This window comes from Rutidosis leptorrhynchoides, chromosome 4, assembly GCF_046630445.1.
Source record: "Rutidosis leptorrhynchoides isolate AG116_Rl617_1_P2 chromosome 4, CSIRO_AGI_Rlap_v1, whole genome shotgun sequence".
NCBI lineage: Eukaryota > Viridiplantae > Streptophyta > Magnoliopsida > Asterales > Asteraceae > Rutidosis > Rutidosis leptorrhynchoides.
This window is the reverse complement of record NC_092336.1, coordinates 119,508,513-119,580,601: the sequence shown is the minus strand read 5'-3', so window position 1 is coordinate 119,580,601 and position 72,089 is coordinate 119,508,513. Positions and strand designations below refer to the sequence as shown.

Here is a 72,089-nt window from a genome sequence, read left to right as displayed (position 1 = left end):
ATTTGGGTCAAAAATAGAGGTATTAGCGTGTGTGGCTAGTGTGCATGCGTTAATTTGTTATTATGGGTTAAATTCTTGATATAGGCTTATGAATGAATGAATATATGATGAATATAGGTTGGAAAATGTAATTATATGTTGCTATTGATGTTCCTTGTCACTCGCACGAGTGAGCCTTCACTCGCACGAGTGAGGTTTCACTCGTACGGTTGAGGCAATCAATAGCATGGTGAACCGCACGAGTGAGTGACTACTTGAACTGTTATATTTGCTTGTTGGATCGTACAGTTGAGATATGACTCGTACGGGTCATATGTCACTCGTGTGGTCAACCGTATAGATCTACTATTGTCTAATAAGATATTTGGCCAAGGACCAAACATACGAGTGAGGTGTCAACCGCATGGTTGAGGTTTCTCAGACGTACGGATGAGTGTAACTCGTACGGTTGACTGGTCAGGTGGTTAAGTGTTCAAGTGTTTATATATTGATGCGATTGTCTTGTTGCTGGAATGATATCAAGACATGATTACTAACTTGGTTATGTTTATTCTCAGGTGGAAAGGATAAAGAGAAATCTCAATAGTTAGAATCTGAGCCGTTGCTGGTAATCGGTGAGTGGGTCTATCTTCGGATAGAGTTTAAGTAGCAAATCATGCTACTGTGGATGACTCTGATTACCTTATGTAGTGTAGTGGTTGCCATGCTAGATAGATAGTTACATGTTACGTGACCTATATATGTTGTATATGTGCACTGTATTTGACACCAGCCACACCTAGGGTGGTTGGGGACTTTCAACCATCCCTAGGGTGGTTGAAGTCCGTGTGAGGTCAACCATTCCAAGGGAGGTTGAGTCCAAGTCCTACAGTCTGTTAGTATAGCATAGAAGAACGCATGTGTTGCGTTTGGATAGTTATGCAGAGACTGGTAGGAAGGATTATCGGTAGATCCTAGTCCGATCAGCTAGGTCGTGTGCCCGTACAAGCCGCCGATCCTCATATTGTCGTTGTTTGTATGATTGATGGTAGTAAGCATGTTAGTTGACTGTTGTATGATGGATTGCTTAAGCTTAATCTGTAGATAGATTCCATTCACTTAGCGGTACGCTAATCCCCCACATTCCTTCCCTTGCAGGTTTAGCTACTGCTTATGAGATTGGGCATTGATGTAGAAGACATGTTTGACTTGCAACTCTGATGTGGACTTTTGTAACCGTGTCTGTAATAACGTAACACCGTTTGATAAAGTAAAATTAATTAAGTGGTTTTTGTACTAATGTAATTAGGTTGTGATTTTACTAAATAAGACTTCTGCTGTGTTTTTAAAAAAAAATGGCCGGTGTTACATCTATCAATGAGATTCAAACAAATCTAGAGTCAATGGAATTCAAACGAGTCCAGAATCAATCGGATTCAAATAAATCTAGAGTCAATGGGATTCAAACAAATCAGGAGTCAATGCAATTCAAACGAATCTCGAGTCAATGGGATTCAAACGAATCCAGAGTCAATGTGGCACGACAATCTGAGCTCAATACAATACAATACAATGATCGAGTACATGGACCTGCATATCCAAGTGTACCAAACAATGATGGATGAGGAGTTGGGCACTACACCTCCATCCACATCAATACGTTACAATATAATGACTATGGTTAACCAATACGTCTCCTTAAAACCCTACATCACAATGGGGAGACGTCGTAACAAATCACACTGTTACGGAAGTTTCACGCCACCAGTGCCACAATGACATGTATATGGTACCTCCATAGGAAGTTAATAGCTTGAAAACCCGAACATAATTAAATAACGCTAAGCAAATATATGAATAATGAAAGCAATGACAATTCATTCAATAAGTATAGGCCAATAACGATAACAAAGTCGATAGAAATAAACATATTGAACATGATTAAATAACGCTAAGCAAATATTAGGGGTGGTCAGTATTTGGTTTGAAACCGTTTAACCCGAAAACCAAACCGAAAAAAACTGAAACCGAATATAAAAAACGGTTTTTGGATCGAGTAAAACCGAAACCGAATTTGAATTCGATTTTCGGTTTTGAAAATTCTGAATTCGGTTAAACCGAAAAACCGAATTCAAAAATTTTAATATATATAATTTGTATATTTATGTTTTAATGTCATTATATTTTGGGATCTAAACATTCAAGTAAGTTCTCACTAATATGACGATTAAATGGCCTACACTATATTTATGTTACTCAAATTATTATGTTCATCTTCCTAATAATGGAAACAGTAAACATTACAAAATATTAATAAATTATCAAATTCTTGATAATTTAATAATATGTCATTGTTTTATGTTGCAAATAACTAAGACATCAGTAACGCCACAATTTAACTACCATGATTTTGAATTTTTTTCATGATTTTCGGTTTTAACCGAAACCGAACCGAATCCGAATTCGAATTCGGTTTTCGGTTTCGGTTCGACTTTTATTTTGAATTCGGTTTTCGGTTTTGCCCAAAAAAATTTTAAAACCGAATACACCGAACAAACCGAAAACCGTACCGATGAACACCCCTAGCAAATATACAAAGTGTCTTTTTTAAATGTTCATATTTTTAAGTGATCTTAATGTTTGAAAAAAAATTCAAAACTAACGAAAAAATAATAAAAAGTTACATCCTTCCTTCAAAAAAGTGTTTCCCTCTGAATGATGACCATATATATATATATATATATATATATATATATATATATATATATATATATATATATATATATATATATATATATATATATATATATATATATAGGGATTATATATTGGGAGGGCACTCAAGTTTACCGTTTTGTGTTTCTAGACCACTCATATTTGAAAATGATTTTGTAGGCCACCAACGTTCATCTTTCCGTGTTTATAGGCCACCCATATTTGAAAGTGATTTTGTAAGCCATCTAATATCGTGTCTTGTTTTATATGTATCGAATCTGGTTAAAATCTTATTAGACTAATATAAAAAGTAACATAATTAACCAAGTTTTTCTTAATTATAACATTATTTATATGACAGCCAGTTCTTACCAAATACACAAGTATTTGCGTTATTTATATATATTTTTTAAAAGAGTTTATAGTCAGATTTAGTATATATATGTAACAACATACGAACTTGAGTGACCTACTATCAATTTTAAATATGAGTCACCTATAAACACGAAAAGATAAATGTGGTTGACTTATAAAATCATATTCAAAGGGTGATCTAGAAACACAAAACAATAAACTTTGGTGTTCTCCCGATGTATATATATTTCTATCAATATCTAGCCTTTTTTATTTCTTTTTCTTTTTCTTTTTCTTTTCTTTTCATATTTTTTGTGTTAGTTTGTTCACATAATTGTTTTCATTAAATTAACCATTTCATAATAATTAACTACGGAGTATAAGAATTAAAATAATAGCACTTGTTAATTATGTAAGTTAGGTCTCTAATAGAAATTTTAAGTATTCGGCCACTACGTTACTATTGAGATTTTACCCATTATGTATTTGTTTGAATGCTAACTAGGTAACCGTTTCTTCTCAAATTCGCTTATCACGAATTACATTGTGAGTTAGATTACGTGTTAAACGTACGCTGATGAATCACTTTTCCTATAAACATGAAACTCGGTATTATATTAAATTTAATGTCGATTTTTGAACCACTCATTCTCGTTAATTAATTCGTTAGCATCTTTCCATAACTTGGATATGTCATGTGAACGTAGAATGCACGTCAATGGTGAAGTATACTATTTCCGTCTAAATTTAACTGTCAACTAATAAAATACACATAATTTTAAGAAAATACATTTATTAATAGATCTTTAATCAATAGAAATTCATACAAACCCACTAGAACACCCTTTAACATATACTCCGTAGATGTCTAATTTATATTGGGACATGTATGTAAAACTAGAAAAGTGTACTACTCCGTCTTAAATTGGATTAGATCCAACCCTTCTTAGAACGTGAAAAATGTTATAAATTTAGGAGTTCATAACTACCTTTTTAGTAGCTCATTGGTCAATTTGTGATTACTAATAAAGAAGAAATAAGGGAGTAAAGATATTATTGAATGATGAATGTATACAATATCCTTTACAACTGAGTGCATATTTATATTACTAAAATTGTATTATACATCCGCACTCTTCAATCATTTATGTTAGGTGAAATAGTAAAATTGTGATCCAATATTGACTTTAGCATATTACAACACTTCCCATTGGATGATAATTTTAGTTTATTATAGAGCAACTAGTACTGCCTCGTTAAAAACCTTGCTAAAGAAAAATCCAGTGGGATAAAAACTTTAGTCAAGGGAAAAAGAGTGCAGTATAGAGTTGACTCCCCCTCAAGTAGACATCGCTGAGTCGTCACATCTTTTGAACTTGCCTCATGCCAATATTGTGAACGTGTGTTCTGAAAACAACGGTTGACAGTGCTTTGGTATAAAGATCAGCAGAGTTGTTGATTGAACATATCTCATTTTAATCTGGTTGTCTTTTATGAGATCTTGAGTATATGAGAAGAATCTGAGGTTTTCATCTGAAACTGTATCATCTAAATCTTTTATGTACAAGTTTAGCCCCTGTGATTTGTCTACAATCTCCTTCATGGTTTGCTCAAACCCTTTTTTCAATTCCTATTCCCTTTTAGTCTTTTCCGAGCCTTACCAACATACCATTCTTTACCACCAAACTTATGACCGTTAAGACCGTCTATGGCTTTGGCCCCTCGTCAGCATTTATAATTTGTTCTGTCACTTTTGATACTCTTCTTTCATTTGTATTATGCAAGCTGCATTATCTTCATATATAGTTGTTGGTGAAGAAAGTTGTTGGTCTTTTATAGCGTTCTAGTCCACAAGAATCAATAATGATTTGTGTCATTGATCTCAACCAAACACATTTTCGGGTAGTTTCATATAATGCAATCACTTCGTCATGATTTGATGATGTTGCAACAAGTGTTTGTTTTAAGAACGCCATGATTTTGTGGTACCTCCATTTAGGAAAACGTATCGAGTTTGAGATTTATCTTTATGAGGATTTGATGAATGACCTGCATATACATAATCAGCCAAATCTTGTTTTGAAGCGTTAGAATAAAATAATTTTAAATCAGCAGTTCCTCAAGGGTATCAAAATATCTGCTTGATCCCATTTCAATGTCTTTTTGTAAGGGTTGAGCTGAACCTTGTCAACAAATTAACTGCAAAAGAAATGTCAGATCTTGTACGATTTGTAAAATACATAATAACCCCAATTGCACTAAGATATGGAACTTCTGGTCTGTAAAGATCTTCATGATCTTCACGGGGATGAAATGGATCAGTGTCAATATTGAGTGATATATCAACCAATGGTTTTGTCTTTAAAAATGTTTTAAAAGTTTGTTTGATGTACAAGTAAACCATTAGGCATATGCTCAATTTGTAATCCAAAGACAATACTTGGTTTTTTTTTTTCAAGATCTTTCATTAAATTTTTTTTTTTTTTTTTAGAAGTTGAATGATTTCATAGATTTCGTTATTTGTTCATATGATGTTATGATCATTGACATAAACAACTTACAATCACATATCCGGACATTGTTTTCTTAATAAGAACACATGTTCAAATAATATTATTTGTATACCCTTTTCTTATCGAGTAATCACTTAATCAGTTATATTATTGTATCAACCCATATAAAAATCTTTGTGATTCAATGGAATACATTTCTTTAGGTTTTACATTAGATGTTTCTGATACCTTAAACCCTTCATGGATATTCATGTATATATCACTATCAAGTGATTCATTTAAATAAGTAGTAATAACATCCATGAGATGCATTTCTAAATTTTTAGAAACTGTTAGGCTGATTAAGTATCTAAAAATAATTGTATCCATAACAGGAGAATAAGTTTTCCTCAAAATCCATTCATGGTCTTTGAGAGAAATCTTGAGTTACAAGTCTAGCTTTATCTTGTAACTTCATTTTTTCTTATTTCTTTTTCGGATAAAAATTCATTTTTTATCTCATACGTTTCACATCTTTAAAAGTGATAACGATTGATCCGAAAACTTTTCTTTTATTGAGCGATTCTAATTCAGCTCGTATTGCTCCTATCCATTGAGTACAATCATGTCTATTTTGACATGCAATGACCGATTTTGGTTCCAGATCATCATCTTTATTCATGATGTCATTGTAAGATTATATGAAAAATCAATATTTGTCATTTTGTTTCGGTTCCATAATATTACATAATTTATTCCAATTTATGTATTTACATCGTCAATATCCTCTGCAGAAGGAATATTGATTTGTGGTTCTTCTTGAACACCTTTTTTTTACCTCATTATCAGCTGATTTTTCTTTTCGAGGATTTTTATCTTTGGAACTAATTTGTCTTCCACATTTCAGACGTGACAAAAGACTCATGAGTGACATTATTGTCAACTTTTGGAATTTCAATTCTTGCTAGAGCATTTACTGCTGATATATATGATTTAGTCACTCTTTTTGCATCTGTAATGCATAGGTCAATTTATTCGCAAGTTTTTGCATATGCAATATATTTTTTTATTTTTTTAGCATTCTTTTGTGCGAGTATCAAGATACCTTAACTGATGTTCACACCATGAAACATCATTTTCTTTATTTTTATTTTATTTCTCCCCCTTATCTAGGGAACATTGTCTCATTAAAGTGACAATCAACAAAACGTACCGTAAAAATATCACCCGTCATGGGTTCAATATATCTTATGATTGAAGATGTTTCATATCCAACATATATTCCCATCCTTCTTTGAGGACTCATTTTAGTGCGTTGTGGTGGTGCGATAGGAACATAAACCGCACAACCAAATGTTCTAAGATGGAAAATATTTGGCTCTCAACCAAAATTAAGTTGGTAATGGAGAATATTTATGACTTGCACTTGGTTTAATGCGAATTAATATCGCATCAAGTAAATTTACATGTCCCCCTATAAATATTGAGATTTTGTACTCATTACCAATTGTCTAGTTATTAGCTGCAAGCGTTTATCTATTGATTCAGCTAAACCAATTTTGTGTATGCACATGAGCAACTGGATGTTCAACAACAATCCCTGTAGACATATAATAATCATTAAATGCTTGAGATGTTAACTCACCATCATTATCAAGTCTCATCCTTTTAATGGTGTAATCAGAATAATGTGTTCTCAATTTAATAACTTGTGCAAGAAACTTTGCAAATGTCATATTATGGCTTGATAACACACAAACATGAGACCATCCGCTAGATGCGTCTATTAGAACCATGAAATATCAAAATGGTCCACGTGATGGATGAATTGGTCCATATATATAACCTTGAATTCTTTCAAGAAACATTGGTGATTCTTTCTCAATATTCTTTTCATTAATCACCATATGTGCTTTTCATTAATCACCATATGTGCTTTTCATTAATCACCATATGTGCTTTTTCATTAATCACCATATGCGCTTTTCATCATATATCATTTTCACCATATGCGCTTTTAATCATATGCGCCGTGCTTTTCATCATATGCACTTTTCATCATATGCGCTTTTAATCATATGCGCTGAAATTTTTTTCATCATATGCACTTTTTATCATATACGCTTTTAATCATATGCGCTGCGCTTTTTATCATATGCGCTGCGCTTTTCATCATATGCGCTGCGCTTTTCATCATATTCGTTTTTCATCATTTTTATCATTTGCACTTTTTATCATATGCGCTTTTAATCATATGCGCTGCGCTTTTCATCATATGCGCTTTTCGGTGCTACATAGATATTTCTCATTTCCGGTTATCATTGACTGATAATCATATCCATTATGATATATATCAGAGAAACTTAACAAATTTCTCTTTGATTTGGGAGAAAACAAGGCATTGTTTATCAGAAAATTCGTACCATTTGGTAATATGAATTTTTGCCTTTTCCGTTCCTTATATCAAGTTTGCAAGACCTGATATAGTATTTATAATTCCTTCATTTATTTAGATCAATGAAATATTTCTTAGATTTGATCATAGTGTGTATGTTACCACTATCAGCAATACATAGGTCTTTACCAATTAATTGATGTTGTATTTCAGCAGGATTCATACTAAAACTTCAAATAGGATAAACAAATAATGAGTTATATTTCAGTAAGATAATCAAATTATATTACATGCAAACAAGTTACAATCTGAAGTACATAAAAGATAACACTTAATAAACATATGCGTTATGGTCTAAAACCATTTATTTATGAGTGTTACATAACAAGCTAGGTATCTTAGAAAATTCAAACCATTCAAGTCTCAAGGTAGCTCAGGGTTTATTTAATCAAGATTTTTCAACAGATTCACTCTCATTTTCTTTTCTTTTGGGACTTAATTGTAGAGCTAAACAAGATGTTCATGTATTCAAGAAATACTAGACTGATGATCCACGTTACCAGATCATTAATAAGAATCTCCAGGATTCTTATAAGATCGCCTACTAACATCTTCAATTTTATTCTTTCATGGATCACCGTTATTTCTTGATAATTAATATCGTATCTATCTTTGAGTATTTTCCATAATACACTTGGATCTTCGATCATATAATATGTAGATTCTAAGGACTCGTCAATATGTTTGCTAAGAAAAATACTTGCTATTGCTTTCTCTTGTTCGGAACAATTGTTATTTTCATTCAGGATTTCTAAAATACCGATTGATTCGAGATGTTTTTCTTCATTCATAACCCATGTTAAGTAGTTGTTCCCACTTGATTCTAAAGGAGCAAATTTAAGCCTTTTCAAATTCGACATTTTCTATTATCAAAAAGATGAACAACATAAATTATAATCATAATCAACTTCTATTCATAGACAAATAATAAAATAAAATTAGAATCATTTTAAATTCATAAGTAGCAAACAACAGAATAATGGCATGATTACAAATGATAAAACCACAAGAGCATGATAGAATATAGGTTCACCCCGTGGTATATTAGCAACAATGATGATAGTTAGTATGACCAATACAATAGGAAAAATCATCCTTGTGTGAATCATCTTTACAAAAAACTTTTTGAGAGTGGTAATCTGAGAAAATGAAGATTGATTTGTGAAAATGGAGATGATTATTTTATATTTGAAAAATATTGTCGTTGTAACGTCGTCAGTTGATGTTAACAACCGTTATGTATATATGACCGTTGTAACGTCGTTAGTTGACGTTAATGACTGTTATGTACTCGTTGTATTAATAATAATTTTAATAAAAGAATTTTATTAGTACAAATATGATTACTATAAATACATTTAGTATAAATACGTTTAGTATAAATACTAAGATTAAGAGAATAAACATATTATGCATAAATAATAAATTTTAAGAATAAACATTAGTATGCATGAAATAAATAATGATTAATTGCATAAGTAATCATAAATGTTAGATAACATAAATATAAATGTTAGTGAAGTTAATAAGAGTTAGATTACAGAAATATAATTCATGCGGTATAACCGACCATATATAACTTAAATAACATAAATATAAATGTTAGTGAAGTTAATAACATAAATATAAATGTTAGTGAAGTTAATAAAAGTTAGATTACATAAATATAATTCAGGCGGTATAACCGACCATATATAACTTAAATAACATAAATATAAATGTTAGTGAAGTTAATAAAAGTTAGATTACATAAATATAATTCAGGCGGTATAACAGACCATATGTAACTTAAATAACATAAATATAAATGTTAGTGAAGTTAATAAAAGTTAGATTACATAAATATAATATTACTTATGATGATAATAATATTTACCTTACTAATAAATAATAGAAGATAACGTTAAAGAATTTCTTACCTTGATTAGTGACTTGTGCTTGCTTAGATAAACCTTGATTATACGGAGCACTTCGTGCTGATAACGTGTTATGAATTTAGGAGTTCATAACTACCTTTTTAGTAGCCCATTGCTCAATTTGTGATTACTAATAAAGAAGAAATAAGGGAGTAAAGATATTATTGAATGATGAATGTGTACAATATCCTTTACAACTGAGTGCATATTTATATTACTAAAATTGTACTATACATCCGCACTCTTCAATCATTTATGTTACGTGAAATAGTAAAATTGTGATCCAATATTGACTTTAGTATATTACAACAAAAAATTATATATACCTTCTAGACCGTTTTTGTATAACATTTCTACGTGGAAAACTCTTTCGAACGGTCGGTGATTAAAGGGCTCTCAATTTTATTTTATTTTATTTTAATAAAGTACCCTTCATATTTTTTTTCAATTTTTTTTTTTGAATGGCAAAGCAATTTTATTACGCCTCTAGTAAGGTACTAGAAGGCAAAAAAGGCGAAACATACAATAAAAAATTACAACGGATTCATTAGCCAATTGTTATAACTAACTTTATCTCTACTTCTATTATAATACCAACGAAAAGAAGTAGAACGGATTAAATCAAATAAATCGCCTTTATTTAGCACCTCGCCTTGAAATACGATACCATTACGGAAATGCCACAAGATCCAAAAATAAGCAGCCACAACAATAAATTTATTAATCCACAAAAGCGTTTTACAACAATAAGTTATTACAAAACACGAAAAGAAGGTTGCAAAGAGTGCAACCCAATGCTACACTAGAGTACTAACACGAAAGATAAACATGCGGATTAGATAACCAAGTAAGCCAATCGAACTTCTTCCTTTTTGATCTTAGGGATATCCATTCAAAAGACTTAACTTGAATTTCCTTTAATGTAACCGCCGCACTCCACGAACTACCCTGAAATGTCTTATTGTTTCGATTTTTCCAAATATAATACGCACTAATTCATTCAATACCTTGCCATATTTCCTTCCTGAGTACGGACATAGTGGTGCCGGAGTTACCTTTAAGAATCTCATTGAAACTAAGATTCGTAAACGCACCCAAGCCCCACCAAGAGTAGACCCGTTTCCATATCTCACTAGCATAAGAACAAAATAGCAAGGTATGGTCCGTCGATTCTAAGTCATCATCACAAAGAGGGCAACGAACTATTTAAATCAATTCCCCTTTTGTCCAATTCGATCATAACCGGTAGTCTTTTCTTCATTAGCCGCCACACAAAAACTTCAATCTTCTTTGGTACCAAACTATTTCTTAGAGTACTCGAACATTTTATGCTAGTACCAAGTAATTTTTCATCACATAGGCTCGATAGTTTTTTAACCGTAAATGCGTTCCCATTGTCTAAATTCCATCTCCAACTATCATCTTGATCGGCTCGATAGTACCAAGTACCCTTTATATTTATATGTTGTTTATCTTAAAAACTTCAAATTCTATAAAAAAATCACTGTGTATACCGCTGTATCAAAATCACTGATGTATAAAGTATGAGAATAAAAAAGTGATTCGAGTGAAGTGTGATTTTATTTCAAGTTCTGTATTGCTTGAGGACAAGCAACGTTCAAGTGTGGGGATATTTGATAGTGCACCAAATGAACATATATTTAGGCGCAATATCATCCCAATATGTAAAGCTTTTAGTTGCAATTGTTCTATTTTTATGTAATATTCGTTTAAATAAATAAGTGCGAAGACAAAAGAAGAAAATGACGATTTGAAGACGCAAATGACCAAAAAGCTCAAATGTACAAGATATAATTCAAGTGGTTCAATTTATTGATGAGAAACGTCCAAAAATGACAAGAGTACAAGTCGCGAAACGCAAAGTACAAGATATTAAATCGTACGAAAGGACGTTCAAAAATTCGGAACTGGGACATAAACCGAGCATCAACGCGCAAGTCAACGGAGCTAAAATTACAAGTTAACTATGTACAAGAATATAATATAATATATATATAATTATATATAATTATATATATTATATATATATTTAATTAAAGTGTCGGCAAACTAGAAAACAAAGCATTGTGAGCTGGATCAGGTAGCCATGCGATCGCATGGCATATAGGCACAAAGCCCATGCGATCGCATGGGCATCAGAATCTTGCCAAGTGCTATAAATAGCCACGAATTCGGACGAGCTCAATACACCTCAATTTTCTTTCTTCCTCTGTAAAGAATTATATATATTTATATTTATAATTTAAAGTTTAAATTAAGTTTAATAATAATTGGGTTAATGTAAGAAATGTTTTAAGGTTTTGTAAGACGGAACTCTGTCCGTGTAACGCTGCGCGATTAATCACCACTGTAAGCTATGTTCTTCCTTTTTAAATTAATGTCTCGTAACTAAGTTATTATTATGCTTATTTGAGCCGAAGTAATCGTGATGTTAGACTAAATATTAAAATGGGGTTATTGGATTTTGTACCATTATTTGGGTTTGGACAAAAGACCGACACCTGTGAACATTGGACTATAGACTATTAATAGATGAGGGGTATTGTCTAATTGAATGACAACTCATTGGAATCTGTCGAACCTATCTTCAAATTAGTTAATCTAATAATTATTAAATGATTATGCATGTCCTATTTAGTGACGTTTATACGACATCTTTTACAAATCATTTAATTTAATCAATTGTATTGGGTAATTTATTATTCATTTTGGCCAAGTGAATAAATTAATGTATCATGGACTAATTATAACAGGGGTGGATTACATACAAGGGTAATTAGTGTAATTGTTAACAAAGTATTAAAACCTTGGATTATACGCAGTCGATAACCTGGTGTAATCATTAAACAAAGTATTAAAACCTTGTTACAGTTCGAATCCCTAATTAGTTGGAATATTTGACTTCGGAAATAAGGTTAATTTGATGAGCATTTTATAATTATGACCGATGAACTATTATGGACAAAAACCAGATAGGTTTCAATTAATCCAGGACAAAGGACAATTAACCCAGAGTAATAAATTAAAATCAAAACGTCAAACATCATGGTTATGGAAGTTTAAATAAGCATAATTGTTTTATTTTATATTTCATCGTACCTTTATTTACTGTCATTTTAATTACTGCAATTTACTTTATCGCAATTTAAATTCTGTCATTTATATTATCGTCATTTATCTTTACGCTTTATTTAAAATCGACAAACCGGTCATTAAACGGTAAAACCCTCCTTTTATAATAATAATAATACTACTATATTACTAATATATATATATATATATATATATATATATATATATATATATATATATATATATATATATATATATATATATATAATTATTTAAAAATATAGTGTACGCAATAAGCCGTCTCCTTGTGGAACGAACCAGACTTACTAAAAACTACACTACTCTACGATTAGGTACACTGCCTATAAGTGTTGTAGCAAGATTTAAGTATATCCCATCTATATAAAAAATAAAATTTGTGTAAATTGTACCGTATTTTGTATTAAAAAATATAGTATTTTTTATACACCGCTGCACACATCAAGTATTTTGGCTCTGCTGCCGGGGAACCCGGCGAAACGCTATATTTGTATGCTATATTTCTTATCTCTAATTTTGTAGAAATATTTTTTATTTATATAAAAAACATATAGAATAATAATAAAAAAATACTATATATATATATCCATATATATAAGTGTTTAAATACATATATATTTTTAAGATATATGAAATAAAAAAAATAAATATTTTTTATTTTTAGAATTTTAAATATAAGTTTTTTATATTATATAAATATAAATCAGAAAATTAAAATCAAATAATAAATATAAAATAGAATTGGGCCGAACGATTTACAAGCCCAAGTTTGAGCTGGACTCTATAGCCATGCGACCGCATGAGCCTGGGACCTTAAATCCATGCGATCGCATGGATTGAATTGGCAGACCTGACCTCGTACAGCATTTAATACGCGTAGGTTTTTAATTATTAATTATTATTAATTAAATTGGGGTTTTAATTGTTTAATATTTTAGTTTTAGTTTTTAGTTTTATTAATTTTATTATATTAAATACTTTTATAAAATAATAATATAAAAATAAAATTTTTATAAAATTTGTATTTTTATTATTTTAGTTATAATTTGTATTTTTATCATTTATTTTGTAATATTTATCGTTCGCTATATAGTTTTAAGTTTAGTATTTTGCCGTAGTTATTTTTATATTTCTAGTTTTTAGGCTTTGCCGTAAAATTCCTTAAGTACTTTTTTCTTTAGATTAAGATTTAGGTGCTTTAGAATTTTGCGACGCAGTTTTTAGATTTTAGTGCCTTTTTAAGTAATTGCCGTTTTCCGTATAGAATTGAATTTAAGTTTAATATCTTTAGACACAATTTTTAGTTTTTAGTTTTTAGACTTTTAAGTTTCGACATTTTTCTTTCTTATTTTTATTTTTCGACGTTTTTCCACGCGTTTCTTTTTCTTTCTCATTTCTACGCTCTAGTTTTTAGGACATAGATTTTTATCTTCTTTAAATCTCGACGAAAAATTATTTTAAGCGGTTAAATTGATAGACATCCAAATTTTCTGGTTCGTAGTAATAGTTGGATTTGTTAGTGGCGAGTTGTGGGCTTCCGATTTAAAGGGTCCTGGCTACCTGCTGCATTTATTGGCTATTCGAAACGTGGGCAAAATCAAAAAAGTCTATTAATTTGATAACTTATATAATTTTTATATTTATAACTAATAGGATATTCAGTGAATGCACCGAGCAAAACATTCACCACCTTTCATACGTTCACCACCTGTAACTCGATCGAGACATCTAGCTAATATTGCCGCTGTTAATTTTTCTTTAGAATTATCATCAAGTCGACCAAGTACTCCGATTCAAATTTCTGATAATCCATTTTTTGAACCCGACCTCATAATTGAGAACCCGGAGGATATTCAGGGACAATTCTAAAATCATGAACCACTAATCATTCCTCCTGAACCATAAACCGTTAAATCAGAATCTTCTAGTGATTTGGATTCAAGAAATTTAGATATGGAAGTAACGGAACCTCAAAGTATGGAAGACCGAATGAGAGCCACACGCAATGGCCAAGGTCACGCCATTATTCGGCCAGATGTTAATGCGCCAGATTATGAAATCAAATGACAAATCCTACACATGGTAACTAATCAATGCCAATTTATTGGTACGCCAAAAGAAGATCCAAACGAACATCTTCGAACCTTTAATAGGATCTGTACTCTGAAGCGACCCGTCCTAATCCATAAGGACGAATACAATAACATATGATTTTATCGCGAGGTACTTGACCTCTATATGATACATTTTACAAACATTGCATTCGTTTTTAAAAGACAAACTTTCATTTACATCGAAAGTTGACGGCTTGCATACTCTTTCATAATATATCCATCTATAATTGACTTAATAATAATCTTGATGAACTTAACGACTCGAATGCATCGTCTTTTGAAATATGTCATGGATGACTCCAAGTAATATCTCTAAGATGAGCAAATGCACAGTGAAAGATTTCTTTCGTACCTGAGAATAAACATGCTTTCAAGTGTCAACCAAAAGGTTGGTGAGTTCATTAGTTTAACATAAATAATCATTTCCATCATTTTAATAGACCACAAGATTTTCATTTTCAGTTCTCATAAATATACGTCCCATGCATAGAGACAAAAATATCATTCATATGGTGAACACCTGGTAACCGACATTAACAAGATGCATATAAGAATATCCCCTATCATTCCGGGAAATCCTTCGGACATGATATAAAACAACTTCGAAGTACTAAAGCATCCGCTACAACGGATGGGGTTCGTTAGGCCCAATAGATCTATCTTTACTATTCGCGTCAATTAGTAGATCGGTTTACTAATTCTTAGGTTACCAAGCAAAAGGGGCATATTCGGCTTCGATCATTCAACCATATAATGTAGTTTCGATTACTTGTGTCTATTTCGTAAAACATTTAAAAAGCGCATGTATTCTCAGTCCCAAAAATATATATTGCAAAAGCATTTAAAAATGGATCAAATGAAACTCACCATAGTGTATTTTGTAGTAAAAATACATATGACGATATTGAACAATGAAGGGTTTGGCCTCGGATTCACGAACCTATATCATTTATATATATCAACACATATATTTGTAACCGAACAAAGTTGTATATATATTATTAAATTGTAACTTATTGTTATGTATATATAATGTTTCAAAATTAATATTTATATTTTTATGTGTTTTTATATTATTATTTATATTATCTTAAAATATTTTATATACTATATGTAATTTAGTTATTATTATAATTAATAATATTTCATATAAAAATATAGTATGTAGTATACTTTTATATATAAATCTCTTTTGTTTGTAAAATTAACAATTATAATACTGTAAAAATAAAGATAATAATACTAATACTTAGATATAAAATGAAACATGATAGTTTTACTAATAATGATTCTTTAAATAATAATATAGTTATAAAAATAATAGTTTTTAATAACAATACTAATAATGATAATATCAGTAGTTTTTAATATAATGAAGGATTTAATAGTAACGATGATTAAATTAATAATTTTTGATATTAATACTTAATATCTAATAATAATAATAATTATAACAATCTTGTTACGAATGTAATCTTAACAATAATACTTTTGTTAATAATAATAAAACATCTAAATGTTACTAATACTAATATTAATGATAATAATAATGGTTACAATACTTATAATAATTATAAAACTAGTAGTAATTAAAATACTAATATTTAGTAGTAATAACAATTAATAACAACAACAATAACAATAACAATAACAATAACAATAACAATAACAATAACAATAACAATAACAATAACAATAACAATAACAATAACAATAACAATAATAATAATAATAATAATAATAATAATAATAATAATAATAATAATAATAATAATAATAATAATAATAATAATAATAATAAAAGAGTATACCCTTAGGATCTTTTTCTAAAAAGAATTGCCCGAGACGGGGCTTGAACCCTAGACCTCCCGTTTCTACCAAACACCCTTAACCAATCGTGCCAGTTTGTTTTTCTGATCTAATTACCACTCAGCTATATATAACCCGTATTAACTAACTATCTCCTTTTCCTTCTTCTTCACCAATTAAATCGAGTTGTATTGTAACCGAGTTCTAGAAGCTGTGGAATGTAAATTTACCGATTCTCTCTCATACCGAGTCTCCTTCCTACATACCGAATCTCATTCTATCTTATCATTTCTCTCAATCTCAACATGATCTGACCTATCAGTTCTATTCTGTAATTATAATGTGTTTATATTTTTAAATAACTGTATATATATATATATATATATATATATATATATATATATATATATATATATATATATATATATGTAATCTGTATATATCATATCATATATATCTGTATATCTGGTTACCTAATTTTCCTGTATTTATATTTATATAATTATCCATATTTACGTATATATATAACAGTATAAATAAATATATAACAGTATTTTGTGTATGTGAATGTGTATTTGTATAGCTGTATCGGTTTTTATCCATATATGTATATTAAATATATAAGGAAAACATAGTAATATTAATTATACATACCTTAATTTTTAATATTAATAATGGAACTAATAATAATAATAATAATAATCCAACAATTTATATATATCAAATATCATAATTGTATATCTGTTATATTTATATATTTACATTTATAGATTATAATTAATCTTATTAATAAATATAATAATGATACACTTAATACTATAATTAATAGTAATACAAATATATTAGTAATATTAATGATACGAATAATATTATTAGTTATAAAAAAAATTTAACTGTATTGATAATAATAATATTAACAATAATAATATAATAACTTCTACTTATCAAATCTCATATGTATATATTTATACTTGATATGTGGCGACCCGACAAAATCGTCATTGACGGCGCCGCTAACTTAGGTCCCGTTACGTGGTCGTAGTCCCTATATGAGACTCGTTTGACCAAAATTATGTCGAGTCCTTTTGAAACGTATCATGCTTGCAAAGTTTAGTTTACAAAACCGTTCGACAACAATTTCCAGTGTGCAAAAGTATAAATTATAAATGAGATAACTTGCGACATAATTAGTTTAAAATCACGGTTGCTATAAATAGCGTAAGTATGTAAACGATATGTTTGAATCCAAAGGTGCTATCACTAGCGTATGTGTGTATGTATGCTTGACCCCAAGCAAGAAATCAGAGTGTATGCATGTATGCTTAACTCCAAGCAAGTATGAGTGTACGCGGAAGCATGTATCAAATACCCAAGTATGAACCTGAGAAACATATAGAAACTGTCAACGAAAAACGTTGGTGAAATCATAGGTGTTTTAGTAAACGTTGTATTTGAACCACAAGATTTAGTATAAGATGATTATCAAAATCATTTGCATTCCAAAGTTGTTGTTTGTATCCCGGGCACCCAATTATCAAACTTAACTGTTTTGCACCCTTTGCGTAGTGTTAGAACATACACTAGACTCGAAAATATATTTCATCCGCTAACGGTAGTGAACCGTCCGAATGAGGCTCGTCAAGCCCATGTGATCACATAATATAAGTTCACGTTTACACCCTGCAAGTGTAACTAATGATAATTGAATTGAGGCTTTTTTTTCAAACCCGTACGTGGAATGTTCGTTTTCGTACTTGTGTTCAAGTGTAAAAGTATGATACGTATATGTTTCTCATCCCATAGTTTAAAGCATAAAAGTTGTTGAAAGATGGGACTATGATCTCACCTCGAGTGCACGAGTATAAAAGTACTTCACAAAGTAAACGTGTGCATGAAAGTTGCTTAGCCTTGACCTAAACAAGTAAGTTGTATCAATTAACTAGTTACGACACAAGGTCGGGCGAAATGTGTTCAATTAGTCCTATGGCTCGTTATGACTCGAATAGTATAGCATGTGAATCACGTTGTCAAGTTTCATGCAAGAATCAAGTATAAAAGAAGATTAGAACGATTGCATAAACGTTTGGTTAAGTTTGACTAAAATTCAAACTTGGTCAAAGTCAACGAAAAAGTCAACACGTTCGGGTCGGGTCCCAAACTATTTTTCTAAGCTTAGAAGTCATATATGACCATGTTGGCCAAGTTACATGTTAATCGGAGGTGCGTAGCATAGTTGGAATTAAACGAAAAAGTGCAAAGTTGGTCAGCCCCTGAACAAGGCAAATGTCGCGCCGCGACATATGGTGGCCGCGCCGCGACAATGGGCGTGGCCTGGTGCCTGGTCAGTTTCAAAAGTTCAAGTCTTGATCCAAAATTCAATTTAGCACAAAACGCAAACCGTAAACACTTAGAATACGCATCTTATATCATTGGAAAGCTCTTTTGACAAGGAATACAATTAACTACCTTTCACAAGCAAAAACATCAATTACAATAACCGAAAACTCGTCAATTGATCAAGAAAGGTTTATTTTCAAAGTTTCAAGTTCGTAAAACATATTTTATGATTCGGGAATCCAATTTACACATACGATATGCCGTTTCGAAGGTAATTAAGCATACATTGCATCTAAACACTTACTAACAACATTAACAAGCATTCAACGCATCAAAAGTTCATTTCAAAGTCTATCAAACCCTAACCAAAATTCACAAAAATCAATAATCATGTGTTTGAAGTTTTCTTAATCAACCTACGCATCAAAACGAAGCTAGTGATACTAGTAACACAATTAAAACATGAACTTTAACAATCAAACAACATTTAATCTTCCAAAATGCAAGATTAAGCAAACCCATTTCAAATGTTCAAACTAGTGACTCAAAACAACAAATCAAGCAAACAAATCATATATTCATGTTATACACGAGCCATAGACACTAACTAACACCATTTCAAGTATAAAAACACGAATTTAGAGAAAATCTAGAGTTTTAGAAATGTTACCCAAATTTGATGAAATTGGTACCAAAATGTAGAGGATGAAGAGAGGATCACGAAAATGTAATTTGTTTTGATGTTTGCTTCTCCAATCGGATTTAGATGATGAATTTGTGAGTTGGGTGTTTGAGTTCATGAAAGGGAAGTAGAGAGAAAAGAGGAAGAAGGTGGGAGGTGAAATGAATGGATGGATAAGGTGGGTTGACTAGTTGACCTAGTCAACTAGTTTGCCCACTTGGCAACCTCGGTCCCTCAAGTTTCAAAGCGGGTGCGGGAATTAACCAAACGAATATTTTAAAAACGCTCGAGTAAACGAGTGATGTTATAATTAAATAACGGGAAAATTAAGAACGTTGGTCAACGGAAACTACGAATTTAAATAACGAAAGGTATTATTTAAAAAAAAAAGACGGTGTTAAAATAAATTTAACGAAAAAACGCGGGATGTTACATGATATAATAATATTAATGATACAAATATTAATATTGATATTAGTAGTAATATTATTGATAATAATATTAATATAGCAATAAAAATTTTAACTTGTAATTACATATAATATATTACCATTTATTATACCATATCTATATACACATCAATGTTCGTGAATCGTCGAGCACAGTCAAAGGGTACTTGATTACATAAATGTAGTTCCAAAAGTTTTGAGACTCAATATAATAGATTCTGCTTATCATGTTGGAAAACATTAATTATGTAAAGATTTAAGTTTAAATTTGGTCGGAAATTTCTGGGTCGTCACAGTACCTACCCGTTAAAGAAATTTCATCCCGAAATTTGATTGGGATGGTCATGGCTGACAATAAATATGTTTTCATGACTCATACGAGTTGGAAATTAGAGTTTTATCATCAGTGAGTAGTATGGATAAAACAATTTATTTATGTGAAGAGTACGAGTGAAGCTATCGCAAAAGAGTTAAATGAATAAATGTAGATTCGTCATATCTTTTGATATAGTCACGGTTAATCTTCCGGAATTAAAGGGATTTAAAGATAATCTATAAGATCTCATTCTTCCGTAAAAGAGGAAATTAAGATTCTCTTTGATTAAATGCGATAATCTGTTTTGATTACTCTGTCGGATATTTCACTATAATTCCACCCCCTTTGTTTCCTTTATATTTTGGAGTTCCATCCTTTTATTTTATTTTCCCAACTTTAAGTCAAGCGAATAATGGTCCAGAATTCGTAGATATGAATTTCAAAATGAACAGAGTTAATGTTCTAAGATAGAAATTGTAATAGTAAGATCTTGATTGGTTAAATTACCAGAATTCAAGAGATAAGATAGAACTATCAGGAAGATATGTTCTCGATATGTTCAGAGATTAGGTAGAATGTAAGAGTCGTGTAACATGGCACATGATGACGTTATGGTCTGTGAATCATCATGTTTCATTAGAAACTCAGCATGACTTACTGTAATATAATCACGTTGATCAAGTGTCATTATATTATACTAACTCATGCATCAGTTCCCAACACTACTTCAAAAGCATTCATATTTTAAATTCGAAGGTTTACAGAATATAGAAACTAAATGGTTTCCTTTATGATGTAATACAGATAACGCGAAAAAATAAATGATTTCAGATAGGAATAGTTATGAAAATATCTTTAGAAATATCAAGGATATTTATAATAGGGAATACGATAATATCTTAGAATTTTAGAATCAAATTGTGATGAAGAAATTCATTCACAATGATTTAGAGCGATAACGGTGCAAGGCATTTGCTAAAGATTTCATTAGAATCAGAATCATTGGGATTCTTTATGTATAGGTTTAATCCTTGTGATTTGTCCACAGTCTCCTTCGTAATTTGGCATAATCCGCTTTTTGATACTAAATTTTCTATTGAGCGTTTCCAACACTCAATTCTTTATCATCAAACTTTCGACTGTTATGGTCGTTTACAGTTTTTGCAGCTTTATTCAGCTTTTTCAACATTCAGAATATTGATTCGTAGGCTGGATGCTTTTCAAAATTTTCAGAATTGAAGATCGTAATTCTATAAGATAATTGTTATATGTATACATATAACTATTGATGTAGAAAGGCTACGAGATTCGAAATACTGATTGCTGATTCTCTGTAATTTGTATGGCAATTATTGTTACAGGGTATAGATGAATACATGATGGGGTTTCAATGAATATAATGATTTTTCGGAAAGTCCAAATTCATTAAAGTTGCTGGTAAGTTTAATGCTAATGTGGTGGAATATAAACGGTTCCCCGGTGACGATGACGACAGGCAAACTTATATATCGAGGTTATAATAAGGCTAATTCGAATGGAAGTCGAAGTTGATTTGCTGAAGCTATGAAAAAATTGGCTAATTTGAAAAAGAGTTGAAATGTTATTTTCAGTAATAACAATGCCAAAGGAGCTAGAACAGACACGTGTTAAACATTTACACAGGTTCCAAGTGTTTTTAGGTGCATAACTATATGCATCAATCTCTTCTTACGTAGATGAAGTGCGGTTGGTTCATTCTCTCGATTGAGGTGTTTTCAAGAATTACGAAAGGTTTGAACGCAGATTGTAATCGTCAAGATACAAATGAGGTTTAAGATGAAATCAAGTGGCAAACTTGAAGAATTATTTAGTTTCATATGTTATAATCAGTATTTTAATTCATTTTAATTGTCCATTATTATTCTTCCACAGTCGATAGTCCACCGTTAACAGTCCAATCATTCATATATAGTTTAATATATAATATTCGAATTAATTAATACGTATCGTGACCCGTGTACATGTCTCAGACTCGATCACAACTCAAACTATATATATTATTGTAGAATCAACCTCAACCCTGTATAGCTAACTCCAGCATTACTGCATATAGAGTGTCTATGGTTATTCCAAATAATATATATAGATGCGTCGATATGATATGTCAAAACCTTGTATACGTGTCCCGATATTTAAAGTGCGTAAAATAAATAACAGAAATTAAATGACGATAAATAAAGTGCGTAAAGTAAATAACAGAAATTAAATGACGATAAATAAAATTTGCGATAATTAAATTGCGATAAATAAACTGCGATAAATAAAATGTAATCAGTTAGCTAGGAACAGTTAGCTAGGATTTTGTTAGCGTGGATTCTTAACAAAATTTCTCATAGTTAATTTGTTTGTTTCTAACAAATTTTATTTTGTCCAATGTTTTCTTCATTATGCCACTTGTTGGATTCTGATAGGTCAAAATCCAAATATGAAATTGAATGAAAATGGTTATTCTGCGGCGAACGGATATGTATATTTGTGGGTGTAAGTAGTATAGTAAATGACCGTTGAACCAGATTCGAAGAATGTACAGTGTAACTTATTAATGTGAAATCTAAATATTCTTCGGGTATTACCTACCCGTTAAAATATTTTCACCATTAACAGTTTGTACAAAAGAATTTTTTTTTATTACAATCGTTATAAAAATATATATACATATATATTTTCTTTAGATGTAATCATGGATTTAATGAGTTAATATGATATTAAACTCATTTGATTTACGGTTACAACTAGAGTACATAATCTCTAAAACATTAGAAATTATATAATCGTCATGTAGAACGATGATAAACGATGTAGAACGATTCGTAGAACGATGATTATGCTCGAGGAACAAAATAAGATGTTGAGGCGTGTGATATGGAAACTTGGGTTGTTGGTGGTACTGGTGTTGTCGGTGCTGTTGCTGAAGCTGGTAGGTTTTACACCACGTTTTCCAAATTAATTACTCGAGCGCGAAGTTCGTTGACTTCTTCGATTACTCCGGGATGATTGTCGGTTGGAACGGGCGGATAAATAAGGTTTAGAATCTGTTTTATGATATAGTCATGGCGAGATACTCTGGAAATGAGAGAGAAAATGGTGTTTCAGATTGGTTCGTCGGTGAATGCTTCAGGTTCATCGTCAAGAGGGTAATTTGGTTGGTGGAAAGGATCGCCTTCTTCGCGTCTCCATTGATTAAGTCGACTACGAACCCCTCTCCAATTCATCTAGAATAGGTGATGGTTAATTGGTTGATTCATTCCGGTTACACTGCTTTCGGAGCTCGAGTGGAAATCCATATCGGAATAGCTGTCGGAATAACTATCGGAATAGCTATCGAAATCTGAGGGACTCGAACTGATTGAGGGATTCATCTCGTACGATCAGATGAAGTATTTTTGATAAGAAATAGATTATAGGATGTAGATTAGTACCCTGCAATACATAATTTACATATGCATATATAATACTAAAATCCCATAAGTTACAGAGGAATCTACGGAAATTGTCAGGCAAAGTTTACAGTAACAGATACGCTAAGATATGAATTAGTAGATATGCTAAGATATGAATTTTGTCTATACACTAATCATGCAATCAATGCAATAAGATGTGTCTAGACTAAGGATGATAAGCAAGTGATTCTCTAAGAATGATAAGCAGGTATTTTTCAACACGAAATGATAAACAAAACTTTTGACATGCAGACATGGTCGAAGTCCAGACTCACTAATGCATCCTAACGACTTATCAGTTAGACACACTAATGCAGACCTGGTTCGCTAAGACTACCGCTCTGATACCACATGAAGCGACCCATCCTAATCCATAAGGACGAATACAATAACATATGATTTCATCGCGAGGTACTTGACCTCTATATGATACATTTTACAAACATTGCATTCGTTTTTAAAAGGCAAACTTTCCTTTACATTGAAAGTTGACGGCATGCATACTCTTTCATAATATATCCATCTATAATTGACTTAATAATAATTTTGATGAACTCAACGACTCGAATGCAACGTCTTTTGAAATATGTCATGAATGACTCCAAGTAATATCTCTAAGATGAGCAAATGTACAGCGAAAGATTTCTTTCGTACCTGAGAATAAACATGCTTTCAAGTGTCAACCAAAAGGTTGGTGAGTTCATTAGTTTAACATAAATAATCATTTCCATTATTTTAATAGACCACAAGATTTTCATTTTCAGTTCTCATAAATATACGTCCCATGCATAGAGACAAAAATATCATTCATATGGTGAACACCTGGTAACCGACATTAACAAGATGCATATAAGAATATCCCCTATCATTCCGGGAAGTCCTTTGGACATGATATAAAACAACATCGAAGTACTAAAGCATCCGCTACAATGGATGGGGTTCGTTAGGCCCAATAGATCTATCTTTAGGATTCACGTCAATTAGTAGATCGGATTACTAATTCTTAGGTTACCAAGCAAAAGGGGCATATTCGGCTTCGATCATTCAACCATATAATGTAGTTTCGATTACTTGTGTCTATTTCGTAAAATATTTAAAAAGCGCATGTATTCTCAGTCCCAAAAATATATATTGCAAAAGCATTTAAAAGGGGATCAAATGAAACTCACCATAGTGTATTTTGTAGTAAAAATACATATGACGATATTGAACAATGCAGGGTTTGGCCTCGGATTCACGAACCTATATCATTTATATATATTAACACATATATTTGTAACCGAACAATGTTGTATATATATTATAATATATTATTAAATTGTAACTTATTGTTATGTATATATAATGTTTCAAAATTAATATTTATATTTTTATGTGTTTTTATATTATTATTTATATTATCTTAAAATATTTAATATACTATATGTAATTTAGTTATTATTATAATTAATAATATTTAATATAAAAATATAGTATGTAGTATACTTTTATATATAAATCTCTTTTGTTTGTAAAATTAACAATTATAATACTGTAAAAATAAAGATAATAATACTAATACTTAGATATAAAATGAAACATGATAGTTTTACTAATAATGATTCTTTAAATAATAATATAGTTGTAAAAATAATAGTTTTTAATAACAATACTAAAAATGATAATATCAGTAGTTTTTAATATATTGAAGGATTTAATAGTAACGATGATTAAATTAATAATTTTTGATATTAATACTTAATATCTAATAATAATAATAATTATAACAATCTTGTTACGAATGTAATATTAACAATAATACTTTTGTTAATAATAATAATACATCTAAATGTTACTAATATTAATATTAATGATAATAATAATGGTTACAATACTTATAATAATTATAATACTAGTAGTAATTAAAATGCTAATATTTAGTAGTAATAACAATTAATAACAACAACAATAACAATAACAATAACAATAACAATAACAATAACAATAACAACAACAACAGCAACAACAATAATAATAATAATAATAATAATAATAATAATAATAATAATAATAATAATAATAATAATAATAATAATAAAAGTAATAAAAGAGTATACCCTTAGGATCATTTTCTAAAAAGAATTGCCCGAGACGGGGCTTGAACCCGAGACCTCCCGTTTCTACAAAACACCCTTAACCAATCGTGCCAGTTTGTTTTTCTCATCTAATTACCACTCAGCTATATATAACCCGTATTAACTAACTGTCTCCTTTTCCTTCTTCTTCACCAATTAAATCGACCATAGCTCAAATAATAATCATAATAATTAATTCAAGGCTTGAATTATGTCGTGAAAATGAATCAGTAGTGACCAGAATTTGTGGATTACATTAACAGACACAAAATTTTCAAAAAAAGAAATAAAGCTGTTCGTTAAAAAAAATAATGAACTCAATGATTGATTTCAATTTTAAGGCTGTTTTAAAGGAAATTTATAACATGAATTATATTGAATTTCACTCCTAGAAACTTTCAGATCAATCAATTTGACTTAAAAATTAAAAACGAACTCGAATTCGACGAAGAATAACCGTTGACTTTTTTTCTTAAAAACTTTGACTTAAAAATTCTTACTTGATATTAGAAATTAGAATATGAAACTTTCCAGATAGTTTCAGCACGAGATTCCTAACATGACTGCATTTTTTGTTTTTGAAATTGGTTTCAAATTTGGGATTTGGCTATAAAGTTGAAGAACAGGGGAACGGCTCAGTTCTTTAAGTCTTTATGTTTTTAATTTATGGAATTGCAGTAGTAGTTATATAATGTGAAGTTAAATGACTACTACAGCAACAAGATTCGATCTAATTTGTTTCATAGCTAAAATTTGGCATCTGGGTCGACAGCTTTTTAATCCGTTACACAATGAAAATATAAATAAATAAAAAGAAGAAAGGGATATCTAACAGAAATTGAATTCTTGTGATTAATGGGAATCAAAGTGTACTGCATTCAGACAGAAAACAATTTACATAGAGTTTGAAAACGATTGAAACTGCATACGTTCTTGTTAGGACCCCGAAGTTGTATAGTGTTAATGTGAATTAAGCTTAAATGAAGGTTCCTTAGAAGAGGGCTATATAAGGAACCTAAGTAGTCCTAATTAGATAGCCATTGTATTGTAACCGAGTTCTAGAAGCTGTGGAATGTAAATTTACCGATTATATCTCATACCGAGTCTCCTTCCTACATACTGAATCTCATTCTATCTTATCATTTCTCTCAATCTCAACATGATCTGACCTATCATTTGGTATCAGAGCTTCCAGGAAGTGATTCTACATCACTATATCGATCCAGAGATTGTAGATTACAGAATCTGAATACTCTCGGTAAAATGAATCAGATTCGGTATTATCGAATTTGATAATCTGACGTTCAGATTCTTGTGATAAGTTCAGCGAAGGTGTATTAGGTCTATTAGAAAGAGTTTCGATCATCATTACAGCTTTTTAACTTCAATTATGGAGAATCAAGTTGATTTTTAGAGTTTGTGTCTAAAACTCTCGGTATTGCTTAATTCAAGCTTGATTCTGGATTTTTATGAAGATTTAAAGATTCAGTTGTGTTCGTGAGGTGTTAAATCACATTTCTGTCGGTTCAATTTCTTCAATTCTTCAAGTTTTGAAGATTTGATCAACACTCGGTATCGTAACCGTCATACCGAGTCTGCTTCATTACTGAAAATTCATCTTAAGTATTGCAGATTGTGGTGTGTTTGTGATTCTATCACATTCGGTTTGATTACACGCAGCTAATTGGTGTGGTTTGAGAAAGGATTCTGTTATATTTCTAAGTTTTAGACTTAGACTCGGTATTGTCAACTGCTACAGTTGACATTTGGTATCCTAAATCTTCGGTATCATTGATATTCTGTTTGTTACTAACTTGTTTTCTTGTGCAGCAAGGTTACCGAATCTAATTCAAGGGAATTGGATTGTGCTTACACATAATATTTTACAGAATTTGACTACCGAGTCATTTACCGAATCAAAATCTCGGTTTCACTTAATTCTTTAGTTTTAAGTATTCTGAGGCTTCAAGTTGTGTGGTTACCGAATCCATACCGAATCTGGGTGTGTTACTTGTGATTCTTATCAGTTTCTGATACAGAATCTGGTTTACCGAATTGTTACCGAATCTGCTACAGTACCGAACCACTTACCGAGTCTGCTACTGTACCGAATCTTTACCGAATCTAACATTCTTGTTAGATTTTATACTGAACCCTGATCATAGATTGTGTTTAATACCGAATCTATACCGAATCTACCTCAATTTAAGATGTCTACTCAAGATACTCTTATCATTGGATCAGATTCCCGACCTCCAGTGTTGTTTGATGGCAAGTACACTCAGTGGCTTCATTGTATCACTCAGTACATAGACTATAAGGGTGAGAAAGCTAAACATATATGGGCTTCTCTGAGAGATGGTCCAGTTGTTGATTTTCATCCGGATACTGGTATGCCAATTCCAGTCTATGAACTTTCTGGTGATAAACGTGAAAGAGCTCAGGGTGACATAGAGGCTAAGAATATTGTCATGCAAGCTATCCCATATGAGCTATTTGAAAATGTTGATAGCAACACTACTGCAAAAGATATATGGGATGAGATCAAACGAAAACAAGAAGGTTATGACATGTCAGACGTTACTAAATTGAATAAGGCTCTGAGATTGTATGAAGATTTCAAGCAGGAACCAGAAGAACAACTCAAGGATACCTACCGTCATTTCAATGGTGTTCTCAATGAGTTGAAAAGGTGTAAGATTGTAAAAGTACATGCTGAAGTCAACATGAAATTCCTCAAAAAGCTCAATGCTGATTGGCTTCCTTATGGAACCATTGTTCGATCTACCAAAGAGATTGACAAGTTGACTATTCATGAGCTTGTTGAAGTTCTTATGCATTACCAACCTGAGGTGTCTAAACTTCAAGAAGGAAGGAAAGAGTCTTCTCCGGGCGATCCTCTTGCCCTAATTGCAAAAAAGAAGAGCAAATCATTTTCCAAAAGCTTGTCCAAGAAAGTGCTTGTTGAAGAATCAACTGATTCTGAAGAGTTGAATTTTTCTGTTGTTGATGATTCTCACCTTGAATTAGTCAAGATGGCAGCCATGTTCACAAACGCCTTGAACAAACACAAGTTTAAAGGCAAATCAAACAATCAACGCAAAAACTCATCATCTTCCTCGTACTACAAGAAAGCTGATCAATCCAAACAACAACGTTCTGATGATTCCAAGAAGGAAGATTAAATCTGTTTCAATTGTGGCAAAGCTGGTCATTACTCTCATGAGTGCAAGATGCCTAAGAAGAAAGACACAGCTTACTACAAGAAGAAAATGTTGATGGCTAAGATTGTGGAAACTGGGGGAGAGCTGAAACCGGTTGATGATACTTGGTTTAACTGGACTGATGATTCAGACTCATAGGTGGAACATGCAAATGTTTGCAAGGTGACTAAGCTCATCAAAGCTAAGGAAGCATTGGAGAATTCTGACTCAACATCTGACGATGATGAGGTACAATCAACTGAAATCTCACCTGATTTTATAAAAATGCAAAATGACTTTATGAAGAATCTGGTCTCAATGTCAAAAGAAGTCAAAGGCTTAAAATCTGAAAACAAGATTTTAAAAGATAAAATCAAACTAAATGAGACCAGACCTTCCTCATCCAAATTGCAAACGGATGTGCAACGATTGACTCTCCAACTCAGCTCTACGGAAACTGAGTTGGAAGATCTTAAGAAGACAATTCATCCGATTAAAGTCGAACGAACTGATTATCGTTTAAAATCTGAACGACTTGCAGAAAAAGTTCAATTCTTAGAAAAAGATCTTTCTGATTTAAAAAACCAACATGAACCCACACTTTCAAAGCTAAACAAGAAAATTATTCATTTGGAAAACACCATAATTGAAAAAGACACTGAAATTTCTTCGTTGTCAAAAGAGTCTGTTCTAATGAAAGCTCAACTTGCTCGATATGAGGAAAAACTCTATCGTACAGAGAATTCTAAAGCTATCATTGATTTAGAACTTTCAAAACAAACAATTTTCATGAACAGACCAAAAACGATTCATGGTGAAAAGTGGGGGTTGGGTTATGAAGATCCTAAGATCTTAGATGGAGCTTCCAAAAAGATTCCAGGATTATATCATTCTGATTACTTTCAAGCTGGTTTACCACCGCATTTTGTGCATGCTTCTGATGCTGATTTTGATGATATTATTGTTAATCGCAAATCTAAAAAATACCGTCAAATTAGCTTAATGTATGAGAAAATTAATGCAAAAATGGGTAAATCAAATCCTGATTTCTTGAAGAAACTTGTTGAAACTGAAAAGAATGTACAATGTGCTATTTATGTGCCAACACGTAGATTGGTTTACATTCTTACACTCATACTAGAGAAGTACATTTTAATGCTTGAGAATGAAGTGTTTAACAAACCTAGTTCTAGCATTGTTAACATAGATGAGGTGTTTGATGAATCAACTTTTGATGTGAAACCAATTCTACCTGCTTTACCTGTATGTCCAGATGATGTTTTCCGTGAAGACCTAGCACATGAATTAACTGTTTTCTTTGAGACAGAATCTCTAGGTCAAAATTCTTTAGATGAAAAAGTAGAACCTAATAATGAACCAATCATTGAACCTTTGATAGATTTTGAAAGTCAACTTCATCCTTTGCATGATTATTATTTACATTTGCCTGCTGTACGAAATTTGAATCGTATAGTAGCTCAACTAGAACAGGAGAATATTGACTTGCAACTTAAGTACCAATCATTAGAACAAATGCTTGCTTTGTGTGATAAATTGCCTTCACTGCCTAAGAAAGAATGTACCTATGATTTTAAGGAGGGTGAAGTGATAGTTTCTGCTGAAGAATTATGTCTTGAGATTAAAAACTTAAAACAAAAGATAATTCAACTGAAACAGGCTAACACACTTAAGCAATCGTCTAATGTTGAAACCAATGTGCTTGAATGTATTGGTGGGATTACTAAGAAGGGAAAGGGAACAATAACTTCTAAGGATGTAAAACCCATTACTATTCTTAAAAATCCTCTACGTTCTCAATTTGGCAATCGTGGTTCAAAAGTTGTTTCTACAACTCAATTTATTGTCAAAAACGTTCATTCTCCCGATGGTTCTGTGTCAACTGAAAAGATTCCTAAGATTCCAATGACAAAAACTTCAAAAGCGAGTCTTTTAACGACATCAGTTAAGTCCACACAACACACAAGTCCTAAACCTGATTTAAGTGAGTATGATGCAAAAGAACGTAAAATCAAATTGGAGATTTTGCAAAATCAATCATCTCATGTGTCAATTGAAAAGTTTGGACGTCTAACTAACAAAGGTGTTTTTCGTGTCACAAATCATAATCCAAACTTGAATTACAAATCTGTATGGGTTCCTAAGTCCACGACTAAGAAAGTAGCAACCAAACCAGCGCAATCTACTAGTCGACCTAGGAAATCATCTCATGTTTTTCAATTTTCGTCTGTGAACAAAACATCTACTTGGAATAAGTTGTGTGTTAAGACTTCTGATAACGATGTAAAACTTGATATTGCGTATGATGCTTCATGTAATGTGGTTTTAAATGATTCTTTATTGTCTAAACTGCATGATGCTATACGTGATTATTTCATCGTTGATCCAAAGTTTATTGCTGGTACTAACCGAAAAGGACCCAAGAATCTTTGGGTACCTAAACTCTAGGAAATTCACATTTACAGGGTTTCGACATCTGTGTTTGGTATATCGATTTCGGTTGTTCTCGACACATGACGGGCGATAAATCCTTGCTTGTCAACTTCATTGACAAATTCCTAGGAACGGTTACATTTGGAAATGATGAAATTGCAGCGATAACGGGTTACGGAGATTATATGAAAAATGACATAACAATCAAACGGGTTTCATATGTTGAAGGTTTAGGGTGCAGTTTATTTAGTGTGAGTCAATTTTGCGATGGAGATCTTAAAGTTCTGTTTGAACGTCGACAATGCTCGGTGCAATCCACCGAAGGAAATAATCTTCTTGTTGGTAAACGTTGTGCTTCACTATATACTATTGACCTCAATGATGCACCTTCACATACAACCATGTGTTTGGCTACTCGTTCTACCAAAGAAAATTCATGGTTATGGCATCATTGGATGTCACGCCTGAATTACAAGGGTATCAATCGACTAGTCTCTAAAGACTTAATTGATGGTATTCCTACCTTTCAATATGATAAGCATCATGTGTGTCCATGATGTGCGATGGGTAAGCTGAAACGGACTAATCATCCGCTTAAGCAAAACCCCAGTACTTCATCGTCTTTGCAATTATTGCATATGGACTTATGTGGACCCATGCGTATTTCTAGCCTCGGTGGCAAGAAACATGTGCTTGTTATTGTCAATGACTATACCCGGTTTACATGGATTTTTCTTTTGCGAACTAAGTCAGAAACCCCCGCCATTATCATTGAGTTCATTAAAAAGACTCAACGCTCTTTTAACAAACATGTTAAGAGCATTAGAACTGATAATGGGACGGACGGAATTTAAGAATGACCCGCTTGATAGTTATTTGAAAGACCAAGGCATTGAACATCAGTTCTTTGCTGCTCGGACCCCCCAACAAAGTCTTTTTAATGAAGATACAACACCAACTGATTCACCTGTTTCTTCTTCATCCTCCCTACCACCTCCTGTTACTGATAATCTTGAACCAATTCAAGATTCATCAGTTGATACAACTCTAGCTGTTTATCCAGATATATTCAATTGAATCCATTAGATAATGTTACATCAGATCAAGCGGATCAAGGCTCAACGTCAACAACGGTTGATGTTTCAATGGATACCACTGATGTACAACCTCTTCCACACAACCGATGGACTAAAAGTCATCCAATAGATCTTATTATTGGTGATGCATCTGCTCCAATCTCAACTCGAAGGGCTACTCGGAATATGTGTCTATACACTGCCTTTCTTAGTAAGATTGAACCAACAACGGTTGCTCAAGCTTTACTAGATCCGAACTGGGTAGTTGCAATGCAAGAAGAGATCAATCAATTTGAACGGATAAAAGTATGGCGATTAGTTCCAAGACCAACGGGTCAACGACCAATAGGGGTTAAGTGGATTTTTAAGAACAAGAAGGATTCTGATGGAATTGTGGTTCGGAATAAGGCACGTCTTGTGGCCAAGGGATATCGACAACAAGAGGGTATTGATTATGAAGAGACATTTGCTTCGGTTGCTAGGATTGAGGCTATTCGTCTTTTCCTTGCCTTTGCTTCTTTTATGAAGTTTACGGTGTTTCAAATGGATGTCAAAACTGCTTTTCTGAACGGTCATCTTCAAGAGGAAGTCTATGTCGATCAACCAGAAGGCTTTGTCGATCCCATTCATCCAAATCACGTATACTACTTGGAAAAGGCTTTGTATGGTCTGAAGCAAGCACTGCGTGCATGGTACGAGACCTTAACAAAGTATTTGCTGGACAATGGCTTTTCTCGTGGAACGATTGATACAACGCTATTCATCCGTAAAAACCACGGTCACATTCTCTTGGTTCAAATTTACGTTGATGACATTATTTTTGGTTCCACGTCCCCGGCCTTATGCAAAGAATTTGGTGACCTTATGGCCAACAAATTCGAAATGAGCATGCTTGACCAGTTAAATTTCTTTTTGGGGTTACAAGTAAAACAATTACCAAACGGGATTTTTCTCAGTCAAACAAAGTATATCAATGATATGCTAAAACATTTTAAAATGATTGCTTTAAAACCAATGACAACCCCAATGAGGACTTTACTAGATGCTGATACTAATGGGGAACCCTTTGATATTATGCTTTATCGAAGCATGGTTGGTTCTTTAATGTATCTGACTGCAAGTCGACCTGACATTCCACTTGCTGTAACTGTCTGTGCCCACTTTCAGTCAAACCCTAAGAAATCTCATTCCAAAGCGGTTGTTAGGATTTTTCAGTACCTTAAAGGTACACCTAACCTTGGGATCTGGTATCCTCATGGATCCGATTTCAATCTCACTGCTTACACTGATGCGGATCATGGCGGTTGCCATGTTGATAGAAAAAGCACATCTGGATCAATTCAGATGTTGGGGAATAGGCTAGTTGGTTGGTCATCTAAAAAGCAGAACTGTGTGTCTTTATCAACAGCTGAGTCTGAGTACATCGCTGCAGCTCATTGTTGTTCACAAGTTTTGTGGATGCAAATTCAACTTTCAGACTATGGCTTTAAGTTTTCTAAGACCCCGATTTATTGTGATTCACAAAGTGCTATTGCAATTACAAGCAACCCGGTCCAGCATTCTAAGACCAAACACATAGATATTCACTATCATTTCATTAAGGACCATGTAGAGAAAGGGGATGTAGAGTTATACTTTGTGCCTACCAAAGTGCAATTAGCTGATGTAGTGACCCGAACTTTTCCATGTTTATATATATTAATTGAGATTGATATTTACATGACTAAATTTTTCCAACGTGTTAAGCAATCAAACTTGTTAAGACTTGATTAAATGAAATAAGTTTCATATAGACAATTGATCACCCATGTTGACCGGCGATTCACGAACGTTACAAAATTGTAAAAACTACATGTTGTGGTATATATATAGACATATATATATGGTTGACATAAGATTATGATGAGTAAGTATCATACTAAGTATATTAACAATGTGTGATATACATAAGAAATGAGATTACTAAGTTAAGAAACTCGAAATGATATATATAACGATTATCGTTATGATAACGTCTACTAAATACATATGTATCATATTAAGATATTGATACACTATATTTAACATGATAAAATGATATTTAAATATATCATTAAGTGTGTTAACAATGAACTACATATGTAAAAACAAGACTACTAATCCAAGAATTACGAAACGAGACTTATATGTAACGATTATCGTTGTAACGATATTTTAATGTATATATCATATTAAGAGATATTCATACATCATAATATCATGATAATATAATAATTTAACATCTCATTTGATATAATAAATATTGGGTTAACAACATTAATTGAGATCGTTAACTTAAAGGTTTCAAAACAACACTTACATGTAACTACTAACGAAGACTTAACGACTCCATTAGAATGTATATACATGTTGTGTTTTGATATGTATTCTTACACTTTTGAAAGACTTCAAGATACATATCAAAATACTTCTACTTAACAAAAATGCTTACAATTACATCCTCGTTCAGTTTCATCAACAATTCTACTCGTATGCACCCGTATTCGTACTCGTACAATACATAGCTTTTAGATGTATGTACTATTGGTATATACACTCCAATGATCAGCTATTAGTAGCCCATGTGAGTCATCTAACACATGTGGGAACAATCATTTGGCAACTAGCATGAAATATCTCATAAAATTACAAAAATATGAGTAATCATTCATGACTTATTTACATGAAAACAAAATTACACATCCTTTGTATCTAATCCATATACCAATGACCAAAAACACCTACAAACACTTTCATTCTTCAATTTTCTTCATCTAAGTGATCTCTATCAAGTTCTATCTTCAAGTTCTAAGTGTTCTTCATAAATTCCATAAGTATAGTTTCATAAAAATCAAGAATACTTCCAAGTTTGCAAGTCTACTTCCAAGCTTTCTAATCCATTCCAAGTAATCATCTAAGATCAAGGAACCTTTGTTATTTATAGTAGGTTATCTTTCTAATTCAAGGTAATATTCATATTCAAACTTTGATTCAATTTCTACAACTGTAACAATCTTATTTCGAGTGAAAATCTTACTTGAACTGTTTTCGTGTCATGATTCTGTTTCAAGAACTTTCAAGCCATCCAAGGATCCTTTGAAGCTAGATCCATTTTTCTTATTTCTAGTGGTTTTATCCAGAAAACTTGAGGTAGTAATGATGTTCATAACATCATTCGATTCATACATATAAAGCTATCTTATTCGAAGGTTTAAACTTGTAATCACTAGAACATAGTTTAGTTAATTCTAAACTTGTTCGCAAACAAAAGTTAATCCTTCTAACTTGACTTTTAAAATAAACTAAACACATGTTATATATCTATATGATATGCTAACTTAATGATTTAAAACCTGGAAACACGATGAACACCATAAAACCGGATATACGCCGTCGTAGTGAAACCGGGGGCTGTTTTGGTTTGGATAATTAAAAACTATGATAAACTTTGATTTAAAAGTTGTTCTTCTGGGAAAATGATTTTTCTTATGAACATGAAACTATATCCAAAAAACATGGTTAAACTCAAAGTGAAAGTATGTTTTCCAAAATGGTCATCTAGACGTCGTTCTTTCGACTGAAATGACTACCTTTACAAAAAAGACTTGTAACCTGTAATTCTAACTATAAACTTATGCTTTTTTCTGTATAGATTCATAAAGTTAAGTTCAATATGAAACCATAGCAATTTGATTCACTCAAAACGGATTTAAAATGAAGAAGTTATGGGTAAAACAAGATTGGTTATTTTTGCTTGTTGTAACTACGTGAAAATTGGTAACAAATCTATATTAATCATATCCTAGCTAACTTATATTGTATTATACATGTATTCTAATATATTATGTAATCTTGGGATACCATAGACGCGTATGCAAATGTTTTGACATATCATATCGACCCATCTATATATATTATTTGGAACAACCATATACACTCTATATGCAGTAATGTTGGAGTTAGCTATACAGGGTTGAGGTTGATTCCAAAAATATATATAGTTTGAGTTGTGATCTAGCCTGAGATGTGTATACACTGGGTCATGGATTGATTCAAGATAATATATATATCGATTTATTTATGTACATCTAATTATGGATAACTAGTTGTAGGTTACTAACAAGGACAGCTGACTTAATAAACTTAAAACAGTAAAACGTATTAAAAATGTTGTAAATATATTTTGAACATACTTTGATATATATGTACATATTTGTTATAGGTTCGTGAATCAACCAGTGGCCAAGTCTTACTTACCGACGAAGTAAAAATCTGTGAAAGTGAGTTATAGTCCCACTTTTAAAATCTAATATTTTTGGGGATGAGAATACATGCAGGTTTTATAAATGATTTACAAAATAGACACAAGTATGTGAAACTACATTCTATGGTTGAATTATCGAAATCAAATATGCTCCTTTTTATTAAGTCTGGCAATCTAAGAATTAGGGAACAGACACCCTAATTGACGCGAATCCTAAAGATAGATCTATTGGGCCTAACAAACCCCATCCAAAGTACCGGATGCTTTAGTACTTCGAAATTTATATCATATCCGAAGGGTGTCCCGGAATGATGGGGATATTCTTATATATACATCTTGTTAATGTCGGTTACCAGGTGTTCACCATATGAATGATTTTTATCTCTATGTATGGGATGTATATTGAAATATGAAATCTTGTGGTCTATTATTATGATTTGATAATATATAGGTTAAAACTATAACTCACCAACATTTTTGTTGACGTTTTAAGCATGTTTATTCTCAGGTGATTATTAAGAGCTTCCGCTGTTGCATACTAAAATAAGGATAAGATTTGGAGTCCATGCTTGTATGATATTATGTAAAAACTGCATTCAAGAAACTTATTTTTGATGTAATATATTCTTATTGTAAACCATTATGTAATGGTCGTGTGTAAACGGTATATTTTAGATTATCATTATTTGATAATCTACGTAATGATTTTAAACCTTTATCGATAAAATAAAGGTTATGGTTGTTTTAAAAATGAATGCAGTCTTTGAAAAACGTCTCATATAGAGGTCAAAACCTCGCGACGAAATCAATTAATATGGAACGTTTATGATCAATATGAACAGGACATTTCAGCTGACATGTTCACTAAGCCCTTAGATGAACTTAGGCTAAAGTTCTTGATCAAAGAGATTGGCATGGTAGAGTATAGTGCTTGATATTCCTTAGATCTGTTGGGACTTATTCTTGGGATCTTGTGTTTAGGGGGAGTAGATACTTTCTAGGGGGAGCAACTACTTTCATATGCTTTGGATATCATCTTTTAAGGGGAAGCCTTTAGACTTATGATAACTTCCTAGATATAATTGTTCAATGGTTATGTAAGGGGGAGGTAACTCATTGATATCATATTTCAAGGGGGAGTTAATTCATTTTCTTGGGAATTTTATCAAAATGCTGATTTACTTTCTTGTATATCACATTTTGAGAGGGAGAACATGAGAAAATTACTCAAAAATATTGTTTTTCAAAAGTGAATTCATAAATTCTTTGTTTTATATTTGAAATAATTCACTAAGGCTTGTATACATCTCAGTATGCAACCCGTTTTAACAATTGGTATCACTGAAGATTTGTACTTTATTCACAAATTCAAAGTTCTTTTAAGTACAAATCTTATTTTGAAAAATTCATAAAAATTGGAAAAGATAAAATCCAAAAATATTTGATTTTTACTGAATAAATGCTATTTTTAGCATTATACCGAATCTGACATCCAACAGTACAGATTCGGTAAGTTCAATGTTTTCAAAAAATTGTTTCAAAATTGTTTTCCATGAAAAGATTGAAATGAATTTTAAGAGGAAAGGTCAATTTGTCAAGATTTTGAAGTTAAATTGATAAAGTTTTGAATAGTGGACTGTATTTGGGAAAATAGGCCCATTCGATAAAGCCCATTCGGTATTTTATCTTCGGTATCAATAAAAGGAGGGTCAAAGTCAAACTAACTCTCTTACTGTGCTTAATTACCTACCGAGTTTTACTGAACATACCGAAACTGCCTAATCTACCGAGTCCGTTCCTCTGTTTCTTCAAATCTTTGGTATAATTTCATTTTAATCATTGCTTTAGATACATACGTGTAGATCTGAGATAATTAAATGTTTTTCAACCAGAAAAGATCAAAATAACTGGATTATGACTCTCAATTTTGAAATTTTGTTGATTATACCGAGTCTGAGTCGTATTCTACTAATTTTTGATTAAACTCAATTGATTTGGTTAATTAACATGAATTCTTGTCTAGTCAGAGTTATATTAATTAATCTATCATTTGACCAAGTTTGATTACATGTTTAATTGATTGTTTGATGGATTCTATATCTACCGAATATGTTCTATCTACAGTACGGAGTCTATTCATACGATTAACATGTTGTTCTGCTTCTAATTGAGTGGTTAATTGATTATGGTTGTGATTTTACATGATAGAATATGCATGTTTGAGTGACTTTATGTTAATTTTGGAGATACCGAATCTGTTCTTCTCTTGATACCGAGTCTGACTTTTGGTACCTTGAAACTTTGCTGATTTTTATCTTCAAACACTTAACATGTTTATTCTATATCTTTCTGATCTAAAAACTCAAGCTTATTTGGTTACAGAATCTCAAGTTTTCATGACTACCGAATCTGCTTGAATTGTGTTTAAAAAATTGACTATGTGTTGTTCTGATTCTTTGTGTTATATAATTGACTTTGCATGATGAATTTGTATTGTGATGAATATCATATGAATGTCATGATTGTCAATTACTTGTTCATATTTGAGAATAAAGGATTTTTATATCTTTGAAAAACCATTAAAAAACACAAAATATAAAAGATAAAACATATACAAAGGATTTCAAAGGCAAATAAGAATAGAGATATATGCTTTATCTTAAATATCTTGTGGTCTTCTATTTCTTATTTATACAGCTAAATGACGAACAATCACTTCATCAACTCTGAAACCAACATTCCCTGCAACTACTAGACTGCAATTCTAGAGAGGCACACTCTGTGGCCTACTCTAAACTCTACAGTCAGTGTACCTGTAACAGATCTGGAGCTACTTAATAGAACAATTAGGTTTGTGGAAGCTACACAACCTACTGCTGAAAATCCAGAGGGAACACAAGCTCGTTTTGAATTTCAACTGAGAGGAGTTCAAGGGAGGAGGAGTATCACTAAGGCTGATTTCAGGAGGATATTCAGACTTCTTGTTATGCAGAATGCTCCTGCTTTTTCTGCTACTCAGCAGATGATGTCATATGTCTTTGATCTTGGTTATGTTGGAGCCCGCAATGTTCCTTCGGCTAAGTTTCAGAAGAAATATCTGCACTCAAGGTGGTATGTGATCTTCTCAATCATCAACAGATGCTTGCTGATAAAAAGGAGTGGATCTGATAGCCTGACTGTGCCAATGCTGAAGTTGTTCTACTCTTTCATAAGAGTAGAAGCTCCTGACTATGCAGAACTAATATGGGATTTGGTTCAAGCTCAAGTTGATAAGCCAAGGGGTTCATACATCCCTTGCGAAAGGTTTTTCTGTATCTTTATCCACGATGCTATAAATGCTAGCAGAAATGCAAATATATTTGTACCAAGTACACATGGATTACAGATGAAACGATTTGGGGAGCTGAAGATGAATACCCCGATGGTATCTGATAATCAATTCACTGCACCGATTCCAAATTGGCTAGTGAGGCTAGCTGAACCCCAAGACGCTCGTACGCGTTCTTATTTTGAGGCTGTAGGAATACCTCTTTCGAACCCAGTATAACAAGAACAAGTTGAACCCGCTGCGGTTCCAGCCCCAGAGGTTGTAGAGGAACCTGTAGTTCAACCAATAGGGCAAGCTAATCCTCCACTTAGGGTGAACCTCAAACAATCTAGGGCAGCACACCAAGCTCAACCCGTGAGGATCAGGGAACCTAGTTCAACTAGGATTGAACCAACCCTTTCCACAACACCCAAAGTGAGCAGTGACACCGAGACTTCAGCAACAACATCTGAATCGTCTCCCGAACATTCTCCTAAGAGAACTTGATATGTGCCTGATGAGATGATTCAGACTCTGCCAACCCAACGAGTAACTAGATCTAGGACTTCAACACCTATCGTCCGCCAAACAGTTACTACAACCGTTGGTGATACGGACCAAGACCTAGAGCCAATTAGGTCACCCTCACCCATCTCCGTATCACATCCAATAATAACAGTAAGCCATACGCTAAATGAAACGCAAGCTTCGGTAGGAAAGAGATCTAAACGTACGGATGGTGAAAATACCACTAAGCCCATCCAATCTAAACAGGACTTAAGAATAAATCCTACAAAGCAAGATGCTTCAGCATCTAAGGAAGTAAAGTCTTCCTCTGCAGAAAATTCTGCGTTGACTCAATCGATTGAGGAAACTCAATCATTGAAGTCCAGAACGGCCGAAGGGGAGCCGAAAAATCTTGAAAAAGGTACCCTGCGTATCGGCTGGATATCCTCTTGTGCCTCAACGTACAACAGGGTCTGGAGGTCCAGCTTATCTTGATGAGGGAGATCTGCCGCGTCTCATGGAAACGAGTCAACATGACAATCCTTCGGGATATTTATCAAACTTCCAGCAGACTGATCCCTTGGTTCATGAAAGTGATCCATTGGATCAAATCACTTCTCTTCCAGATTCTGAAACTCAGAGTTTGGAGGAAGAGTCTTTAACTGAAAGAGATGTGTCACCTCATGGTATATCAATGATTTCGGGAGTCGGAGATAGCAATATCTCTGCGAGAGCTAAACCGACGGGTAGTTCTGCTACTCTGTCAGAGTCCCATGAGACTAAAGTCATGGAGTCGAAAGAAACTTCGCTGGTGACAACTCCGGTTGTTACCCAACCTCCATCAGAAGGGGATATCATGAATCTGACTAGTAGTATGTACATCCCTACATATAAGAATAATACCGCACAATCATCCTTACCTGACCTCACGGCAACTCAAACACTTCCATCGACATCGCCTCTAACTGATGTTGCTGCTGCTGTTCCCATTGTTACTTTTCCACCATCACCCTCTCGTTTACCACATTTCTATGATGCTTTGGAGCAAGAATATTTCAGTCGTATGTTTTCTAGAGACAATCTTGATGTTCTTCGACGCACTTTGCTTCAAGCATTGTTTCGTGCTCGTGTTCGATATCCACTTACTTCCTGCTCTTCTCCTTTGAGTCCTCATCGTGATGATGAACATGACGATTCTGATCCTCAGAATAGCCATAAGGGGGAGATAGGAGTAGATGGAGAATATCTATCGGTGAACATTTCAACCAAGGGTGGTGGTGTGAGGTCTTCATAACCTTCACAAGCTCAACAAGTTCAGACGGAATCAGAAATGGTTTCTGCACATGATGAAATTGATAATAAGGAGCTGAGCAAGTTATAATTCCAGTTGTTCATAATGAGGCTGATAGTGGACCAGTAGATGAGTATTTGAACTTAAGTGATTTTTATCTTGAAGAGACGGATGATGATGGGTTTGTCATCTTAAGCAAGTTATCTTCAGTATCTTCAATTCCGGAAGATGTAGAGATTGTAGATGAAGGGAATCCTGATCCAGTAATAGAAAGTGATGATGAAATGGATTCTTCTGATGACGATGAAGACAATCTTAATGTTAATCCAAATGATGATGATATCTTTGATCATATTGAAGATAATGATGTTCCAAATGATGATGCAACAAATCCTACTGATCATTCATCGAATTCTACACCCTCATCGAGATCACATCCAATAAATGCTAATGAAAGCTCAACTTCTGGTACATCTACATCAAGTGAAATAGTAAATTCCAGATTCAAATACAACCATGGAATATTCTTTAAGAATCAGGAACAAAGATTGTTAATGGGAGTTAAACATGATTTTATAACGTTACGAAACACATTCATCGAAGAAAATGCTTACAAGATCTTCCGCATCAATGATACACCAAGGAGTAAAAGGTTTACGTATATAGGTTCACGATTACTTCCAGCAAGTGAAAGGAATTGGTATGAGTTTATGTGGAGGAAACATATCAACAAAGATGAAGATGATTTGTGGCTTTAAAGAAAATATCGTATTTCAGAAGTGTTGAATATTGCTCAAGTTGGAGTAGAGATAAGTGAAAAGAAAGACGTCATCAGTCAGTTCCACGTTATTAGAGAAGATGAGAAAGAGTACAAGTTTACAGAAGCAGATTTTCATAATCTTGATATGCTTGACATCATTCACATCTACAACTACCTCAGTATCATCACCATTCAACCTTTTGCTAAAGCTCAAGCTTTGGAATCTGTGAAAAGATACATGATGGAGAAAATTGAACTGATGAGACGTGAAGATTTTCAAATAGGTCTCGAAGCAAATAGGAAAAAGATTCGAATAACGTGTCCGAATCAATTTACGGAGGGACTGAACGATATGAGGATGTTTCAAATGCAATTTGAACCCGAAGGGTTTGTATTTGTAAATTCTCAAAAAGAAAAGGTGTTCATTCGTACTGAAGAGCTGAACAAATATTCAGATGGAACACTTAAGGCTGCACTGAAGTATCTAAAAATTCGTCAAAGCAAGGTTGAGGATTTTGATACAAAAATGGGTCTTGGAGAGTTTATAAAGCATATCAGAAACCGTTTAAAGCTCTAAATCCGTACAAGAAAATTTGAGATTCTTCGTGGCCAGAGAAAGAGAAGGTATTTCAAAGAAATGGATGAATATCCATTACATGAGGGAGATCCAAGGAAAGATGGGGAGTCTGGAAAACTTCTAAGCAAATTTCAGAAAATCAAGTAGAAGTTTCAAAACCAGATGGCTCACGATGGAAACTAACGTTTGGACCTCTCAAGATTTCACGATAGGATTATATTGTAAAGTTCACATTTAACACTAAGGGGGAGATTGTTAGGACCCCAAAGTTGTATAGTGTTAATGTGAATTAAGCTTAAATGAAGGTTCCTTAGAAAAGGGCTATATAAGGAACCAAAGTAGTCCTAATTAGATAGCCATTGTATTGTAACCGAGTTCTAGAAGCTGTGGAATGTAAATTTACCGATTCTCTCTCATACCGAGTCTCCTTCCTACATACCGAATCTCATTCTATCTTATCATTTCTCTCAATCTCAACATGATCTGACCTATCAGTTCTATTCTGTAATTATAATGTGTTTATATTTTTAAATAACTGTATATATATATATATATATATATATATATATATATATATATATATATATATATATATATATATATATATATATATATATATATATATATATATATATATATATATATATATATATATGTAATCTGTATATATCATATCATATATATCTGTATATCTGGTTACCTAATTTTCCTGTATTTATATTTATATAATTATCCATATTTACGTATATATATAACAGTATAAATAAATATATAACAGTATTTTGTGTATGTGTATTTGTATAGCTGTATAGGTTTTTATCCATATATGTATATTAAATATATAAGGAAAACATAGTAATATTAATTATACATACCTTAATTTTTAATATTAATAATGGAACTAATAATAATAATAATCTAACAATTTATATATATCAAATATCATAATTGTATATCTGTTATATTTATATGTTTACATTTATAGATTATAATTAATCTTATTAATAAATATAATAATGATACACTTAATACTATAATTAATAGTAATACAAATATATTAGTAATATTAATGATACGAATAATATTATTAGTTATAAAAATTTTTTAATTGTATTGATAATAATAATATTAACAATAATAATATAATAACTTCTACTTATCAAATCTCATATGTATATATTTATACTTGATATAATAATATTAATGATACAAATATTAATATTGATATTAGTAGTAATATTATTGATAATAATATTAATATAGCAATAAAAATTTTAACTTGTAATTATATATAATATATTACCATTTATTATACCATATCTATATACACATCAATGTTCGTGAATCGTCGAGCACAGTCAAAGGGTACTTGATTACATAAATATAGTTCTAAAAGTTTTGAGACTCAATATAATAGATTTTGCTTATCATGTTGGAAAACATTAATTATGTAAAGATTTAAGTTTAAATTTGGTCAGAAATTTCCGGGTCGTCACATACTCTATTCAAAATCAGAGAAGTTGAGGATGAGCAGATCTATCTCATGTTGTTCCCTGGACTTTAAAGGGAGAAGCCAAAAATTGGTTAGAATCGTTACCTGAAGGGGCGATTGATACATGGGATGTTTTAGTTGAGAAATTTCTTAAAAGATTCTTTTCGGCATCTAAAGTCGTGAGACTTCAAGGAGAAATTGTTACCTTCGCGCAAAAGCCAAATGAAACATTATATGAGGTGTGGACAAGATTCGGAAAGTTGTTGAGAGGATGTCCTCAGCACGGTTTAGACACTTATCAAATAGTACAAATATTCTACCAAGGTGTCGACGTTGCTACACGAAAAGACATCGACACAGCAGCTGGTGGTTCCATTATGAAGAAAACCGCAACCGAAGCTCACAAAATTATTGATAACACATCCTCTCACTCACATGAGTGGCACCAGGAAAAAGATATCTTTCGATCATCTAAAGCGGCTAGAGCCGATTCTAGCCATAACTTTGATTCCGTTTCCGTAAAAATAGATGCTTTCGAAAGACGAATGGAAAAGATGACTAAAGATATTCACGCAATACGAATCAGTTGTGAGCAATGCGGTGGACCACACTTAACGAAAGATTGTAATGTTGAACAAACTATGGAACAACGTGAGAATGTTTCCTACATGAACCAAAGGCCGGGAAATAATTATCAAAATAATTATCAACCGCCAAGGCCAAACTTCAATCGAAATCAAAACATTCTTTACAATCCAAATGGACCCAACAATAACTCGTATAACTAACAAGGTCTGAATAACCAACCAACTCAAAACAACATTTTCAATCAACAAAGACCTATCTTGTATAAACCACCACAACAATCGAAGAGAAAAAGCCAAATCTGGAAGAAATGATAGCAAAGCTAATGGAATCTCAAACACAATTTATTACATCTCAAACCCAAACAAATGAGAGGTTTGATCAGTCATTAAGAACTCAACATGCTTCCATTTTGAATCTAGAAAAACATGTAGGTACTCTTGCTAGCATGATGAGCGAGAGGGAACAAGAAAAGCTACCAAGTAATACTGAAGTAAATCCTCGAAATGAGAATGTTAATATGGTGTCAACAAATTCTGAAAAACCAGCACTAGAAGATGGGAAGGTTTTATAATGTGAGTAATAATGAAGAAGTTACACCACCACCACCCGAGTATGTAAAGCCAGTGGTGGCACCATACAGACCACCCATCCCATTTCCAAGAAAAGGAGTTGAGTATGAGAAAGTAATAGGTAATAAAGTTTGTGATACCTCTAGAAAGAAGAAAGAAGAATAAGAAAGTGCAAGAAACAAAAACCGTAGAAGTAAACCCGGTAAAGATAGTTCCACCAAAACTTCCACCAAGGTTGGGTGATCCGGGTGAATTTATTGTTCCTTGTCTACTTAGTGATTGTGTCATGTATGATGCACTACCAGATTTAGGTGCGAGTGTGAGTGTTATGCCTCTTTCATTATATAAGAGATTAGGAGTATGTGAGTTAAGTCCAACGAACATGAGTGTTAGACTCTTTGTTCAAACCATTAAGCACCTAGTTTGAATAGCTGACAACCTACCCGTTCAAGTAGGTAATTTAACCTTTCTAATCGAATTTATTGTCGTTGACATAGAAGAGGACTCAAACATTCCTCTAATTTTAGGTCGACCATTCTTAACGTCCACCAGGGCATTATTTGATGTAAGAGAGGGTAGAATGACACTTAGTGATGGTGAAAAATTTATCACCTTTGTGAGTCGAAAGTCTAAATCTCCACCAACCAAAACCGTTGAACCAATAAAAACTATTGGTAAGAACCATATTGTTTTACCAACTCCAACGGTAGTGCTTAACAGTAATAAAACACCCAAGTGTGGGGAAGATGAAATAACACCTAATGATGACCTGATAACACAGAACCCCATTGTTGATACAAAATTAAATGACCCCGTTATTAATAGTTCAATGAAGAAACTTATTAAACGGATTCGCGATGCTAGAATTAAGGGGAACTTTAAGTTATGTAATCGGTTAGTATCCAATCTATCGCCTAAAAAAAGGCGAAAATAGTTGAATTTGTGGATATTACACAGGAATCCGACCAATGGCTTAAAGCAAAAGTCACAGATATGCAAGTTGATTATGGTCCAAAAGAAATTGACAATGAAGTTAATCACAAATTCGACACCACAGCTACCTAGGTGTGGGGAGATTCAAATGTTCTAAGAAAAAATGCTGTCTAGAGTTAGTTGTTCTGTTCTCGTGTAGTTCCGAGAATTGAATCCGATTGGTCTTTTCCACTAGCAGACACTAAAGAACTAGTTTTCTCCCCCCATTCTGAATTTTATTTTGTTTTGTAGGTTTGTATGAAATTAATACGCTTTTTAAATTTAAGTTTTGTGTAAATTTAAAAATAAAATTTACTTTATTTCATTAAGTTCAAAAAATGATTTCTAAAATTCGTCATAAGTTAAAGACTAGATCATAGAATCGAAATTGCTTTACCCAAAGACGGGACGAAAAATTTTGTTATCATTATTTTTAATATTACTGATCTAAAGTATGCCAAAAAAATTTAAAAAAACCCGAAAATCTTTGTTTTTAAAGCAATCATGACAATTTTTAAATTTTGTCGAGGAATAGACTAGGTAAACATACTGAAACTACCTAAAGTAAAAGGAAACAAAATTTTAAAAAATTATTCATTTAAATTTTTTTAATAAATAAAGGTTTTATATAAAAAAATAATATATATATATATATATATATATATATATATATATATATATATATATATATATATATATTATATGTTTGTAGTTTATCTTATGTACAAAACAGGGTAAAACAGCGCACTTTCAAAAACTGGCATTAAAGTTCAGCAAAAGCTACTAATTTTGACGACAAGACGCAAAAATATCAAATGAGATATAAAATAATAAGTTTGCAAACTCGGTATTTTTAATCACTTTTCTACACTAATCACCCTCATGAATTTAAAATTATAGTCTGATTTCATGCAAATGAGGGCATTGCATGATCTCAAGTGTGGAGAAGGGTTATAATTTCTCTCGGGTTTACACTTGGTTTATTTGCCAAATTTTGTGAAAATTTGAAAAGTTTTCAACTAAATGAATTCAAAATCATGTTTATACATATTTATGAACGATGAAAACTAGGTGTTAATACCGAAATTATCGTTACCTCAGAAAGGACATAAATTGAGAAACAACCTAAAATGCTTGAATTATTTAAAATAGAAAAGAGGAGAATAAAAAGGCAAAGAAAAGAATAAATAAAAGCTAAGTGTGGGAAGAATTTACCAAGTTCTTTAAAACACATATCACATATTTGGTACAGATTATTGCAGGAACTTTTGCTTTGGACTAAACTAATCAGTTTTACCCGATTTATTGTAATACCTTTGAAAGAATAGATGGATCTACACGATGAATCAATTCCATCATTAAAAGGAAGTAAAGTCTTCCGAAAAAGACACGCGCTTCTTGATTTAGGTCATGAAGTTGTCGTCCAGACCAGCTGTAGGTTGACGAAAAATCTAGAAAAGTCATCTCTAAAATCAGCAGGAAATCCACAGACCTCAGCATCAAACAGAGTCGCCATGTGGTCAGACTTATCCTAACCATGAGAGGAACTGTCTCGTAAAATGGAGAGGGCGCCGTGCAAATTAGCTTGATAAGACTAATGAATCAGACCCCAGAAAGGATAATCTCCTTAAATACTAAAAATTAGCATTTAAGCCTGATATTACTCAATCCTTGAGATTGACCTTAAAAGATTGAGAATTACAAACTCATGGAATTCGATGATATCTAAACTCGAGCTTGAACGAGAAAATATTTTTATCAAAATTAAAATCGATTTGTTTTCTGAAAACTTATTTTCAATGCGTTCATTACCATTGAACGTAAAATCCTAAGAATTCACTGAAATTCATTAGGTCGCCTGAACAAAATCGGGTGTCAACTGTAAAAACGGTGGTTGCATAGCATGGTCAGAGACAGGACCTTGTGCCAGACCGAAAAATTATAGGGTGATCTTTACTATTGCTCCTACAAAGGATAGTAATTGCATCCGACACGTTGCGGACCCTGAACAAATGCATGTCATTAGACATTGCCTTAACAGTTGCTTGTTCATCGCTTTCCTTTACAACCGGTCCGTAGTTTACTGAAAGGTAATATACAGGACAAGTAAACTGCACGTGTGCTTTCCTAATACAAGGTTAGCAAGTGGGTGACACAAAATCGCAAGTTTTGAGCTAAAATTTTAAAATCTGAAACCCACAAAAATATTTTGCAAACACCGGTGAAGGGTTATTCCGAAAAACTTATATAGGGTAAAAGCTAGAATGAATTTTCAAAAGATCAAATTTTTTCATAAAGATCCAATTTCCTTAAAGGATCTAAAGTTTCATAGTCATGTGGAACTGTAAACCACATCGTTACTATCATTGTGTATACCGCTGTATCAAAATCACTGATGTATAAAGTATGAGAATAAAAAAGTGATTCGAGTGAAGTGTGATTTAATTTCAAGTTCTGTATTGCTTGAGGACAAGCAACGTTCAAGTGTGGGGATATTTGATAGTGCTCCAAATGAACATATATTTAGGCGCAATATCATCCCAATATGTAAAGCTTTTAGTTGCAATTATTCTATTTTTATGTAATATTCGTTTAAATAAATAAGTGCGAAGACAAAAGAAGAAAACGACGATTTGAAGACGCAAATGACCAAAAAGCTCAAATGTACAAGATATAATTCAAGTGGTTTAATTTATTGATGAGCAACGTCCAAAAATGACAAGAGTACAAGTCGCGAAACGCAAAGTACAAGATATAAAATCGTATGAAAGGACGTTCGAAAATCCGGAACCGGGGCATAAACCGAGCATCAACGCGCAAGTCAACGGAGCTAAAATTACAAGTCAACTATGCACAAGAATATAATATAATATATATAATTATATAAAATTATATATATTATATATATATTTAATTAAAGTGTCGGCAAACTAGAAAACAAAGCATTGTGAGCTGGATCAGGTAGCCATGCGATCGCATGACATATAGGCACAAAGCCCATGCGATCGCATGGGCATCAGAATCTGGCCAAGTGCCATAAATAGCCACGAATTCGGACGAGCTCAACACACCTCAATTTTCTTTCTTCCTCTGTAAAGAATTATATATATTTATATTTATAATTTAAGTTTAAATTAAGTTTAATAATAATTGGGTTAATGTAAGAAATTTTTTAAGGTTTTGTAAGACGGAACTCTGTCCGTGTAACGCTACGTGATTAATCACCACTGTAAGCTATGCTCTTCCTTTTTAAATTAATGTCTCGTAACTAAGTTATTATTATGCTTATTTGAGCCGAAATAATCGTGATGTTGGACTAAATATTAAAATGGGGTTATTGGATTTTGTACCATAATTTGGGTTTGGACAAAAGACCGACACCTGTGAACATTGGACTATGGACTATTAATAGATGGGGGTATTGTCTAATTGAATGACAACACATTGGAATCTGTTGAACCTATCTTCAAATTAGTTAATCTAATAATTATTAAATGATTATGCATGTCCTATTTAGTGACGTTTATACGACATCTTTTACAAATCATTTAATTTAATCAATTGGATTGGGTAATTTATTATTCATTATGGCCAAGTGAATAAATTAATGTATCATGAACTAATTATAACAGGGGTGAATTACATACAAGGTTAATTGGTGTAATTGTTAACAAAGTATTAAAACCTTGGATTATACGCAGTCGATAACCCGGTGTAATCATTAAACAAAGTATTAAAACTTTGTTACAGTTCGAATCCCTAATTAATTGGAATATTTGACTTCGGGAATAAAGTTAATTTGACGAGCATTTTATAATTATGACCGATGAACTATTATGGACAAAAACCAGATAGGTTTCAATTAATTCAGGACAAAGGACAATTAACCCAGAGTAATAAATTAAAATCAAAACGTCAAACATCATGGTTACGGAAGTTTAAATAGGCATAATTGTTTTATTTTATATTTTATCATACCTTTATTTACTGTCATTTTAATTACTGCAATTTACTTTATCGCAATTTAAATTTTGTCATTTATCTTTACGCTTTATTTAAAATCGACAAACCGGTCATTAAACTGTAAAACCCCCCTTTTATAGTAATAATATAATAATACTACTATATTACAAATATATATATATATATATAATTGTTTAAAAATATAGTGTGCGCAATAAGCCGTCTCCCTGTGTAACGAATCGGACTTACTAAAAACTACACTACTCTACGATTAGGTACACTGCCTATAAGTGTTGTAGCAAGGTTTAAGTATATCTCATCTATATAAAAAATAAAACTTGTGTAAATTATACCGTATTTCGTATTAAAAATAATAGTATTTCGTATACACCGCTGCACACATAAGTATTTTAGCACCGCTGCCGGGGAACCCGGCGAAACGCTATATTTTTACGCTATATTTCTTATCTCTAATTTTGTAAAAATATTTTGTATTTATATAAAAACATATAGAATAATAAAAAAATACTATATATATATATATATATATATATATATCCATATATATAAGTGTTTAAATACATATATATTTTTAAGATATATAAAATAATAAAAAATATTTTTTATTTTTAGAATTTTAAATATAAGTTTTTTTTATATTATATAAATATAAATCAGAAAATTAAAATCAAATAATAAATATAAAATAGAATTGGGCCGAATGGTTTACAAGCCCAAGTTTGAGCTGGACTCTATAGCCATGCGACCGCATGAGCCTGGGACCTTAAATCCATGCGATCGCATGGATTGAATTGGCAGACCTGACCTCGTACAGCATTTAATACGCGTAGGGTTTTTAATTATTAATTATTATTAATTAAATTAGGGTTTTAATTGTTTAATATTTTAGTTTTAGTTTTTAGTTTTAGTTTTATTAAGTTTATTATATTAAATACTTTTATAAAATAATAATATAAAAATAATATTTTTATAAAATTTGAATTTTTGTTATTTTAGTTATAATTTGTATTTTTATCGTTTATTTTGTAATATTTATCATTCGCTATATAGTTTTAAGTTTAGTATTTTTGCCGTAGTTATTTTTATATTTCTAGTTTTTAGGCTTTGCCGTAAAATCGCTTAAGTACTTTTTATTTAGATTAAGATTTATGTGCTTTAGAATTTTGCGACGCAGTTTTTAGATTTTAGTGCCTTTTTAAGTAATTGCCGTTTTCCGTATAGAATTGAATTTAAGTTTAATACATTTAGACGCAATTTTTAGTTTTTAGTTTTTAGACTTTTAAGTTTCGACGTTTTTCTTTCTTATTTTTATTTTTTGACGTTTTTCGACGCGTTTCTTTTTCTTTCTCATTTCTACGCTCTAGTTTTTAGGACATAGATTTTTATCTTCTTTAAATCTCGGTGAAAAATTATTTTCAGCGGTTAAATTGATAGACATCCAAATTTTCTGGTTCGTAGTAATAGTTGGATTTGTTAGTGGCGAGTTGTGGGCTTTCGATTTAAAGGGTCCTGGCTACCTGCTGCATCTATTGGCTATTCGAAACGTGGGCAAAATCAGAAAAATCTATTAATTTGATAACTTATATAATTTTTATATTTATAACTAATAGGATATTCAGTGAATGCCCCGAGCAAAACGTTCACCACCTTTCATACGTTCACCACATGTAACTCGATCAAGACATCTAGCTAATATTGCCGCAGTTGATTTTAGCTAATATTGCCGCAGTTGATTTTTCTTTAGAATTATCATCAAGTAGACCAAGTACTCCGATTCAAATTTCCGATAATCAATTTTTTGAACCCGACCTCACAACTGAGAACCCGGAGGATATTCAGGGACAATTCCAAGATCCTGAACCACTAATCATTCCTCCTGAACCACAAACTGTTAAATCAGAATCTTCTATTGATTCGGATTCAACAAATTTAGATATGGAAGTAACAGAACCTCAATGTATGGAAGACCGAATGAGAGCTACACGCACTGGCCAAGGTCACGCCATTATTCGGCCAGATGTTAATGCGCCAGATTATGAAATCAAAGGACAAATCCTACACATGGTAACTAATCAATGCCAATTTAGTGGTACGCCAAAAGAAGATCCAAACGAACATCTTCGAACCTTTAATAGGATCTGTACTCTATTCAAAATCAGAGAAGTTGAGCATGAGCAGATCTATCTCATGTTGTTCCCTGGACTTTAAAGGGAGAAGCCAAAGATTGGTTAGAATCGTTACCTGAAGGGGCGATTGATACATGGGATGTTTTAGTTGAGAAATTTCTTAAAAGATTCTTTCCGGCATCTAAAGCCGTGAGACTTCAAGGAGAAATTGTTACGTTCGCGCAAAAGCCAAATGAAACATTATATGAGGCGTGGACAAGATTCAGAAAGTTGTTGAGAGGATGTCCTCAGCACGGTTTAGACACTTATCAAATAGTACAAATATTCTACCAAGGTGTCGACGTTGCTACACGTAAAGACATCGACACAACAGCTGGTGGTTCCATTATGAAGAAAACTACAACCGAAGCTCACAAAATTATTGATAACACAGCCTCCCACTCACATGAGTGGCACCAGGAAAAAGATATCTTTCGATCATCTAAAGCGGCTAGAGCCGATTCTAGCCATGACTTTGGTTCCGTTTCCGCAAAAATAGATGCTTTCGAAAGATGAATGGAAAAGATGACTAAAGATATTCACGCAATACGAAATAGTTGTGAGCAATGCAGTGGACCACACTTAACGAAAGATTGTAATGTTGAACAAACTATGGAACAACGTGAGAATGTTTTCTACATGAACCAAAGGCCGGGAAATAATTATCAAAATAATTATCAACCACCAAGGCCAAACTTCAATCGAAATCAAAACATTCTTTACAATCCAAATGGACCCAACAATAACTCGTATAACCAACAAGGTCTGAATAACCAACCAACTCAAAACAACACTTTCAATCAACAAAGACCTAGCTTGTATAAACCATCACAACAAACCGAAGAGAAAAAGCCAAATCTGGAAGAAATGATGGCAAAGCTAATGGAATCTCAAACACAATTTATTACATCTCAAACCCAAACAAATGAGAGGTTTGATCAGTCATTAAGAGCTCAACAAGCTTCTATTTTGAATCTAGAAAAACATGTAAGTACTCTTGCTAGCATGATGAGTGAGAAGGAACAAGGAAAGCTACCAAGTAATACTGAAGTAAATCCTCGGAATGAGAATGTTAATATGGTGTCAACAAATTCTGAAAAACCAGCACTAGAAGATGAGAAGGTTTTAGATGTGAGTAACAATGAAGAAGTTACACCACCACCACCACCACCACCACCACCACCACCCGAGTATGTAAAGCCAGTGGTGGCACCATACAGACCACCCATCTCAATTCCAAGAAAAGGAGTGGAGTATGAGAAAATAATAGGAAATAAAGTTTGTGATACCTCTGGAAAGAAGAAGAAGAATAAGAAAGTGCAAGAAACAAAAATCATAGAAGTAAATCCGGTAAAGACAGTTCCACCAAAACTTCCACCAAGGTTGGTTGATCCGGGTGAATTTATTGTTCCTTGTCTACTTAGTGATTGCGTCATGTATGATGCACTAGCAGATTTAGGTGCGAGTGTGAGTGTTATGCCTCTTTCATTATATAAGAGATTAGGAGTAGGTGAGTTAAGTCTACGAACATGAGTGTTAGACTCTTTAATCAAACCATTAAGCACCCAGTTGGAATTGCTGACAACCTACCAGTTCAAGTAGGTAATTTAACCTTTCTAGTCGAATTTATTATCATTGACATAAAAGAGGACTCAAACATTCCTCTAATTTTAGGTCGACCATTCTTAGCGTCCACCAGGGCGTTATTTGATGTAAGACAGGGTAGAATGACACTTAGTGATGGTGAAAAATCGATCACATTTGTGAGTCGAAAGTCTAAATCTCCACCAACCAAAACTGTTGAACCAACAAAAATGATTGGTAAGAACCATATAGTTTTACCAACTCCAACAGTAGTGCTTAACAGTAATAAAACACCCAAGTGTGGGGAAGATGAAGTAACACCTAATGATGACCTGATAACACAGAACCCCATTGTTGATACAAAATTAAATGACCCCGTTATTAATAGTTCAATGAAGAAACTTATTAAACGGATTCGCGATGCTAGAATTAAGGGGAACTTTAAGTTATGTAACCGGTTAGTATCCAATCTATCGCCTAAAGAAAAGGCGAAACTAGTTGAATTTGTGGATATTACACAGGAATCTGACCAATGGCTTAAAGCAAAAGTCACAGATATGCAAGTTGATTATGGTCCAAAAGAAATTGACAATGAAGTTAATCACAAATTCGACACCATAGCTACCTAAGTGTGGGGAGATTCAAATGTTCTAAGAAAAAATGCTGTCTAGAGTTAGTTGTTCTGTTCTCGTGTAGTTCCGAGAATGGAATCCGATTGGTCTTTTCCACTAGCAGACACTAAAGAACTAGTTTTCTCCCCCCATTCTAAATTTTATTTTGTTTTGTAGGTTTGTATGAAATTAATACGCTTTTTAAATTTAAGTTTTGTGTGAATTTAAAAACAAAATTTACTTTATTTCATTAAGTTTAAAAAATGATTTCTAAAATTCGTCGTAAGTTAAAGACTGGATCATAGAATCGAAATTGCTATACCCAAAGACGGGGCGAAAAATTTTGTTATCATTATTTTTAATATTACTGATCTAAAGTATGCCAAAAAAATTAAAAAAACCCGAAAATCTTTGTTTTTAAAACAATCGCTTTAAAACGACAATTTTTAAATTTTGTCGAGGGACGGACTAGGTAAACATACCGAAACTACCTAAATTAAAAGGAAATAAAATTTTAAAAAATTATTCCTTTAAATTGTTTTAATAAACAAAGGTTTTATATATAAAAAATAAAATAAATAAATAAATAAATAAATAAATAAATATATATATATATATATATATATATATATATATATATATATATATATATATGTTTGTAGTTTATCTTAAATACAAAATAGGGTAAAACAGCGCACTTTCAAAAACTGGCATTAAAGTTCAGCAAAAGCTACTAATTTTGACGAAAAGATACAAAAATATCAAATGAGATATAAAATAATAAGTTTGCAAACTCGGTATTTTTAATCACTTTTCTACACTAATCACCCTCATGAATTTAAAATTATAGTCTGATTTCATGCAAATGAGGGCATTGCATGATCTCAAGTGTGGGGAAGGGTTATAAATTCTCTCGGGTTTACACTTGGTTTATTTGCCAAATTTTGTGAAAATTTGAAAAATTTCAACTAAATGAATTCAAAATCATGTTTATACATATTTATGAACGATGAAAACTAGGTGTTGATACCGAAATTATCGTTACCTCGAAAAGGACATAAATTGAGAAACAACTTAAAATGCTTGAATTCATTTAAAATGGAAAAGAGGAGAATAAAAAGGCAAAGAAAAGAATAAATAAAAGCTAAGTGTGGAAAGAATTTACCAAGTTCTTTAAAACACATATCACATATTTGGTACAGATTATTGCAGGTACTTTTGCTTTGGACTAAACTAATCAGTTTTACCCGATTTTTTGTAATACCTTTGAAAGAATAGATGGATCTACACGATGAATCAATTCCATCATTAAAAGGAAGTAAAGTCTTCCGAAAAAAACACGCGCTTCCTGATTTAGGTCAAGAAGTTGTCGTCCAGACCAGCTGTAGGTTGATGAAAAATCTAGAAAAGTCATCTCTAAAATCAACAGGAAATCCACGGACCTCAGCATCAAACAGGGTCGCCATGTGGTCAGACTTATCCTAACCATGAGAGGATCTGTCTCGTAAAATGGGGAGGGCGCCGTGCAAATTAGCTTGATAAGACTAATGAATCAGACCCCCAGAAAGGATAATCTCCTTAAAGATTAAAAATCAGCATTTAAGCCTGATATTACTCAATCCTTAAGATTGACCTTAAAAGATTGAGAATTACAAACTCATGGAATTCGATGATATCTAAACTCGAGCTTGAACGAGAAAATATTTTGATCAAAATTAAAACCGATTTGTTTTCTGAAAACCTATTTTCAATGCGTTCATTACCATTGAACGTAAAATCCTAAGAATTCACTGAAATTCATTAGGTCACCTGAACCAAATCGGGTGTCAACCGTAAGAACGGTAGTTGCATAGCATGGTCGGAGACAGGACCGTGTGCCAGACCGAAAAATTATAGGGTGATCTTTACTATTGCTCCTACAAAGGATAGTAATTGCATCAGACACGTTGTGGGCCATGAAAAATTGCATGTCATTAGACATTGCCTTAACAGTTGCTTGTTCATCGCTTTCCTTTACAACCGGACGGTAGTTTAATAAAAGGTAATATACGGGACAAGTAAACTGGACGTGTGCTTTCCTAATACAAGGTTAGCAAGTGGGTGACACAAAACCGCAAGTTTTGAGCTAAAATTTTAAAATCTGAAACCCACAAAACCCACAAAACCCACAAAAATATTTTGCAAACACCGGTGAAGGGTTATTCCGAAAAACTTATCTAGGGTAAAAGCTAGAATGAATTTTCAAAAGATCAAATTTTTTCATAAAGATCCAATTTCCTTAAAGGATCTAAATTTTCATAGTCATGTGGAACTGTAAACCACATCGTTACTATCATTGTGTATACTGCTGTAGCAAAATCACTGATGTATCAAGTGTGAGAATAAAAAAATGATTCGAGTGAAGTGTGATTTAATTTCAAGTTCTGTATTGCTTGAGGACAAGCAACGTTCAAGTGTGGGGATATTTGATAGTGCTCCAAATAAACATATATATAGGCGCAATATCATCCCAATATCTAAAGCTTTTAGTTGCAATTGTTCTATTTTTATGTAATATTCGTTTAAATAAATAAGTGCGAAGACAAAAGAAGAAAACGACGATTTGAATACGCAAATGACCAAAAAGCTCAAATGTACAAGATATAATTCAAGTGGTTCAATTTATTGATGAGAAACATCCAAAAATGACAAGAGTACAAGTCACGAAACGCAAAGTACAAGATATTAAATCGTACGAAAGGACGTTCAAAAATTCGAAACCGGGACATAAACCGAGCATCAACGCGCAAGTCAACGGAGCTAAAATTACAAGTCAACTATGCACAAGAATATAATATATATATATATATATATATATATATATATATATATATATATATATATATATATATATATATATATATATATATATATATATATATATATATATATATATATATATATATATATATATATATATTTAATTAAAGTGTCGAAAAACTAGAAAACAAAGCATTGTGAGCTGGATCAGGTAGCCATGCGATAGCATGGGCATCAGAATCTGGCCAAGTGCTATAAATAGCCACGAATTCGGACGAGCTCAACACACCTCAATTTTCTTTCTTCCTCTGTAAAGAATTATATATATTTATATTTATAATTTAAAGTTTAAATTAAGTTTAATAATAATTGGGTTAATGCAAGAAATGTTTTAAGGTTTTGTAAGACGGAACTCTGTCCGTGTAACGCTACGCGATTAATCACCACTGTAAGCTATGTTCTTCCTTTTTAAATTAATGTCTCGTAACTAAGTTATTATTATGCTTATTTGAGCCGAAGTAATCGTGATGTTGGACTAAATATTAAAATGGGGTTATTGGATTTTGTACCATAATTTGGGTTTGGACAAAAGACCGACACCTGTGAACATTGGGCTATGGACTATTTAGATGGGGGGTATTGTCTAATTGAATGACAACTCATTGAAATCTGTCGAACCTATCTTTAAATTAGTTAATCTAATAATTATTAAATGATTATGCATGTCCTATCTAGTGACGTTTATACGACATCTTTTACAAATTATTTAATTTAATCAATTAGATTGGGTAATTTATTATTCATTATGGCCAAGTGAATAAATTAATGTATCATGGACTAATTATAACAGGGGTGGATTATATACAAGGGTAATTGGTGTAATTGTTAACAAAGTATTAAAACCTTGGATTATACGTAGTCGATAACCTGGTGTAATCATTAGACAAAGTATTAAAACCTTGTTACAGTTCGAATCCCTAATTAGTTGGAATATTTGACTTCGGAAATAAGGTTAATTTGACGAGCATTTTATAATTATGACCGATGAAATATTATGGACAAAAACCAGATATGTTTCAATTAATCCAAGACAAAGAACAATTAACCCAGAGTAATAAATTAAAATCAAAACGTCAAACATCATGGTTACGGAAGTTTAAATAAGCATAATTGTTTTATTTTATACTTCATCGTACCTTTATTTACTGTCATTTTAATTACTGCAATTTACTTTATCGCAATTTAAATTCTGTCATTTATATTATCATCATTTATCTTTACGCTTTATTTAAAATCGACAAACCGGTCATTAAACGGTAAAACCCCCCTTTTATAATAATAATAATACTACTATATATATATATATATATATATATATATATATATATATATATATATATATATATATATATATATATATATATATAGATATAGATATATATATTTATACAAATATAATTGTTTAAAAATATAGTGTACGCAATATGCCGTCTCCCTGTGGAAAGAACCGGACTTACTAAAAACTACACTACTCTACGATTAGGTACACTGCCTATAAGTGTTGTAGCAAGGTTTAAGTATATCCCATCTATATAAAAAATAAAACTTGTGTAAATTGTACCGTATTTCGTATTAAAAATAATAGTATTTTGTATACACCGCTGCACACATCATATCGTCAGATCTTAACTTATTTTATTTTATTTTTTAAAGCAAGACTGTTATTATTAACAATATTAAGGATTACAAGAACCTATCTTTACTATATATCAATGAATTTCGGTAATAATCTAACTCGAGAATATAACAAAAGGACACGGCCCAAAAGATCTTAATTATTAGACGTGTAAGACCTAAATCAATATGAAGCTCAATCAGATCATTGAATATAATTTTATTAAATTATAATTTTTCTTAAACTTTCTTCCTTTCGGTAATAGAAGTGATCCTCACACACCACTTTTTGATCCATGTATACTAATTTACCTATTTTACCCTTAATTATAATTATAATAATAATATAAGTTCAATTTTTTAGGGGCATAACTGTAAGTTTATGAGACAAAAGTATACATGGATTAAAAAGTTGTGTGTTAGAATCACTTTCTTTTTAGTTATCCTCTCCGTTGCCCCACCATAATTTTAAGTCATTAGTGTAATTTTGTTCCAATACGATGTTTTTCTCATATTTTTTGTTTTCGACAAACTTTTTTTTAACTATTAACAAGTTGATCTCATATATAAATGTGTTGAAACTTCTTGTGAATGTCGAGTTAATGGTGTTAATTAATACCATACTGTTGCTTTATACGGAGTATTGTATATAAATTAAATTTATTTATATATGAATTTTTCCTTGTGATTTTCGTAGACTCTTAATATTAAATATCAAAAACGTGAGATACTATCGATTAATGCACAACCTTTATAATATCGATTATCGATTATGTAATGTATTTTGCTATGCAATGTCTTTGAAACTATACAGTAGTATTTCAGTATATTACTCCGTATTAATTCTTTTAAAGATGCGATTCTTTGGAACGTGGATAAATAAACAAGTACATCTAGCCATCTAGGTGCTTTTGACCCCACAACTGACGTCACAGCTGACGAATATTTTTTTTTATATATATTAAAATATTTATATTTATATTTTTTTTAATTAAATTTAAATTAAAAGGAAGTGATCCTTACACACCACTTATTGATCCATTTATACTTTTGTCTTATAAACTTTCAGTTATGCCCCTAAATTAATGTAGGAAGTTGAACTTGTATTATTATTGTAAGTATAAATAAAAGTAAAATAGGTAATTAAGTTTACATTGATTAAAAAGTAATGTGTGAAAATTAGTTCTCTAAATTAAAACTTTAAAATCAAAACTTAATTAAAAGGACGCCCTTCGTTCTCATGGTTCGTTATCTTATGTTCCAAATCTAACGCTATTTATTGAATAATATTGTTGCCGATATAAGCTGGCTTTGTATTTTTTTTATTTAATATTTTACGTAGAAATTTAATATTTAGTATGTTGATCATCGGAAGATTCACACATTAAATTACACAAAATGGGTGAGAGAGAAAATCTAGAGAGAGAGCAAGGCAAAGCACGGTTAGGGCTAGCACGGGAGTGTCTCACGGTCTTCGCAACGGTAACTACACAAGCAACATTCACGAGGGCTCAAAACGAAATCGATTGACGTCATACATGTTTTTCAATTTCTCCGATGAGTGGAAAGTGGTTGATTTTTGGAAGCTATTCAAGCAATACGGTTCGGTTAGGGATGTTTATGTCGCTAAGAAAAGGCTGCTCAACGGTCGTAAGTTCGCTTTCGTTAGGTTCGCTGAAGTAAACGACGCTGAAAAGTTTTTGAAATCCTTGGAAAACATTAAGTTCGATGGCGAAGCAATCAAGGTTTTTATGGCAACAAACCGGCCACCAAAAGGTCCAGTCACGGGTCATGTGGCAAACGAACCTAGGGTTCCTGTTAATACGTGTTAATACGCGTTTGGGGGTCGATACTAACCGGTTCAGTGACGGGAGAAAGTTTGCAGATGTTATTGGTAGGGGTACAAAAGATTTGAGAGAAGTTCTAAATGGCAGAAGAAGGGAGCAGGTTTATGTCCAAAAGGGTAACCCTAATGTAGGTCAAAAGTCGGATGATTGTGAAGATAAAAGCAAAACATTCATGGTTGATGATGAAGAAGATAACCCAGAAAATAATAATAACGAGATCTTGAAACGGTCAGTGGTTGGGGAGGCTAAAAGCATAGGTATTTTTAATAATCTTGAAATGATCTTGAAAGATGAAGGGTTTGAAGATGTGGAAGTCAAACGATTTGGAGGTCTGGGTATTATGCTGGTTCTCCCAAACATAGCTGCTGCAAACGAGCTATTGGAAGAGAATCTCAAACTCAAAAAGTGGTTCATAAAATAAATTTGTGGGATTTTAGAGCGTGGCCTGAAGGAAGAATGTCTTGGCTCTCGATTACTGGAGTTCCATTACCTTGTTGGTCCGAGAAAACTTTCAAGGCAATTGCGGAATGGTGGGGTGTGGTGTATATCCTGGAAAATTGTAAATTCAGCGGTAATCAAAGTCTTGTAAAAGGAAGGGTTTTTGTGAAACTTAATAATCCAGAGGTTGTCAATGATGCTGTCAAATTAATCTACAAATCCAAAGCGTATTTTGTTAACATAGTCGAAGAATCATGTGATGAAGGTTTAAAAGAAAACGAGTTTCGGTGTAATTCTGGTTTGAAGAATGCGTGGTATAATAGTGATTACAACTCTAGTGAACATCCAGATTATGTCAACTCAGATGCTAGTGGGTCGGGTGATGATGAGTATAGTCTGTTCAATGATGTCCTAAACAGCGAGAACGAAGATGAAGGAGATGATGATGACGATTATAGTTGTCCAGAAGATGATGGGTCTCCGGTTAAACGAGTTGACCCGGTCAGTGAACTGGTTCATGCAAAAGAATACAAGATAGAAGATGAAGGATATGTTTTCTTGGGGAATGATAATACTTTTAATGATAATGATTTTGTTGCTGAGACTGCAGAGGGAGAATTTGAAAATGCACCAATTTCCAAGGCAAAATGTGGGATAGAAAACCCTATTCCCAACCCTAATGCGTCTCCTGAGTCTCCCAATGTGGATCTGGATAACGGTTTAGTTGGCACATGGGGCCTACACGATAAAAAATGTGGAACGGATGGGGCAGATACATCAGATGGTGGGCCTAAGGTTGATGATGGGCCTGTGATGAACAATGATGGGCCTAAGGTTGGGCCTGGTACAAATGTTGATGGACTTGATTCCTATAATGATAATGAGGCTAACAAGTCGAATGGTGTTGGGCCTGTTTGCTCAGACCATGATGTTGGGTTAGATGGAGATTACGAACCTGATCGGTCAGATGGCGATGGGAATGTGGAGTGTAACAGCAGACCTTTTTCACGTGAAACTGGTGCAGATCTGAATCACGTGGAAAGAAAATTACCCAATAGATCAGAAGCTGATGAGAAAGGAAAAAGGAAGTCCAAGGCTTCTCGACTCCCAAAAAAGAAAACGAATGAATGTATTTCAGAGAAAAGTAATCAACAGGCTAGGGTTTCTGAAAGTAAAAGATCCAAAACGGTTGAGGTATCAAACTGCAATAATTACTACTGGACGACTATGTGTAACTTTAAAGCATCATCAAGAATAATGAGATTAAAAAATAGAGCAAGGGTTGGGGTTAATTGTGGTAAATCATGCAAGTTTTCATGTAAAGGGTGTGGTTTTAGATCAAAGAAGAATTCGAGAAAGCAAAAACCTTGCGTGTCTTCGAAATCCATCAACATGGATGAATTGAAACGGTATGGGGAGGAGATTGGGTTATCCTGGCCACCCTCTGACCATCAGTAAGCATCTTGTCTTTCTTCTTTCGTTAGTTTAATTGTTCTTAATGAAGGTCCTTTCTTTGAACGTTCGAGGTTTCGCGGTTAAAGGCAAATTCGGGTGGGTTAGAAATATTTGTGCTAGAGAGAATCCTTGGGTTGCGGCTTTCCTGGAAACTAAATGTGCTAAGGTTGATGATAGATGGGTAAATGCTCTATGGGGTGGGGATAACTTTGGTTATGTCCAAAAAGAAGTGATTGGTAAATCGGGTGGCCTTTTAGTTATTTGGGATTCTAGTGTCTTCGATATTATCGATTGTGTTGGGGGTATAAACTTCTTGGCCATTAGAGGTAAATGGGTGAGTTCAGGAATGGAGTCCATTATTGTCAATGTTTATGGCCCTCATAGTGATCGGGATAAAAAAGTATTTTGGGAGTCTCTTGAAAATCTTGTTGGTAGTATTAATACTTCTTGGCTTCTTGTTGGAGACTTCAATGAGGTTAGAAGTTCGGATGATCGTCTTAATTCACAATTTCATCAATATAGGGCGGATAGGTTCAACGAGTTCATTACAATAAATGCTTTAATTGATATAGATATCAATGGAAGGAAATACACTGGGATTAGCGATGATGGGTTGAAGTTTAGCAAGATTGATAGATTCTTGGTTAATAATAGTTTCCTTCGTCTTTGGGAAGATCTTTCGGTAAATGCACTAGATAGACATCTTTCGGATCATTGTCCTTTGGTGTTAAGAGATAAGTTGATTGATTACGGGCCAAAACCTTTCAAAGTCTTTGACGAATGGTTAAATTGCGAAGGGATAGACAAGATTATATTGGATGCTTGGGGTCAACCTATTCGGGGATCGAGAAAAGATTATATCTTTAGGGATAAACTTAAAAATGTGAAGTTCGCGCTAAAAGAATGGAGTATTAAAGAATTTGGGGGACTAGATTTAGAAATTTATGCCCTTAAAAGAGAAGCAATGGAGTGGGAGTTAAACGATGAATCAAATGTTATCACGGATTCGGATCGGGAAAGGTGGTTGGAGTGTAGACGACGTTGGGTTGAGAAGTAAAATATCAAAACCAATATGCTTAAACAAAAAGCTCGTTTAAAATGGTCAGTATAAGGTGATGAAAATTCGAAGTTTTTTCACTCCTCGATCCGAAGAAAAAATAACAAGTGCAATATCCGCGGAATTAATGTTCATGGTTCATGGTATGATGACCCGGAAGTTGTAAAGAATTCGGTTTTCGAGCATTTTAAACAAATCTTCAGCCATAAAAATACCCCGAGGCATAGTTTTCTTCATTCTAATCCTTCTGATGTTACAGCAATTGTGTCTGGGCCTACTGCTCATTCTCAGCCCGTTTCTGCTACCACCGAGCCTGTACATACAGGGCCTGGTCAGGCTTCTGTTTTTTCGGGCCAACAGGCCGTAAATTTTGGGCCTGTTAATTCTACTCGTGGATCATCTAGGCCTGCTGGTACTAATATATCTGGGCCGGAAGTTGGCAGGCCCAATTTTTCTGTTGTTTCGGATGGGTATAAGCTATCCAGTGATCAAGCTCGCAACCTCGAAGTCCAATTTAGTGAAGACGAAATTTGGGATGCGTTGAAAGAGTGTGCGAGTAATAAAGCCCCGGGACCGGACGGCTTTAATATGCGTTTCTTTAAAAAAATTTGGGCAATTATTCCAGAAGACTTGATCGAAGCAATTCATAATTTTTGGTGCACAGGTTCTATTTCACCGGGTTGTAATTCCCCTTTCATCACGCTTATCCCTAAGGTTGCTAACCCTGTTAGTCTCATTGGTAGCTTTTATAAAATCATTGCGAAATTGCACTCCAACCGTATTAAAAAGGTTATGCCAAATCTTGTTGGTTTTGAGCAAAGTGCGTTCATTAAAGGGAGAAATATTATCGATGGAGTATTAGTGGCAAATGAGTGAATTGATTTCTTGAAAAATAAACATTAAAAAAGTATGATTTTTAAAGTTGATTTCGAGAAAGCTTTTGATAACATTAGTTGAGAATTTTTAGAAGAAAAGATGGTTTTGATGGGTTTTGGTGCTAATGGAGGAAATGGATTGATTCTTGCCTTAAATCCGCTTCTATCTCGGTTCTCGTTAACGGTTCTCCAACAAAAGAATTTAAACTTGGAAGGGGTGTTAGGCAAGGAGATCAGCTATCTCCTTTTCTTTTCATTATTGCGGTGGAAGGCCTCGATCGTCTTGCTAAATCGGCGGTTCATAATAATCTTTTCGAGGGAGTTAAAATTGGTATTGATAAGATTCCAATCTCTCACTTGCAATACGCGGATGATACTATTTTCTTTGGCAAGTGGAGTTTTGAAAATGTTGAGAGCCTAATGAAACTTTTAAAGTGCTTTGAGTTAAGTTCCGGTTTAAAGGTGAATTACAATATTTTCGGGGTGTGTGTTGATAAGAAGGAGGTTGAGCGTATGACAAGTTTGTTTGGTTGTAAAATGGGATCCTTACCGATGACTTACCTTGGACTTCCGGTTGGTGCAAACATGAAGAAGCTTATGAATTGGAAACCGGTGATTGATAAATTTGAAAAAAGATTGTCGGATTGGAAAGCACGTTCGATTTCCTTCGGTGGACGTTTAACTCTCGTGAATGCGGTCCTCAATATCTTACCGTTGTATTACTTTTCACTCTTCCGTGCTCCACCTTCCGTGCTCAAAATTCTTGAGAGTGTGAGACGTAAATTATTTTGGGACGGGTCGGGCGATTCTCCCAAAATCTCATGGGTTAAATGAGATGATGTCATCCTTCCTCGGGGGGATGGCGGACTTAATTTGGGGTCACTTAATTGCAAAAACTTGGCTTTAATCGGCAAGTGGTGGTGGAGGTTTTTTACCGGAACTACTTCCTTGTGGGTTAAAGTTGTGATGACCGAAAAATTTCGACTTATTTAAACCAATTCTCTATATGATTTAATATTTTCGTCATGATAAGCAATGCATTTTGACAAGTTTTATAACTTTTGTAAATGAGTTTTATATAACGGTTGACCACCCTGTTTGTCTAACGATTCATGAACGTCATAACTTGTGATAATTATATATACGGAAACATGCGAATAATATTTATATACGAAATGATAAAAATTTACTATTGAATGATGCAATTTCAAATTAAAATTTTTACGTATATGATCGTTTTATTTTTATGATGTATATTTTTTAATTTATAAATAGAAACGCAATTAAATCAAAGATGTACAAGCTGTAAAGCACAATGTACAACAATGTAACTTAAATAGTTGAATTGAAATTAATTCATTTACTATTTGTGACAACCCGGAAATTTTCGACCAAATTTAAACTTAATCTTTATATGATTCCGACACGATAAGCAAAGTTTGTAATGTTGAGTCTCGAAAATTTTGGAACTATGTTCATACATTCAATTACCCTTTTGACTATGCTCGACGATTCAGGAATGAATATATAAATGGATATATATATATATATATATATATATATATATATATATATATATATATATATATATTATAACTTGAAAACGTTAACAAAGTATTAAATGTATAATATTTTAGATTAAACGTATTTGTCTCAATATATGCTTAATATATTCATCTACAGAATTAGAAGATAATACCAACGATTAGATTAGCAGATATTTCAACAATTATAAATCCCGTAAGTATTGTGATAAGTCTTTGTTGAGAGGTCCACCTTGATTTAAGAAATCTTTCCTTTTTGACTGTATTTGATATATAAATAATTTGCAACGTGTATAGAAAAAGTATTTATATATATTGTATATATATATATTAAGGTTCGAAATTATTTTTGTAAACAATAGTAACACCCATTTATTGTTCCGTTTGATAAATAAATATTATATACAAATTTATATTTTTCTAAACAAAAATATATATTTTACAATGTGATAATGCATAGAATTGAATTAGATTTAAAACGTTTCGATATTATTAAATATATTTTAATAAACAACGAGGAGTTGATTTATAGAAGCAAATGACCAAATTACTAAAATGTATAAGTTATACTTTGAGTAATATAGTTTATTGATAATTTAAGATTATATTTTGACAAAGGTACGAATCACGAAACGTAAATTACAAGTTTTCTAAGCATACGAAAATGCATTCGAGAAACCGGAATTGAGACATTAGTCGAGCGTAAACGTACAAGTCATCGGACCAAAAATTAAAAGTCAACTATGCACGTGAATATAATATAATATTTAATTAATTAATATAAATTATATAAATTATATATATATTATAAAAATATGTCGACAAACAAAACAACAAAAAAATTGTGAGCTGGATTTTAGGGCCATGCGATCGCATGAGAAATAGGCATAAAACCCATGCGATCGCATGGCAGTCAGGATTCAGAAATATTCTATAATTTGGCCAGTTTGCTCGACGTACACACACACACATATCTTATATGCTACTCCCTCTGTTATATAATTATTTATATTATTATTATTATTATTATTATTATTATTATTATTATTATTATTATTATTATTATTATTATTATTATTATTATTATTATTATTATTATTAAGATTAATATTATTATTAATCTTATTATTATTATCAGTAGTATTAATATTATTATTATTAGTATTATACATAAAATACTACGACGAAGTACTGCTCAAATGATTTCAAACCAAGTTTTCAAATGAGTCAAAGCTAAGGAAACTATGGGTTATAGCTATGGAAGTTATGGGTAATGTTCATGGGTATTGTTCGCAAGTCAAACCTAGTGTTTATCATCTCTGTTGCGTCTACGTACTTTTCTGCAATATTGAATCACAATATTAATACGTAATCATTTATATCTTAATCTTTTATATATTAATAGTGTATCCATGTCTAGTGCTCGAGTATATATGTTTATGTATGCTTGTATGCTTTAATTTTGTCGTTAGATAGCTTATGATGAACCACGAATTTGATACATATATTATTGATAAAAGGTATATGATATGCATGTCATTGAAAAGCTGTCGAAAAATTAATAACTTTTCATTTAGAAATCGTGTGTTTTCGAGGAACGGATTAAAAGTTATGGTCAACTGAATTATAATTAACATTAATTGAAATTGCTTTTGAATCTGCAATTGATATTTAAACAACTTGTTTACAAGATTGATAAATCGGATTTTCAAATATTACTAATCGAGTAAATGAATTTCTATATAAGGCACATCTGGTCTTGTTGAACAATTGTCAAATTTGGCTGTCTTGTCATGTTTTAAAAGCTTTATAAACACTATAATCCGATTTTACAGGTATTGAGAAACTATATGAAATGTTAAAATATATTCAATTGCCATGATCATTCAGATACAATATAACTCTTGAAATAAATAATGCTTTGAGTTTGATAAACTATAAATTCGTTCAATTATCAAGACTTATACTATGTTAATATAATAAACATGTAGAGATTTAAAGATCATATTGGGTCAGATTGACTTTTGAGATGACTTTTGTTAACTTTTGTATGTCGGTCTCGAGCATTAGGATTGTGATACACTATGACCCAACCTAGCTTATTAGACATGTATTGACCAACATATGTTCTCTAGGTTGAGATCTACGGTTTATTTTGCATTCCGAGTTTCGGTCACTTTTTGGTGAATGACCTTATATGCTGCTAAGGTGAGTTTCATTTGCTCCCTTTTTAATTGCTTATGCAATCTATATTTTTGGGCTGAGAATACATGCACTTTATTTTAAACACAATGGATACAAGTACATACTAAATTCTACACCGAGTTTGAACCGAAAATCCCTTAGCTTTGGTAACTAGTAACTGCCGATTATAAGAACTGGTGGGCGCGAGTAGTAGTATATGGATCCATAGGGCTTGATATCCCAGTCCGAGCTAGAGCACTAGCCTTTTAACGGACGTATGCTATTTGAGAAGCGTACACGTTAGTTTGTGTGCATTATTAAGATGATTATACAAAGGGTATAAATTATATATACGTTAAGTTTAGTTACCAGGGTGCTCAATTTCGTAGAATATTTTGATAAACGTTTCTGGATGAAACAATTGAAAACTTGTGATTCACTTTTATATACAGATTATGCGCAATATTAAAACTATGAACTCACCAACCTTTGTGTTGACACTTTTAAGCATGTTTATTCTCATGTTTCTAGAAGTCTTCCGCTGTTTGCTTATACGTTATACAAGCTATGTGCATGGAGTCATACATGCTTTATTCAAGAAAACTTTGCATTCACAAAATCATCACCATGTATCTTATTTTGACTGCATTATCAACGGATGTAGTATTGTAAACTATATATACAGTGATTGTCGATACGTAGAAATCATCAGACATCGAAAACCTTGGATTTATATATATTCATTTATGGTGTGCCTTTTCAAAAGAATGCAATGTTTACAAAACGTATCATATAGAGGTCAAAACCTCACTATGAAATCGATGAATGATGTATTCGTCCAAATGGATTTGGACGGGTCATCACACTATTCATATGAATAGTAAATGAAACGAAATTAATTAATTTACTATTCACATTAAAGCGACATGATAGAAATTATTAATTATAAGTTACATAAAATACCCCTAAAGTATTTAATAAATATGACTTTTTAAAATATAAAAATTCGTTAATTCGATTGAATTAAACGAATTCAGTAATTTACGGTGGCACAGAATGATCAGCAGACTAGTACGTACACTCTACATCGAACGTTTATAGTTATTTTGTAAATAAATGGACCTTTTTACAACTAGTTTTATAAAGGTTAAGACCAAAATAAATATATGTATTCAATTATAAAAAGTGAAATTCTTTTTATTTATACTTTTACCCGTCAATTATTAGCAACAGAGTACGAAATACCGGTCCGTGAAAACTGTCGGTAGAAATGACATAACATGGGCGGCTTTTAAATCCCACGTTTGATTCTCTTTAATTATTATATTATTATATTTACTCTATAAATCGATCGAATTCTTGCCTGATTGAATTCATTCATTCTCTCTCAATTACTCCATATGTAATTATATTTATATTTATATTTATATTATTTTTATTTTTATTTTTATTATATTATTAGTATTACCGATATTATTATTAATATTATTAGTATTATTATACATAAAATATTGCGACGAGGTCATGAGCGAGTTATTTTCAAAATTGCTTTTCGAGCGGGATAGAGCTAAGGAAATTATGGGTTATAGCTAAGGAGGTTATGGGTATTGCTTGGGGGTTTTGATCGTGCATCAAAGGCTAACCTTTCATTTGTCATCTCCGTTGCGTCTGCATACTTTTTCTACAATATTGAACCACAATATTGATATGTGAGTTTATAGATCCCTTTTTAATTGCTTTTGCAATCTATATTTTTGGGCTGAGAATACATGCACTTTATTTTAAACGCAATAGATACAAGTACATACTAAATTCTACGCTGAGTTTGAACCAAAAATCCCTTAGCTTTGGTAACTAGTAACTGCCAGTTATAAGAACTGGTGGGCGCGAGTAGTTGTATATGGATCCATAGGGCTTGACATCCCCGTCTGCTTCAGGTATAGAAACCCTAGCCTGAACTATAAAACAGACGTATGCTATTTGAGTTTAGTACATGTTGGATTGCGTGTATTGTACATGTTGGTTGCATGTATGTTAAAACATGGGTACTTATTATATATACGTTAAAGTTTAGTTACCAGGGTGCTCAATTTTGTAGAATATTTTGATAAACGTTTCTGGATGAAACAACTGAAATCTTGTGATCCACCTTTATATACAGATTATGCGCAACATTTAATGAAAGGACCCGTTCATATACATTATAAACGATTCACAATAGTTGATTACATTGCGAGGTATTTGACCTCTATATGATACATTTTACAAACATTGCATTCATTTTTAAAAGACAAACTTTCTTTACATTAAAAATTGACAGGCATGCATACCATTTCATAATATCCACTATCCAACTATAAATCGATTTAATAATAATCTTTGATGAACTCAATGACTCGAATGCAACGTTCTTCAAAATATGCTATGAAAGACTCCAAGTAATATCTTTAAAAT

General features: G+C 32.3%; 1 protein-coding gene and 1 non-coding gene across 2 annotated transcripts; one reads left to right on the top strand and one right to left on the bottom strand.

Moving 5' to 3' along the window:
- Nucleotides 1-53,720: 53,720 nt before the first annotated feature.
- On the bottom strand, nt 53,721-53,827 carry LOC139846112 (small nucleolar RNA R71). The gene has a single exon (XR_011758854.1). It is a non-coding gene; the product is annotated as a small nucleolar RNA R71 (small nucleolar RNA).
- A 10,191-nt stretch (nt 53,828-64,018) lies between these two features.
- On the top strand, nt 64,019-65,032 carry LOC139840943 (uncharacterized). The gene has a single exon (XM_071831184.1). It carries the CDS (start codon nt 64,019-64,021, stop codon nt 65,030-65,032), a length of 1,014 nt encoding a protein of 337 aa, XP_071687285.1.
- Nucleotides 65,033-72,089: the final 7,057 nt, after the last annotated feature.

Coding starts and splice junctions, on each gene's coding strand:
- LOC139840943 (XM_071831184.1), top strand. CDS start 64,019: ATGAAGGTCCTTTCTTTGAACGTTCGAGGTTTCGCGGTTAAAGGCAAA.